Source organism: Sitophilus oryzae, unplaced genomic scaffold (genome assembly GCF_002938485.1).
Source record: "Sitophilus oryzae breed Bouriz unplaced genomic scaffold, Soryzae_2.0 scaffold_172_pilon_pilon, whole genome shotgun sequence".
NCBI lineage: Eukaryota > Metazoa > Arthropoda > Insecta > Coleoptera > Curculionidae > Sitophilus > Sitophilus oryzae.
Window position 1 is genome coordinate 7,353,529 of NW_022146424.1, and position 72,089 is coordinate 7,425,617.

A 72,089-nucleotide genomic window follows, 5' to 3' on the forward strand; every position below is an offset into this window, starting at 1 on the left:
CGTGTATATTGATCACTAATTAATTGCATAATAAATCACGTGTATCGATAATAATAGTCATTATTTGTATCGGATACATATCTAACCTAAATAAGGCAATCTCTAATTTTACATATGTTCGGCAGCAAAAACCATTCATTTATAAAATTCATTCATTTATCAAATTCATTTATTCGTCAGGATCGATTTTAATAAAATATAAACTGGATTTTAGTTGTCGTCCGGCGACGTAGGTTTCTTTCCTAGAAACCCGACAGCGGTCGGCGGCAATGCTATGACAGAAGCCGGCATCTTTTATTTTTTGCGGAGTCAAATAAAGATAAGGACACATTATTTTTTTTATTGAGGTGCTAATACAGTATGATCGAAAAAAAACGGTGTCCAGTTGGCTGGGAAATGACAATCGCTGACATTTCCCATATAATTTTACATATAAAATGACAGCGATCTTCATTTCATAGCCATCGCTGACGCCGTTTTTATTCGATCATACGGTATTTACACAGAAAATACATTATGAAGGGCGCTGTTGCCATATATTCGTATTAGTTGGTATTAGCAAAGAATATTATTCTTTAGCATTAGTTAGTTAGGGATAGTATGTCTATATGTTTTGCATTTTTTTATTGATATTCTGTTGTTACACTGCAATAATACTTTTTATTTTGGATGTAGGAAAATGATTTTTAATGTTTTTAAGCAAAGACTGGTTTAATAAATAATAATAACAGTAATAATTTGTTATACCTATTAACAACAAAATTTAAATCATTTAATAATACAAACATTTTTTTAAGTAGTAGCAAAATATAAACAAGAAATAGAAGTCAAAAGTATTTATATTAGGTCCTATAATATAGTCTCTAAATGGTAACGTTGGTTTATTAAATAATAATAATTACAGAACTAATTTGTTATATTAACAACAAGTTTTAAAATCATGAAATATAAACATTTATTAATTTTCTAAGCATGCAGTGTAATGGAAGGAAAATATAAATAAAAAATTAGAAATCAAAATTTTTTATATTACTTTTTATTACTTTATATTACTATTTAAAAATAATATTTACTTTTACTGGCATTTAATTTATATATTATTTCTTCGCAAAAAAACTACATGTAAGAGAATTAGCATAAACAAAATACAAACATTGTTAACTTTTTTTTTAAATTGGCACCTGTAAAACTTTCAATTTAATTTTCTCACCCCAAAATTTGAGTTTGATAACCATTTACTTAACCACATTACTTAAATATGATTATTAAGTTGAACTAATTCATATTATTAAAACACCTAAAATACAAATATATATTTTTAAAATTAATTGTAAGTTCATCTCATCTCTGTTAAAAATTGCTACTTCTCAAAATTTCCCATTAAAAAAATGCAATCTAACCTAACCATAATATACCATATAAAATTAAATAATTGAAAGATCGGGCTACGGAAAATCACCCAAATTTTCGGAAAAATTTTGACCACTTCGCACACAATCGTCAATTAAAAAAAAACTACTATTTTAGTATTTTAAATATTTTAATAAACGCAAAAATAGCACAGTATTTACAAGGCGAAGTTATAAAAATTTGGAAGAACTAATAATGCACTGACGCACACAAAAATCAAACGAATACTAAATTTCATTTATCAAAAGCATTCGATAGTCGTGGCGCAACGATAACCATTTAGTCGCACGGCGAGGTTGTCACATATGCTTTAATATACAAATGACTGAATGATTTTATTCGAATAAAACCATTCGATAGTTGAAATCATTCATTCAGTAACAATTCGATAGTCTAATTCATTCGATAGTTCCCATCGCTAAATTTTAGCTTCAAAAATTTCTCATAGAATCTTGTACATACTTCTTTCGGAGACGCCGTGTATATTGATCACTAATTAATTGCATAATAAATCACGTGTATCGATAATAATAGTCATTATTTGTATCGGATACATATCTAACCTAAATAAGGCAATCTCTAATTTTACATATGTTCGGCAGTTAGTAAGGTGCCGCCATATTGGTTTACCAATACGAATAATGTTCCCGCCAATTAGTGTAGCAGCCCTCGGGGGCTCCGACGACCCGGGGGTCAAATTAGGTCCATTGTGCTGCCAAGAAGATTATGACGTCATTCACCCTTTCCTCCTTCGCTTACTTCCGGTTTGGAGATATTAGAATTGCTCTTTCTCTCATAATTATGTTATTTCTAATGAACAAGATTAGCAGATGTCTTTATTTTATTTTTGAATTCGATTATACAGGGTTTTTTATTCAGCATGTTTATTAAAAATTTATTAGGATCTAGTTTAGGTAAAAATTGGAATGTTTAATGTTAAAATTACTTCGAGAATTAATTCTTACTGTTCTTTTCTTCTAAAATATGTTAAAATAAATTATATCGAAATTAGATCTTATAAAACTTTTAAGGAATCAGTTAAACCGTAAAATATATGTTGTTTTATTAGGAGTAAAAATTAAATTTTTCGCGGTGAGGTTGTACGTTTGTCGCCAAAAGTCATTTTTACTCCGAACAGAACATGCTATTTTTTTCAAACGCCACAAATATTTTTTAAGCAACTTAAACGTTCCCTATAATACAAAATTATTTGGAATTAATACTTTGTATGTAATTAACTATGAGAAACTATGGTTACGCTCGTTGAATTTGACACTTTATGTCAGTTTAATAATATATTTTCGTACTTTTGTGCTTAGACGCGGGGCGAGAAAGTGAAATAGCAAAAGCGGTTCCACCGTTTTCCTCTGAAATTTCAAATAAAATAGTTCCGGCCCTAGTCGCTAGGATGTAGTGCAATTAATTTTTGTTAAGAAGTTGCTACTAGTTATTGCCAGATGGCGTTAAATCAGAATTTTCTTGTAGTTTCCATATTTTCCAACAGCCATTGTCATACTATTGTCAAATTCTCAATAAATATTGTCGTTGTCATAACGCCAATCATATTATCAAATGATTAATAACATATACCGTATGATCGAATAAAAACGGCGTCAGCGATGGCTATGAAATGAAAATCGCTGTCATTTTATATGTAAAATTATATGGGAAATGTCATCGATCGTCAGCCATAGCCATCGCTGACGCCGTTTTTATTCGTTCATACGGTATTATCAAAACGATTTTCAAAGTACAGAACAGTACAAAACTTTGGGAGTATTACAAACAAATAAACAAATAACGCTTTATTGTGCAAAAAGCCAAAAAATTACGTTGGTCTTGTTTTATTATAATAAATGATGTTTATACAGGGTGAGTTTCCTACGATGTTCTCTATGGGTATCTCGGAAACTACTAGATAGAGAGTCGGTTAAACGGGAAAAGAATTGCAGTTTTGTAGGGTCATAAATATGCGCCTTTCAGATTTTTGAAAAAGTTCATGGCTTACTAGATATTTAGAAAAAAACAAATTTCGGCTATTTTAAAAATTGTCCCTAATTCCATTATAAGCTATTTTAGACAAAAAGTTGTAGATAATCACATCCTTAATGAGATTGTATCCTCCGTTTTTTTCTAAAGCCTGTCATTTTTGACATTTGTGTTTGACATTATAAAAAGTGCCATTTTTTAAGCTTTTCAGCGATATAAGCTATAATATGTTTTCTTCGAAAAATTATCGAGTTATAGCCAATTCTTATCATTTTTAAATAATTTCACTTAGTTAGCCATGGAAACAATCGCCTTTGCTCTTATAAATGTGAAGCTGCCACATCCAAACTTTGTAAATTAAAGTAAACAAAAATTGTAAATATGAATTCTTCAAATGAAGAAAAGCGTGTAAGATTATTGGTTCAACTTTTCTTGACCATACATTTTCGAGGATACGTTGACCGGTGGATGTTATGTTTTTTAGAGAACGATTTTCAAGACTTGTTAGAAAAGTTAAATTTAGTTATAGCCAATTCTTATCTTTCTTGACTAATTTCACTTAGATTGCATGGCATTCTTATTCTTTTGTGATTTATAACTTATAAAAAGTCAGAATATATTACTAAACGGTTCTTTAAAATTTACATTACACAAACTAAAACTTAAAAAAATAATATCGCTGCAGTCACTGCAAACACTTTAAATTATTTTAGAAAATGCTCAAAAAATCCGCCATTGTTTTGAGTTACATCTTTTTAAAACTGAATTATTACCTATTCTCACAAAAGGACCGGTTGACTTAATTAAACTTCTCTCGTACCGCCACTTCGAGTGCCTCTCTTAATTCATAAACTCTTTTGTAAACCTTATTTTTAACCATACCGCAGAAAAAAATCTAAAATGGATAGGTCAGGTGATCGAGGAGGTCCATGCAATTAGTCCACCTCTTCCTATCCCTGAGTTTATATTATTATGATATCAATAATTTTTAACATTTCTTTCATTATGCGGGGGGGAATAATGAAAGTCATTTTGGAAACACTCTATTGATGCGCGAGTATCTGCACGCTTTTCTTCATTTGAGAAATTCATATTTACAATTTTGTTTATTTTAATTTACAAAGTTTGAATGTGACAGCTTCACATTTCTGAGAGTAACGGCGATTGAACTTGTTTCCATGGCTAACTAAGTGAAATTGTTTAAAAATGATAAGAATTGGCTATAACTCAGTAATTTTTCGAAGAAAACATATTATAACTTATATCGCTAAAAAGCTTAAAAAATGCCGCTTTTTATGAAGTCATGGCCAACTATGGTTTCCGTTTAAAAAAACATATGTTTGTGTGATATGTCAAAAATGACAGGCTTTAGAAAAAAACAAAGGACACGATCTCATTAAGGATGTGATTATCTACAACTTTTATCTGAAAACTTTTTGTCTAAAATAGCTTATAATAGAATTAGGGGCAATTTTTGAAATAGCCGAAATTTGTTTTTTTCAAAATATCTAGTAAGCCATGAATTTTTTCATAAATCTGAAAGGCGCATATTTATGACCCCACAAAACTGCAATTCTTTCCCCATTTAACCGACTCTCTATCTCCAGTAGTTTCCAAGATACCTATAGAGAACATCGTAGGAAACTCATCCTGTATATTTGACTTCTATTTTTTGTATGTATAAATTTTACTATTAAATTTTATTTTTTACACAACACATTAGTAAAGCTTTGCATTAGATTTGTTAATATTGTGTAAAAAATCATTTTTAAGATGTTAAGAAATTATATAAATGTTAAGAAATTATATGTTAAGAAATTATATAAATGATCACAATACACACTCTCAATAGATGGCGCCACTAACATGGAACCATTTTTTTAGTATGGCACTTTCCTTTCTTTTTCTAGGTATATTCTTTGCTTAGGCGTAAAAGTGCTTTACTTTTATGCCTCGGCGTTAAAATGACCTTTTTATATTGTCAATCACGTCGCAAAATTTAATACTTTTGTGATGTTTGAACAAAAATGTATTATTTTGCACTTTTCTTGTCAATCGACTAGTAACTAGAATCAAGTATTAAAATGTGGGAATAATACAGCAAAGACAAGCAAACAAATATGTAAAAAGTGTCAAACGCAGTTATCCGACAATTTAAAGTAAAGTACTCGACGTCTTAAAGAAAACTTGTCGGAAATTTTAAAACTCTTATTTACAATCTTCCTCCGCTTTTCTATAAGCGCTGGCTGTGCTGGCCCATTTTTAGTCTAAAAGCCGACCGCAAAAGCCCATCCGACTAACAATACACCGGAACCGAAAGTTGAACTGGACCGGAAACGGTAATCTCCGGAGTTATTAAACAAAATAACTCCGGAGCTATTACCTCAAATTTTCCGGTGTGGTAGAAATGCCTTTTTCGAACTTTGGTGTACTAGTTTTTCAGAATTTGTCAAAAATATACAGGTTGTTTCAAAACAAATGCGAAAAACTTCAGGGGGTGATTCCTTGTTCAAAATAAAGGGTAGTTTGCTTCATAAACGTTGGGTCAAAAGTCAACCATTAGGGAGATATTGCGGTACAAAGATGGCGGAAAAATAATGTTTTTATTTTTTATCTTGAAAACGAAAAGAGATAGACTAATAAAATTTTATGGAAGCATTACTGTTGTGAAAGCACACTTTCTGGTAATTTTTTCACTTTTTTAAAATGAGTGGAAGGTGTTGAAATAAACTACCCCTTTCATTCTTGTTAACGAAATTTAAAGAAAAATCTTATCAAACACATGCAAAAAAATTAATTTGGATAGTTTAGTTTGTTTAGAAACTTTTTTATCTCTTGTATTTTTTTGATAAAACTCACCGATTTGAAATTAAAAAATAAAATGTAGAGCATTACATGTCAGGACAAAAAACATTTTCTGATAAAGAATCTAGTGGGCTGCTGTAATTTTTTTAGGAATAAATCTAGTCGGCCGCTGTTACTTTTTAGGATGTTCCTAATATTATTTTATTTGACATTACTCTACTGCAATACGTTATTATCTAGATGATTATTATTATCGTTATTATCACTAGATTCTTAATCAGTAGCGTAACGTCAAATGTGAGGCCCACCCGCAAGATTTTTTAGGGGCCCTTATATTAAAATAAAAAAAAGACTAAAAAACATAATATAGCTTTATGTAGGTATATCAAGTCATTTAATATATAAAAACAAAAATTTAACTTAAGACATAAGAAAAAATAATAATAAAGGAACATAAAAAATAAAACATTACAAAATAAATCAACATAAAACAAAACTTAGGTACTAAAAGAAAACTAAATAATAAAAATAAATAAACATAAATAGAATTTTTCTAATAAAAATATGATTCAAATTAAAATAAACTAATAGGAACAAATAAAATGTAAAAAATGAACAAATAATGTGGGGCCCTCAAAATCACGAGGCACCCCCTCGAGGCGGGTGCAGCGCTACGCTACTGTTCTTAATCTAAAAATGTTTTTTGTCCTGACATGTAATGCTTTACATTTTATTTTTTAATTTCCAATCGGTGAGTTTTATCACAAAAACACAAGAGGTAAAAAAGTTTCTAAACAAACTAGACTATCCAAATTAAAGCATTTGCATGTGTTTGATAAGATTTTTCTTTAAATTTCGTTAACAAGAATGATAGGGGTAGTTTATTTCAACCCCTTCCACTCATTTTAAAAAGTAAAAAATTACCTGAAAGTGTGTTTTCATAACAGTAATGCTTCCATAAAATTTAATTAGTCTATCTCTTTTCGTTTTCAAGATAAAAAATAAAAACATTATTTTTCCGTCATCTTTGTACCGCGATATCTCCCTAATGGTTGACTTTTGACCCAACGTTTATAAAGCAAACTACCCTTTATTTTGAACAAGGAATCATCCCCTAAAGTTTTTCGCATTTGTTTTGAAACACCCTGTATATATTTTATGCAAAAATATTAATCGTGTGGTTTTGTTTATATTACCATAATACCATACGATCGAAAAAAAGGCGTCAAAGACGGCTGGGGAATGACAATCGGTAATAATTTTGGCGAGGTAAAGCCCAATGTATTTTTAATGGCGATTACTGCCAGTTGACCTTAAGAAGGTTCTAATTTATTTCTATATAAAGTAAAACTGATTTTTAAATTAACACACTAGTCTACTATATTCAGTTAGGGTTTTTTTCTCACATATGTCCATTGTTTAGTCGTTCTAACTACTTCATGGAATTTTAGAATTATCTCCACTTCATAATAATTTGAACATAACATTTAAAAACATTTTAAAAATTAGGTTGCGATATTTCTTACTAATGGGGGAACAAAGGTAATAAAAACTAATCCGCTAAAGAAAACAAATAATATGCCTGCAGGAATATTCAGACAATGTAGAAAAATTTGTTTGTACAATTTGTTTGCTTTTAATTTAAAGGATACCTACTGGATTTAAATTCCGTTCTATAAAACGCATTTATGGTTAAATTTGCCTTATTTTCCCTAGAATATCTTTTATTTCCTCTAATATTTCTTGAGGTTTATGCAAAAATAAAATCAGGTGTGCTTTAGCGAGGTAAACGTTTTCTAAAATTACCCTACTCAATATTCTGCTTGAATTTTATTTTAGTTTCTTTAACATTATTTTACGCAAAATTACCTCACTATCGAATCAAAAATTCACATTTACGTTTAATTTTACTATTTTCTAGGTTAAACTGGGATTTATGAAAAATTCATAGTAAAATCTTTATTAAATATTTTTTAAAAATATAAAAACGACATCAGCTTTTGACGTTTCTTACATCAAAACTAACTGTCACAGTGACACGTGTCGTACACGGTTAAGTTGGCCTTGGTCCAATTTATCGACATATTAAATTTCATTTAAATCGGACGATTTTTTCTAAGCTTTACCACTTTTCCTCTCGCCTGTTGTGTCGCGTGTCGTGTCACAGCCTTGAATCAATTAATTAATCAATAATTAAACTTTGAATGTTTTTAAATCTGACCACATTTTTTACTGATATTCTTGTGATATACACAACCAAATTCTCTATCTTTAGATGACCTCATAACGAGTTAATTAGTCCTATTTTGCTGGAACTGTGGAATAGTAAGGATAAAACAGCTAATTTTAGATCAAAGCTTGTAATTTAAGAAATTGCGGTGCTTATATAGGTATATACTAAATTTAGTAATGTACAGGGTGTCCCACTAAGAATAGCTCTCGGCTGTATCTCGGAAAGTATTAGCCGGTAAAAATATTTATAACTAAAGGGGCTATGAGAAATTGCTGGAAATTATTTTCAAGTTTGTAAAACGGCCGCTAGAGAGCGCAATTGCTATGGAAAATAAGAAAATATAATTTTTACAGAATTTTGCCTAGATAATGGGTGCTATAGATAATAGCTTCATAATCTTCAGTAAATTTTGGATTTTTCTTATTAGAACCATTTTCCCCTATCTGCTAAAATAAAGTGGTGGGGGAAGGTTAGATCTATCTTTATTTAAATGTTAATAACTCCAGACTGGATGATCAGAATCCAACAAACAAAAGCTCGTTTAAAAAAGCGTTTCTTACTCTATATTATACCATAAAAAAAATAATAATAAAGTTTTGAACGTAGACGCTAGGGAGTGCTTTCTAACAATTTAACAAACAGCGAGTTTTTTCCAAAAAAAAATACAACAGTATATGTAATTTTAGCTTATAGTAAAGAGTAGTAAAAGCTTAAAAAGTCAGCAAAAACCGCACTTTGATATCTTCTTTCAAACCGAAGATATTAGCAAAATTATAACAGATACCAAAAATTAAACCCTTAATTACCTCATTTTTACAACATGGTATCAGTAACCTTCTTGATTATGCCCATTCCAACAAAAAAAAATAAGATAGAAACAGTTAGTTCATTTTAAAATCGACGAAATACCAGAATATCATAATACCAGATGTATTATCTAATAATTGAGATATTAGTAACAGTGAACAAAAAAAAAATTACCGAATATTATGAAGCTATTATTTATAGTACCCATTATCTAGGCAAAATTCTGTAAAAAATCTATTTTCTTATTTTCTTATTTTCCATAGCAGTTGCGCCCTCTAGCGGCCGTTTTGCAAACTTGAAAATAATTTCCAGCAATTTCTCATAGCCCCTTTAGCTGTAAATATTTTTTCCGTAGGCCCTACGGCTAATTCTTTCCGAGATACAGCCGAGAGGTATTGTGGGACACCCTGTATATGTCGCAGGCGTATCGAATAATTCGGCATTTTGCAAAAAGAGCCTATCTGTTTCAGTCAAAAATATTTAGTTTTAATATTTTTGGTTTCAGTCGCTTTGATGTCTAATCGGAATTAGGAAATGTAAACAATGATGACATTTGCTGTACATTTCTGCAAAAAGACCGCTCGTTTTCAGTCTATCTTCAAAATGCCTAATGAAGACTAGTTAGATTGCACAAAATATTTTATGGGGGACATTTCTTGAACTTCCTTTTCAAAATTAGGAAATAATGGCACAAAATAGAGGTGATTCTGTTAATGAGAGTGTGGTCAAGAACGTGTTGTGTAACAACCCAAATTCGTCAACAAAGTTGAAGAGGTTGGCCAACTGTATAACAAATAACCTATAACAAATAACCTAAAAGAAAGAAACCTACGTTTTGTTAAATATTTTTTATTGTGATTACCTCGGATGCGCCTCGACAGAAGCAATATTTTGGGAAATTTGAGGAGAATATAGGCCAGTCAATCTGGAGGTTGAGGTGGAAAAAATTAGTAACCAACCGATCTCAACGGGAATGTGTAGATAATGATCTCCTATTTAACCCTTTAAAAGTCCCATTCGGTCCCAGTGGGGGAAGTTTGAAAAAAACCGCCGCCATCTTGGATTTTTTCGTTTTTTTCAAATATCTCCGTTTGCATAACTTTTTTCCAAAAAAATAAAGATATGTTTTTTGTAGAGAATTAAATTTAGAATATTTTACCTTCAATCATTTTTTTTCTAAAATACATATTAATAGAGATAAAGCAATTTTTTACTATACGTTTTATAAATTTGCCAGTGTTTTTAAACCAATCAGCTTTAATTTTTGCGTTAACAGTATAATAATAGCTTTAATATAGATAACCAAGTATAAATTTAACCATTAAAACAATTAAAAATAACGTTTAAATATTATTTATTAAATAAACTTATTGTTAAAAAAATTATTATTAAATTAAAGTTATTAAATTATATCTGCTATGACGTCATCCTGAGCGTCATTTTCGTCTTCAACTAAAATACAAAAGTTTGTGCAACTGATTCCGTAACACTAACCACACGTTGAAGAACATTTAATAGCCAGTTTTCCACAAGAGCAATTATTAAAGCACTGACTCTCTTCGCAATTGCAAAAAAAAATAGTAGATCAGGAAGCGCCACATCTTCTATTGATTACATAGGTGTCAGATTGCCTTTCTGAATTTTCTTCCATCCATATCGTAAAGAATCTAACTTGTTCCCAATCTATTCTTGAATCTAAAAAATACTACTTATAACATTTTCTATAAAGCTTGTTTCATATAGACGCGAATCGCGAATTGCGAAAAGCGATTCGCCAAAAAATATTCGCAAAATTTGGACCTATTTCATACAGTCGCGAATTTTTAGGGACATTTCATTTTTGTTCCACGGAAAGTTACCAAAAAAATCCTAACCTGAGATAACTTAATTTGTTTTATACATATTTATTCGTGATTACGATCTTTATTTTATATTTTATAGCATACAATATGAGTTTCCATTTTTTTAATAATTATGAATATCGATTACGATTGTGGGATTGGAATAGAATAAGGTGCAAAATTGCCATTTACTTATTGTTAAAACGTAGAAGAGAACGGGTTTATAGTTTATAGCACAGGTCTATAGGTCATTTATGGGTCATTTGGGACATGTGAAATATTCAAATTTTGTAAGCAACAAGGTGCTTGTCACAATTTAATTCAAGAAATAAAAAAAAAATGAGAAAAAATTTAGGAAGATTTTCACAGATTGTCTCTATAGGAGTTTGATAACTTGGTTGAAGTTGAAAAATTGTCACCATATATATCAAAAACATATGCACGAGAACCAAATAGGGGAAATGTGCCCTTGATGGACCCCTTAAGGAAATTCCATTATAACTTTTTAGTTTTTGTAGTTATTAGATTTATTTTTTTGAAAATCGATTATTTACTTCCAAATTTAATATATTATGAGGTGAATTTGCTACTAAATAATTTCGTATTAAATAAAATAATCATAATAATAAAACATAGTCGAGGGTCTATCATTGGCACCTATGTACCTATGTCGGTCCCCTATAAAAACAACAGATAACGCCTTTCAAAAGTTTTATTTTAAACAAAATATTTTTCTATAATAAAAATGGAATAAACTAACCTAAAGCAGACAAAAAAAATAGTTTAAAAGTTAAGAAAAAAATAAAATTTACATTAGTTTAACAAACACAAGACAAATAATTAAGATTAGGAGCATAATTCGCAAATAAACGTTTTACATCGGTAGCTTACACTAGCACATAAATTGTGGCACCAGGACTGACAAAGCTGGCATTTAATCCACTTCTCTCTCGCACGTGATTGAGAGAATAACTCATTGCAATATAGACAACTAGCATCGGATTCATCCTTTTCGCGTCCTAAAAATTCTTCTAAGATGGTTTCATCTTCATCAGAGCTGTCGTCATTATTTGCAATGACAAGTTTTCGTTTTACTGCCCTGCCCTGTTGTTTTCTTAACTTTATTTCCTTCTCAATTACTTTATCTTTAAGTTCAGAAATTTCTGGGGTTGAATTTAAATGGCCAGTTTTTCCACGCTTTCTCTTGCTTCCTTTATCAGCACCAATGGCTATTGCTTGTGGTGGGGGCAAAATTTCTTTTACCGATATGTCGAACACTGATGATGAAGACAAGTTATGACCAGATGTACTTGGTTGGTCTTGAATGTCTAATTCCATTTGGTTTTCGTTGATATCGCCTCGAGTTTCGGAAATCTGCTTATCTGTTGCTAGAGCTGGTGCAAACTGCCAGTCCTCAAAAACATGGGGGTTAAAAGGATGGATGCCCGTCTTCTTGAACAAATTTATCGCATTTGATGGGACTGCACTTTTTAGATAGGCTTGGTTTAGCAGACCTGCTATTTTGAATTGGGTTACTGCTTTTCCCGGGTTTTGACGCAGCCATAACTGGATTTCTTGATCAAAGTAGGTATGAAGTGGACGAAAAAATCCAACATCCAAAGGTTGAACGTGATGAGAACAGTGTGCAGGAAAACAAAACACAATAACACCATTTTCTTTTGCAATTTGTAGAGATTCAAGACTTTTATGACTACTGTGACCATCAAGAAGTAAAAGAGTTTTATTCTCATTAGACGCTTTCGTATATCTTACGAAATGCTTTAGCCATTTACAAAAAATTTCACTGGTCATCCAACCATTCAACCTTCATCACCGTTCATTAGTTCCTCATTCATCCTTTGACGAGGATAAATAAGAGCAGGAGGGACGTAAGTGCCTATGGCATTTATTGCGCATACTACAGTTACATGCTGTCCACGCTCGGCACTACTAAGAGCACCCACTTGCTTCCGACCTTTTGCAGCGTAAATTTTTTGGCATTTTTTTTGCACTGTAGTCAAACCTGATTCATACATATTGTATATATTTTCGGGCAAAAAGTTGTACTGCTCCAGAATATTGGATAGTGCGTTAAAATAGGCTTCTATATTAGGTTTTTTAAATGCCTGGGCTCTAGCTAATGACGTACTTTCTGGGCTTCTCAAAGATATTTGTGGATTGCGTTTTAGGAATCCCCTAACCCACTTCCAACCTGCCAGTTTAACTTCCCGATTGAAACAATGTTTTATTTTATTTTTTTCGGCTACTTCAAATACCATCCGCCGTAAATCTTTGGAAGTTAGTCCAAAAAATCTTGTCTCCATTTCGATTATATGACCTGCAATCTCGTCTTCTATGGCTTTGGAGAAAGTGGCCTTTCGCCCTCCTAAATAACCCTTGGAGCTGTCTTGTTTCTCTAAGCGTCTTCGCAATGTTGTCTTGGGAACATTAAAGGTCTTTGCAGCTAATTTATAGCCCATATTTTGGCTTTGTACGTTAATAATAGCCCGTCGCATGTCCTCCTCATTCCACTGTTGCCGTTTGTTAGATGCCATGTCTATAAAGAAAAAGAAATAACTTAAAAATATAAAAAATGCATTGCCTATGATGGCCCTATGATTTTCCTATGATGGACCCCTGGTTCATCATAGGAAACAGCTAAGGGATCCATCATAGGCCATTTTGAATACGCCATTTAAAAATCCCAAGTTTTTAAAATATTGGACATAACCCTAATTTGTGCTCGGCACTTATTACACAACACTTCTTTTAACCTACCGCAACAACAGCAGATTCTAGCTGTGCGTAAAAAAAAGTTACTTGACATCATATCATGCTACTTTGTTACATCAATACTTACCAGTAATAAGTTTATTTTTTAATTTCACAAAAACAGCTTGTATTTGCGTAAGCACATGTAAACAACTAATTTTAAACTTTAACCAGTCTACCCTAGGTGGCCACAGTTCGTTATCCGCGGTAAATTTGAAATTATAGCTAGTGGTTCATCATAGGCGGGGGTCCATCACGGGCACATTTCCCCTACGTTTAAATTATTTTAGACGTATTTGACTATGTATTTGACGAGAACCCATTTCAACTGGAGAACACAGAACACACTAAAGCTGGAGAAATGCTTTCAAGTTACTTTGCGACAGCGTCGTCAAACGGTCAAAATAATCGATAACCGGATCACAACACCATTCTGCGCAAACGCGAACCTTAAAATCGCGCGAATATTCGCAAAAAGTTGAAAACACTTTAACTTTCCCGCCCCCCAAATTTTAAATCTTGCGAATCGCCAAAATCTTAAAATTTCTGACAGCGCCGCCATGATCAGTAAAATTGGACCAATGAGAGCAGTTTCGCAAAATCGCAATTCGCGATTCGCGTCTATATGAAACAAGCTTAATAGATATATCTTTACAGTTACCTGAAAGTATGTCCTGAGTAAATGGAGTTTTCAGAGTTCTTAGTTGGAGGCGAATGGGCTAAATTGAAGGTAGTCTTAAGGGTTTGTCTTGATGTAATACTATATGTAATAGTATAGAGTGTATCTCAGATGGTTAATATGTTTAATATAGCTTGGGCAGTGATATAGCTTTAAAAGATAATTTAATCCTGACTGAAACAAGTCAAAAATGAAAAAAGATGACGATCTTTGTCAATACAAATGCTACCAAAAAAATGCTACCAAAGATGACTTGTTTCAGTCAGGATAAAATTATATTTTAAAGCTATATCACTACCCAAGCTATATTAAACATATTAACCATTTGAGATACACTCTATACAATAGGATTACATCAAGACAAACCCTGAACTGAGAATTCTGGAAAACTCCATTTCCTCAGGTAACTGTAAAGATGTATCTATTATAGGAAATGTTATAAGTCATATTTTTTAGATTCAAGAGTGGATTAGTAACAAGATCCTTTACAATATGGATGGAAGAAAGATCAAAAAGGCAATCTGACACCTATTCAATCAACACAAGATGTGGCGCCTCCCGACATACTAAAATTATTTTATTTTTTTGCAATTGGAAAGACAGTGTTCTAAAAATTGCTCTTGTAGAAAACTGGGTCTTAAATGTTCTTCAAAGTGTGGTTAGTGCTACGGAATCAGTTGTACAAACTTTTGTATTTTAGTTGAGGACGAAAATGACGCTCTGGATGACGTCATAACAGATTTCATCTAATAACTTTAATTTAATAATAATTTTTTAACAATAATTTTATTTAATAAATAATATTTAAACGTTATTTTTAATTGTTTTAATGCTTAAAGTTATACTTGGTTTATCTATATTAACACTATACCGTCAACGCAAAAATTATAGCTGATTGGCTTAAAAAACTGGAAAATTTATAAAACGTATAAAAAAATTGCTCTATCTTTATTACTATTTATTTTAGAGAAAAAAGAATTAAAGGTAGAATATTGTAAATTTAATTCTCTACAAAAAACATGTGCTAGTCCTTGTGTATAATTGAGGCTCTTTTCTAAGACAACCAATGCTATTTAGGGTTTTTATGTTCACCTTTTGAAGTCCTACACCTGCTTGTACATTTTCTGAAGGGCTCCAGTGACAGTACCCCGAGCTGCTGTACACCGCCGTAGCAACCCTGTAGCTATACGCCGTAGCTCAGCCGGAGGAAGTTTTCAATATCACATCGAGTAGAGTAAGACTGTACAATTTTAGTTTAGATTTAGTTTGATATTTGTAATCGACCCAGGATATTGTACTTAGTTTAAGTAAGGGGGATTATGACGTCATACTTTAGTTAGTTAGTTTTCTTCATTTAAATTTTATGCTACTTTTCAACGTTTATTCATTTCCATTTCTTTAAATATTAACTTTTAATATTTTAATAAATTGCTTAAACATTTTTAGTAGTATTATTTGCAGTCTAGTCTCATAGTTAAGTTAGAGTCACTTAAGTTTAACGAGTTATAGCATATTTGAAGTTTATGGTAGTTGCACTCAACAGTTCGAGGCTAGTGTTGAAGTCTACTTAATAGTAACATTTTTATGCCGAGTTCATAGAGTATAATCTCGTGGCGCCCTTTTATTAACATCTTTGAACCCCGATCACCCGGCTGTTAAAATTAAAAAGCTAGTGGCCTCTATGCAACTCATCCTAATTAAGTAAACTTGTGTTTTATTGAACTTCAAATTAGAAAGGGCGTGGCACAAATGATGAAAATGTATTATGGACACAATAATTTTATTTCAAATTAAACATTGCCTGCAGCACTCAAACAAGTTCCAGAAACATTTCAATTAAAATGAAACAATTCCTGTGACTTCCTCTATCCCTCGTTGCATTAAAGCTATATAATTCAACAGGCTTATTAAGTTGCAAATATGTCGTTTATATTTCAGTGATTCAATTCATTTGCACCACCTCAATATTAAGCCATCAAGTCAGAAAGCCGCGAACGTTCTGCCAGACCCGATTGCAACTATTTCCAGAAGCGAGACGATGGATGCTCTAGTTACAACAGTGAGAGAGCGAATCGTTAGCAACTATCTCAGTGTAATTCTCTACTCAGTTTGCTTGCAGTTTCCGCCAACCTAGCTTTGTGTTGGCCGATAAATATTTGAGCAGAGATCGACCCACGGATATATTCGCGTGATAGAAGAGGATGTAATCGTATAAAGGATCGATGTATGTCCTAAATTTCCTTCAGTCTATTGTTATTAACATCTACGACTAAAAATTTTACAAATAATTTTTTTGCAAATTTGAATTTTTAGGGTTCCGTACCCAAAGGGTAAAAACAGGAACCCTATTACTCTCGTTTATATATTCTTAAAGTTATTCAACCGACTAGATAAAATGTGCTGCCAGCTGGAGGACAAATCGTGAACCTTTCGGGGCGGAGTCAAAAATATCGATTATTTTCGTTACTTTCTTCAGAGTAATGCGAGGGGTGTCTCACTCGGGTAAAAAATGTACACGTACTGCCAAAATATCCTTCCACTGCTAAGCGACTGCCAATGACTATGAAGAGGACTGCCTATGACTGCCATGTAATTATTATAGGGGACTGCCATAAGACTGCCAGCGACTGTCATAAGATTGCCAGCGACTGCCAAGAAAATGTACATGTAATTCCAATAGTGAGACACCCCTCGGAGTAACGTAATAATATAGCCCGGGTTTCTGCATCTTTAATAGTGATCAGCTGATTAAGAAATTTAAACGAATCTTTTATTTTATTGTAGATTGTGGATTATTTTTGCCTGTTATTTTAAAAATTCTAAACCGTATTAAGAAAGAAATTATTATTTCGAGATGTTGGTACATTTTTGTAATTTATGATAATGCTAATTACTGTTAATTAATATTTAGAAAAAGTTACATACCTACTTTAATTTGATTTAATGCAGGTTTATAAAAGAATCATTTCATTCTTAGATTATTTTATTCTAAACTGAGTGTTTTACGAATTTTACGATTTTTTTTTGAAAACATAAAACTTTTTACATTCTTCATTAAATGTTTAAAAAATTGCAACTTGCTTAAACAAAAATTGTAAATATGAATTTTTTAATGAAGAAAAGCGTGTAGGATTATTGGTTCAACTTTTCTTGGCCATATATTTTCCAGGATACGACCGGTGAACGTTATTTACGTTTTTTAGAGAACGGTTTTCAAGACATGTTAGAAAAGTTAAATTTAGATAGCCGGGCATGCATCAATAGGGTGGTTCCAACATGACTTTCATTATGACACCTCCCCCCCCATAATGAAATAAATGTTAAAAATTATTTATATCACAATTATGCAAACTCAGAGATCGGAAGAGGTGGACCAGTTGCATGCCCCCCCCCAAGTTTTAAAATAGCCAAAATTTAATTTTAAAGCGATAAACTTTTTCAAAAATCCGAAAAAAGCATATTTATGACCCCACAAAACTGCAATTCTTTCCCCATTAACCGACTCTCCATCTCCAGTAGTTTTCGAGATACCCATAGAGAACATCGTAAGAAACTCACCCTGGATAGTATTTTGAAACTAACTATTATCATTATTTGACTAGATTAATTTAATTTCAAATAAATTTGATCAGATTTTTTTTCGTATATTCTGCTACCAGAAAACCAAGATTACGCACTTTTCAACGAAGTTGAAGGAAGATATAGTGTATCTATCACAATACTTAATAGAACTACTACAATTATTACAAGAAAAACAAAAAGAAGAAATACCCAAATACCCCTTCACCTACTACTCAACTACAAAATAAACGAATATAATCTCTTAAAAACACTACACAACTACTTATTCTTGTATTCTACACTGAACAAATTCTCAAACTTACTAATTTATCAAACAAAAAGAAAAAATAACAAAATTATCCCTTCACCTACTACTTAACTACAACATAAACTATAAAAACACTACCTAAACTATTTTTGGTAGACTAACATGCTACACTAACAGTATAATTAAACTTAATAAATTAATCTAATTTTACACTACAACTACAAAGAAAAAAGAAATAAGAACATTTTCCAAAACTAGAAGAAACAGAACTTCCATACGTGCGACCAGTATAATAGGTCAAGGGGACAAAGAATACAAAATACTTTAAAATGTGCATTCAGAAAGAAAAAATACCTCGAAAATTTTCTAAACAAACATTTTTATTTCTTATCAGTGAGAAGCATCGGCCTTGAAGAATTTGTCGGGTATTTACAATGGTCGAATTGTATAATTGCCAGCTTTTATAGCATATCTAATAGCAAAATAAAAACACTAAATCACCACAATACACCAAAACACTTTTATTTTACATTGGACGCGCGTTTCGCTAACCATGTTAGCATCATCAGCAGATGATTATAAACTCAAAATTTATATCATATATAATTATATCTAATAGACAAAAAGTATCTGGTCGATTAGTAACCAATTGGCACAGTCCGAAAATCATCGATTTTTATTTTCTCTGTTTTTATTGGTAGCTTCAAAATTCAGAGTAACAAAAAATATTTTTCTGTAGGGAAACCGGTCCTGCCATCTAGTAGTCTTAGTCCATAAACGTCTTACTTTAAAAATATTTCGATCTACGATACGATCTACTTTAAAAATATATATACAAGGCTATTACTGAGACTTCGCTGTCCGTCCGTCCGTCTGTCACAAAGCTCTATCTTATGAACCGTTATAGCTAGACAGTTGAATTTTTTACAGATAATGTATCTATGTTGCCGCTATAAGAACAAATACTAAAAACAGAATTAAATAAATGTTTATAAATAAAAAAGTACTTTCACTAAACATTATCTTTAAAGTAAGAATTTTACATAAAATCTTTCAAGTCCTCGGTGGCCGCGTGGTTAAAGCGTTAGGACTTTACGCTGCTATGACATTGGAGCCGTAGTAAGGCAGGTTCGAATCCTAGCAATAACTCCTGAAAGATAGTTTTTAGGAGTAAGATTTTTTAGGAGTTATTGATCCTAGTCAAGGCTACTTTTTTTAATCGTTTTTTTTTTAATATTTACACATTTTTACAAATTTATTTTTACTTTTTACATATTTATTATTGATTAATACAATTTTTAGTAATGTGTTTCTTAACTTTTTTTAAATTACTTATACGCGCATTCAAAATTTCAGCTAAATCGGGAAGTTTATAATAATATGGTGTCTAATGTTGTATAGATAATGAATGGTACGGAACCTTTCGTGCGCGAGTCCGACTCGCACTTGACCAATTTTTATATATGCTCCATGTATCCAAATTATTTTCAGCATTACAGTGTTGCCGCATCATTTAAAAAGTAAAGCTTTTTTGTTATATTAAACGGTAATAACGCCCGATATATTCCAACATTTTTGGTATAATATTTTTACTATTATATCCACAAACAATATATTTATTCGACACATTTTGCACCGATTATATATTAGCGATATGGTATGATATTTATTTAATTCAATTCAAAGTATCCATTAACTATTACTACGCTTTATCTATTAATGCATATTATTACATGTTAAAACAAACATAATACCTCTAATTGAAACATATTACATATTATTAATATTGCATTAGCATATATACATACTAAATGTGTATTAGTTATAAATAGTCCTAATATGATCTATTTAAATGAATTTGGAAATGAATAAATGGATTATACAGAAAAAAAAATAGTGTGTGCACTATGTACGCATATTTGAAATGAAACTTCTTACTAACAGCTGTTAAATTGAAAAAGTAAAGTAAAGATTTCAGTTAACGTCTCCTTTTTGCTGCCAGGGCTAATCTGGACGGGGCCTACTTTGTTTACGCGGAATCCGAACCGCGGTCTTTGGCCATATCATGGTCAATGGCCTACCGACTTGGCCAGTGTCTAAATCAACTCTTACTCATGAGATATCCGATCTCATCCGGCCTCGAACCGGCGTGATTGAGCAGTGTGTATCAATAGATTTTACACTTTTGCCTTTATTGGACAACAGCACGATACAGAGTTTCGAACCGGTCACCCGTCCATCCAGTAGTTTCGCCTTACGTCGCTTAACTTCAGTGTTCTAATGGGAACCGGTGTTTCGACGTATAGCTGGGCCGTTGCTTCTTTTTCTTTAATATATAGTGTCCTACCTTGGTATCCCTTTCTTTCATTCCTCAGTCCCAAATATAAATTTTTAATTTGCCATGTTTTATAATGCTCTTCTATTTTCATTAAGTTTTCCTCATAAAACTTCCTCTTTTTATCTTGGAATATGTTTTTAGTTCTTCTTCTTTTTTTCGCGTATTCTATTCTAGTTTGTTGTGTTTCTTTTTCCAACATCTGTAATCTTGGTTTGTAAGTAAGTTCTTTAGTAAACTTCTAGCTCCATTTTATATTCTTCATCAAACCATTGTTTTGACTCACTATTAAATTGAAGGATTTGATGTATATATATTTTTTATGAATACTTTTTATAAACTTCAAAAAAATTAGAGTTAATATAAAACCGTCTACTATTCTAGCTTTATAATTTTATGTTTTTTTAATTTTTATTAAACATTTGAAAAAGAAATCAATTTAGTGTTCTTACCTGTTATCGTTCAAATCCATGTTAATATATAATAAAAATATTTTGGATTTTTATCTTTTATTTTTAAATATATTTTTGGAACTGCTAGTTTTAGTAATTATTAGATTAAACGAACTAAAAAACAATTTAAATGAAAGAAAGGAACCTACGTTGTGTTAAATGTTTTTTTATTATGATTACCTCGGATACGCCTCGACAAAGCAATATTTTGGGAAATTTGAGAAGAATATGTTATGTAAATAAAACGCTAAATTTGTAAATAGCCCTACTTATTTTATTAAATGAAATGAAAGGAGTGCCGTACTCTGCTGCAATTCACATGTAAAAGAGCACGGCAGAGAAAACCATGAGCACTATTCCAGAGAATCTAACTATGCTGTCGTGAACTTTAATAAAAGAGAAATAATGATATAGAAACTGTCCTCATACCTAGGTTTATAGTTTAATACATTCAAAACATGCCACATTTATATCGTTCAAAACTGAAGAGTTTTTTGTTAGTTTAACGGGCCCCCACCCGTAGGTACGAAGTCCCTTGTTGCGGAATCGACGCTAAAGTTGAATGTTTGGTGCCAATATCTTATAATTTAATAAATTGTAAGTTATTCTATGAATTATTTTATTTATTGTTTTTGTTTGCCTTTTTGCGAGCTAAGATATTCGCCCATGCATGGTCGAAAATTGTTAGTACACTCAACAAGGCTCTTATTCTCACAAACCACAAACATCGGCACAAAGGAACAGTAAACGATTTTATTTAGATTACTTTTAAGCTGAAATTATTTACAGCATAAATAGATTCCATTAAATGCATACACATGTTATATATTGTCTTTGTCAGATCAAATGAAGAAGGAAAAGCTTTAGAACAGAATTACAACAAGAAAACAAAATAATATGATTTAGTTAACATTAGTTAAATAATGAGAAAACTTTTACTTTACCTTTAATAACATTCTTTGTCACAAAACTCAAGAACCAAAATAATATCAATGCGTCTCGAATGGTAGGCTAGAAGCTGTTATCTAACAACTATCACCTCTGTTCGTCGCCTGATTTCCCTCTCCCTAGTTTGTGAATAATATTTTAAAAATCAATAATTTTGTTTATGTATACAGAGTGTTACTGTTAAAATAAATGTCTTGAATTTAAATAAATATGTCTATTTTTAAATAGGCGGTTCATCTCATTTGGATTGTCATAGTTTCTTTAACAGGACTCTGTCTCCTCAATAAACACCTCAGTAGACTGAAGTTAAGAAACAACGGCGAATGGAGATTCTATGGGGAAAATGGAGAAACACTTAATTACTGAGTGCGACGAGACGACAACCGTTAGTGCCATAAATTATGGTGCGACTGATATCGGTGATAGAGAATTAACCTCTGGAAAACAGTCTCAGATACTGGCTTTTGTCCAAGCCCTGAGACTGTATGATGAGTTATAACTCAGGAAAGGCATAATAGAAATCCCTATAGTTCTTACTAAAGGTACATTCAGGCTGAGAGCGTCGAGCGTCGCGTCGCGTTTGTGTCGCGTCCGCGTGTCGAAATGGAATCAATTCATTTAACTTAAATTAGACCGTTAAGGTAGACAGCGCGCGTTGCGTTTGGCGTTGCGCTAGCGTTCGCTGAGCGTCGGGGTTCGAGTTCAATGGGGCGGACGCGACGCAAACGCGACGCGACGCTCGACGCTCTCAGCCTGAATGTACCTTAAAAGTTATTTAGCCACAAATGACTTACAAGATCAACAATCTTCTCAGTATCACTATTTTGATTACGTAGTTATTTAGTTAATTTAGTATTTTTTAAATTTGATCTATTTAACCAATGAAATAATAATTTACAAAATGGAACAAATTAAACACCATCGACGCTGTGCGCGACAAAACCTTAGTTTAACAACCCGATCCATCTACAGGGCGAGCCAGAGAAACTAAATGCCGATTACGCACATTTTACCATTCGTATGGTGTGAGTTGATTAAGTGCCCGCTTAATCAGCGATTTAATGGGAATTTGTCGCTTGCGCGTGTTTGTTAATTAGATAAAACGATTTGTTGGCGAAGCACAACAGGACGATGTCATTTCATCAAAATTTATAACGCTAATCACGTCATATTATCCCCCTTTCAATTCCTATTTGCTATCGGATTATTTTTTATTTTACTACACATTGAAATACAAAAATTCCTGGGTATTTTGCTCTACTCTGGAAAATCTAAAGAAAAAAATAAAGAAAAAAAATTCTGTGTACACTATGTGCCCATATTTGAAGTGAAACTTACTTTTACTTTCGTCTGTCTGTCTGTCCATCTGTCTCTCTGAGAACTCTATTCGGGGATCCACGTGCTGACTTTCGTTCCAATCGGCCCATAATTAAGAAAAATCCTGACGATTTCGTCCATTTAGAGCTAACGGTTCGAAACGTCGAGTGCGTCATCCCGTCCCCAATTATGCCTAAATTGACCCACATTTTTCTTCAATATCAAATCGTTAAGCGGTCCATATCAAACAAATTGCGCAACAAAGCGATGCACAACGTTGTGTTGCACAACCGCATCACTTACGCACTTGGTAAAATTTTGATCAAACTTTTTATTAAATGTTGTGCATTGTTCGAGAAACAATCGTGTCCTCAATTGCCATTGCATCAATTGTTATCGTACATATCCTAGATGATGTCGATGATACCAAAAAACGAAAGAAAAAACAAAGAATTTGGATGAAAGAACTAAAATATTGCACAACGAAGCGCAACACACACATAAAGTACGTCTACTGGATCTGTGTCATGATAAAAGAACGGTTTGGTTTGATCTGTGTCTATGAAAGGAATGCGAACAAAAAAACATTTAAATAAACAGCAATGTATTTTATACATCGACTTGACGAGTACGTCACCGCAAATCGCTCCGCCAACTCATTTTATGGGCTACTTGCAAATTTGTCGAATTTTTATTGATGAGACGTGTCGTCTAATTTTTTACGAAAAACATCGAGAGAATATCGTTTCCCCTCTCACGGATACCCCGTAGCTACAGAACGGACAGACGTACTGTACCCTACACAACGCGTTGCGCAAACAGTTAATTTTTGAAACTTATCAAACAATTGCGCAACGCATCAAACAGTACCATACATTGGCAACTCGTTGCGCAACAGCCTGTGTTGCGCAATTTGTTTGATAATGTATGGGCCGCTTTAGTCTCACCATGATGAAGATGTAAACGAAACGTATCAAACTTTGCAAAGTGGGACCGTATGCACCGTCGCTCACATAGCCTACCCACCAAATTTGGTCGCGGTCGGACGATATCAACTTTTGACATTTCTTACGTCAAAACTGTGATAGTTAGTTTTAGCTTACGTCAAAACTGTGACTTACGTATAGCGTCAATACAATAAAAATAAGGAACAGATATGAAATGGATATGAAATGGAAACGGAAGGTATAGTGAGAATCAACCTTAAATCGGAGGATTTTTCCGCCATTGACGATGAAGTTTCATAGTTCTTTTTCATTACTTTCTATCCGATCCCTTGATAGGCTGACTCCAAAGTAGGAGAACCTTATTTTCTTTGCCTTGAGGTGACTAAGTGTGCTTGACTATCGGATAAGATGGCGCGATTTCTTGTTTCCGATAGTCTCTATAGTTAGTTTTAGACCCAAATACTGAGATCCCTCTTCCTGCTTTGGTTTTGGAAGTATCAGTATACTACGTTAATGTATGATCTTTTTACTGCTGAGCAACCGTTTCTCTCTTGCAGTTCCTTTTATGGCTCGCTCAATACTACATTGAGATGTTCTGCATTCTTGGTATGTCATCTACCGGGAGTTTGGAGAAGTGAAATTTTCCATTTGAAGTACTGTTTCCGTCAATGACCATTTTAATCACTGTCGTATAGATAATATACAAATCTATGTGCCTTTGTTTAACACAATAAGCTTTGTCTATTTATGTTATATTTCTTATATTACGTGGAGGATATTTTTTTTTGGAACGAATTTTTATTTGTTTCCAAGAAGAGAACAATTATTGAACTCTTTTAAGTGTTTGTTTCGAATCAAATACTTTTAAAATCTAATTCAAAACATTTTCACAATTCTCACCAATTTGAATTGCGAAATTTAGTTCAAAAACCCAAGATTTTCCAGATTAGAGCGTAATAAAATATTTGACGATTTAAAGCTCGGCAGTCAATTATAAATCGGAACACATAACGATGCGGTCCCCCTGACTAACGATTATTTTATTTTATATTTTGATATATATGTTGATGCGAGCCTAAATTATTTTCACGTCCTTTCTGTAAACCGCAGCGAACACGATCGATAACCCTGTAACCACCGGCGTACCCAAAAGGGAGTTTGGGGGCGTCAATCCCTCCCCTAGTGTGATATTCTAAAGAGAAATACGAAATTAAATTCCTCTATGCTCTCACATATTAAAAATATTCATAATATATTTAATATATGTAGAGGATCGTAATGAGAAAATTAAAAAAAAATCAAGAATATTAAAATAAAAAATAAAAAAAAATTATGTTATATGTTTAAATATAACTACTCAGCGAACAATATACTTTTGTATCAGACACGTATATTAGAAATCGTTCTGATGAAATGATAAAAAATAATAAATATACTCAAGCTTTATTTTAAATGTACCTATGACAAAGGTGTCGACAATATTATTTCTTAAATTATTCCTTATTTATACATTGAAATATGTATAATCCATGTTAATATAATAAGTGAGAGTACATGCAAACTATGTGTTGTCTAGTTGTGGTAGGTAGTGTTCGAATAATTACTGATTAGTTTTATGAATGTTCAAAATAATTATTAAACTTAACTAAAAAAAATCTGGGCACGCCAATGGCTGTAACAATATCCAACGAACTGATGCATCCATTTTACTGTCATTGATAAATCATTAGGCTTTTAGAGAAATAAGGAACAATGAGTTGTCGTGATCCTGGATTGGACCACCGTCGTCACCAATCTTGTAGTCGCTGCCACCAAATGTTGTAGTTCTCTATTTGACTCGTATCACCACTTGTTGGGAATGTTATTCTTTATTTTTTTTATAATTAAATTCTTACTAAGTTGTTATTACTTTTTATTTTTAAACTTTTAATACAAAATATAAATTTAGCAGTATTACGTCTATGAAAAATTTTTATGAATGTCCCCGGTCCCTTCTGTGACCGTGCTTTTATGAGAATGCCCTCTCCGAAAATCCACGGGCGTACCTACTATTTCTTAATAATATTTTCAGGTAGGTTTGCAAAGGGACAAACATAACCATTTCTTAAGTAAATAGAAACCAGACATCGCGTCTGAAAGTAAACGAATTACAAAGGAAAACTAAAAATGATGCAACTATTTATGACTATTTCTTCCAAATTTCATCTTAAGGTAATGGTTCTGTTTATTTGCATCACCCATCTTTCTGAGAAGAATAATAATGTTGATGGTATTTTTCGTACCTTAAATTCTTTAGGCATAGCCGTAGAATAAGGGTAAAAATAATATTTTATACAATTTGTCGAATATACATATACATATAACCATATTAAATGTATGTTCACAACACCTCCCCCCTTAATGAGAGATTTCATGAGGTGAAAGTGATATGAAATCTCAAAACAAATGTTTATATAATTAATTAGTATAACTCAGATGGAAATGAATAAAAGTACATATATAAAAGTATTATACAAGTCTTAACTACTAATTATAACTAACTTACATTCTAACTTAACTAACATTTTTTTTTATAACTATTGCAGATTTAAAAATGTATCAAATGCGGAAATTATTTTTCTTTTAATGGTCGCCTTGATGGTACATACCCAATGGGTCTGCGCGAGGGCGCCTGTAAATTAACATTCTCTTCTTCGGAGTTTTCATAGTTACCTACATTTTCAGAGTTTTGGCTAATATTACGATTATAATGAGCAACATATCTATCACTATTTCTAGAAGATGGTTCCACAGACTGATTAACTCTAATGCATAAGTTTGGAATAATTCCGCAACAGGCTGTCTTGTTAGTACATTTTGTATACAATTTATAAATAATAAAAATAATAGCAAGAAGAGCTAAGATATAGGCAATTACAGATGCTGGAAATGTATAATTGTTTACAAGTTTCCTTTTTAGAATTTCATCACCTAACTTTTCAATATCTTCTAGCTTATGGCTCGCTACATTAAGTTCGGGGATGTGCTTTGTTAATTTCCTATAATGTTCGTTGAGAAATATTTCACTAATGTTTATTTTTTCTTCCTTTATCCTTTCGCAACAATTATCACTAATGTCGAATGGTGGAATAAAATCACTTGAAATATTGGACTGGACTGTATTTCCATGAGGGATTAGCATTGATGATGCGCTATAAGCTTTACATTGTTTACCTATAGTGACACTACCGCAATTTTTTAGTATTACATCTACGTGATTTTTTTTATTATTACATGATATCGTAAGAGTTTCTGGATGAGGAACTGCAAATAACCAAGTGTTACTGGTTTGTAGTTGAATAAAAATTGCTCTATCTGACTGAATTATACGTTTGTCACAGATATCAGGTATGATATTTGTGAATTGCAATAATTTAACTTCGCAATTATCTGCCAAATGAGCAAGAGAAACTGGTTTTTGTTGCTTGCAAATAAATTTATTTTCTATAATTTTTAAACAAGTATTAAATTCTATTTCCGACAGTGTAATAAACTGCTGTTTGCTTTCGTCAATTGCTATATATTTAGATGAGGGTTGAATTAATATAAACTGGTTATTTGACATTAATTTTGGAAAGGGTGATATTTTATAAATATAGAATAAATTTGTTTCAATTAAAGGGATGTTTATAATATATATTAATCGTTTGTTTTCGAAATAAACTTGCAACTCGATAACATTTAGAATGAGATTTGCATTGAGCGGATCTAATGGTACAGGAAATTCTAATCCATGAGGTAGAGATTCGGACACATCTTTTAATTCGTTAATTAACCTTAATGGCGTTAATATTGAGGGGTGTAAAACTCCCTTTCTTGCTACTAAAATAGCATTCGTAATCGTCATGATTTCTAATTGTAATTGATTTAGCATCATATTTAAAATAGTGACGTGTTCTTCTATGCCGGTTTTTATATATAGAAAATGAAAATTTTCTTTGACTTTGCTTAATTCATCGCTAATCTTTTTTATATTATTTTTTAATAAATTTTCGTTAAAATCTAAAGTTCCAATAGTATTATTGAAATTAATTATTGTTGATTGAACAATTTTTGTTTGTTCTTTTAAAAGTTGAAGGACTGAAGTTTCGTCTTTATTCATTTGTGAAATTTTATCATTATAGTATTTAGCATCTTCTTCATCTAAAACGCCGAATAAAACTTTAGTTGCTTTTCCTACAATATTGAACCAACCTCGTTTTTGTCTACTTTCTGATAAATGACTATGACCGATCAATTCGTGTAAGACTTCTAGTTCTTTTTCAATTTTTTCGAAAGTGTATTTAGAACTTTTCAAAAATAACTGACAAATATAATAGTGATATTGAGCATTCTCATTATTGCATAAATCTGTAGTATACTTACGGTAATTCTTTAATGATAATAACTTATTACTAATATTTTCTAATTCTACAAAAGTTACTAGTTTCCATTTGTTATTAAAAAACCTTAGTTCGCCCAGGTGCTCAAAGTGTATTCCAGGGTTCAAGTCATAAGTGGTTATATTGTATTCTGAGTGGACTACTGCTAGGATACTGGTAATTATTATAAATAAATTAACCCTAAAACAAAATATATATACTAATAATAAGCTAATTAAAATTTATTAATTCTAGTTTTTATAATCTATATATACTGATTATGTTTAGTTTTAATAATAAAAATATTTTAATCTATTTGCATGAATAGTTTGTTTATTTTTTCCTTTTTGAATTGTATAATTTACATCTGATATTTTTTTTATAATGGTATATGGACCAATCCATAAGGCGGAAAGTTTTTTACTTCTGCCACGTCGAACTGATTCGTCGTAAAGTAACACTTTGTCACCAATTTCGAATATTCTGGTATAACTGTTTTTATCGTAATTATTTTTTGATATGTTTTTACATTTTAATAAGTTTTCTTTAGCTAATTGATTAGAATGTTGCATTTTTTGTTTAAGATTGTTTATGAAATCATCATAAGTATAATTGACTTTAGGTGGTTGTTTAACTGATGTTGGTAATGTAGGAATATGTCCGAATAAAAGTTCAAATGGAGAAAATTGTGTAGCAGTGTGAGGTGTAGTATTATATGTAAATGTTGCATAGGGAATCCAATTATCCCAGTCTGTTTGAGATGTCTTAATGAAGTGTCTTAAATATTCTTCTAGAACTTTATGAGAGCGTTCTAGTGCTCCGTTTGACTCTGGGTGATAACTTGTTGTTTGGATCTTTTTTATCTTTAAAAACTTGCAAGTACTTTTAAAAATATCACTTAAAAAATTTGACCCCTGATCTGTGACTAGCATGTCAGGTATTCCGTAAATGCATATAATATTCGTTACAAAATGATGCGCTACAGTTACAGCTTCTTGATTTCTCATAGGTATATTAATTATATATTTTGTTAAATCATCCTGAAAGGTTAATATGTATTTGTGACCATTTTCGGTTTCTGGTAGTGGTCCAACTATATCTAAAAAACATTTTTCGAACGGTTTTGATGCCGTGGTCGTAATTACCATAGGCATTTTTGTTTTTCGAGACTGTTTATTTTTTTGACAAAGTTCACATTTTTTTATAAACTCTTTTATGTCTTTTTTCATACCTTTCCATGTATATAATTGAGATAATTTTTTATATGTGCGGGATGACCCTTGATGACCTCCTAATGGACAATTGTGATTTTCATTTAATAATACAACTTTTTCAGCATCTGAGGGGTTGATAAGACTGTTGTTAAATATTGTAATTTCTGAATAGAGGTCTTTAAAAATATATCTTATCATAGGAAGAACGATTTCCCATTTGACTAATGAGTTGTAATGATATTTTATAAATGATAGTTCGGTTTTTTCGTTGGATATAATATTTCGTAAAGTTAGTAAGCAAGACCAAATATTTTCATAATTAATATCACTGAATGTATTTTCGTTGTCTGTTAATAGAAATATATTACAATTATTTTGTTGATACTGAAAAACTGACGGCATGTCTAAAGGATTTGTGTTATCGTAATGTTCTAAAAATGTATTAATTTGTTTATTTTTTTCTAGAATTTTAAAGTCGTTTTTGTTGAATAATTTTGGCAAAAATAAAACTATAGGTATAAGTTGTGGTGTTTCAAACAGATTTGTGTTTTTTTCTTTGACTTTGGAATTAATAATTATATGGCTTTCGAGATGTGTTTTAAAATTATCATAATTGGTAATAATAGAATTGACATTTGTTGTGCTAACTATTCTACTCAATGCATCAGCATTTGTATTAATCTTTCCAGCTTTATAAATTATTTCATAGTCATATTCTTCAAGTTTTATTCTAAAACGCGTCAAACGAGAACCAGGGTCTTTGATATTAAATATATAGAGTAGGGGTTTGTGATCTGTAACAATTTTAAATCTTGTGCCAAAAATATATGGACGGAAATGTTTTACTGCCCAGACGATTGCAGTTAGCTCTTTTTCTGAAGTTGAATAATTTTGTTCTGCTTTATTTAGAGTTCTACTAGCAAACGCTATTGGACGATCATGATTAACCTTACCCTGCGATAAAATTGCTCCTACTGCGAAATTACTCGCATCTGTTGTTATAATAAATTCTTTGGTAAAATCTGGGTATTGGAGAACAGGTGGAAAAGTTATACTATCTTTAAGAATTTGGAAAGAATTTTCGCATTTTATACCCCAATTAAAAACAGAATCTTTTTTTAATAATTCGGTTAAAGGTTTAGCAATTTTAGCGAAATTTTTGATAAATTTCCTATAATATCCTACAAGCCCTAAAAAAGATTTTATATCTTTAGGATTTTTAGGTTGCGGAAAGTTTGTTACACATTGAATTTTTGATGGATCTGGTTTAATGCCGTTTTCTGTAATAATGTGACCTAAGTATAAACATTCTTTTCGTAAAAACTGACACTTCGAAGGTTGAAGTTTTAAATTATGTTGTCTAAATCTTTGAAAAACTTCAATTAATCTATCGTTATGTTCATTTAAGTTGTTTGCATAAATTACTATATCATCTAAATAAATAAAGCATTTCATACCATTAAGACCGCTTAAAACTGTGTTCATGAGTCTTTGAAATGTGGCGGGAGCTCCTTTTAAACCGAAAGGCATTCTGTTATAAACGTAATGTCCTGTATTAGTGCTAAAAGCGGTTTTATTTTTATCTTTTTCGTCCATTTCTACCTGATGAAATCCACTAGTAAGATCTAAGGTAGTAAAATAATGAGATTTTCCTAACTGGTCTAAAATTTCTGCTATATTAGGTAGAGGATATGCGTTTCCAATGGTAATTTCATTTAACTTTCGAAAATCAACGCATACTCTAAATTTAGGTGATAATGGGTCGCTTTTCTTAGGAACAACTAGTAAAGGACTATTCCAAGGACTGTCCGAAGCGGAAATTACCCCGTCTTTTAACATTTGCTCAGTTTGTTCATTAATTATTTCTTTATGTTTGAAAGGCAATCTATAAGGTTTTACGTTAATAGGACCTTTATTACTTTCTGTCGGTATAGTGTGTTTTATTGTGTTGGTGCTTGTTAGTTTATCGCCTTCTAAGTAAAAAATATCGTTAAAATCTCTACAAATATCTAATACTGAATTAGTTTCTTCTTCATTTAATTGGTCTAGATTAATTTCTTTTCTTATTTTAGCAAAACGATCGATAATGTCATAATTATATGTTTCTATAAATTCGTACTCATTAAAAGAAATAGGTTCGACATTCACTCTAGGTGTATGGATAGTTTGAGCTTCATTAGAAATATTTAATATGCTAACTAAACATTTATAGTTCTGGACTTTTGTTAGGCTTGACCCTAGATATAAATGTTCGGATAATTGTTTTGAAACTACTATGCCTTCGGACGAAGATAAATTAGCTAGAGCAGGTACAATAATTTGACATCTCGCGGGAATTATTGTAGTTGCTTCTGACGGCAAAATTTTAAAAAAATTGTCTTCAAAATTAATGACTCCGTCTTCGTAATTTATTTTGGCTTTATACTTTTGCAAAAAATCGCGTCCTAATAGTCCATCACTTTTAATCGGTATACTATCTGGCACAATGTGAAAAGGATGAGTTATTGCTTTGTTATTGTTTAATTTAATTGGGATGTTACAAACACCTTTAGTAAATACAGGTTCTTTACTTATACCTTTTAATTCTATAATGCAAGTTTTATTTAATTTTAGATTATTTTGTAATAAGATACATTCTTTCAATAAAGATATATCTGCCCCTGTATCTAATAAAAGATGTAATTCTTTATCTTTTATATCTAAAGAAGGGATTTTAATTATCTCTAATTGTTGGTAACTATCGGAAAATAATACTGATTTATGCGGTATGTCAATTAAGTTTTGCTCAATTTTAATTTTATTTTTATGCTCAGGTAGTGTGTAATTCATAGAACAGCTATTATCTAATTTTAAGAAGCGCTTAATCGGCTGCTCGCGACCAAGGCTTCGCTCTCGTTTCCCGAAAAATTTTGAGATGTGCTCGGTTCTGAAAAATAATTATCTGCTGAATTGATTAACGACTGAGAATTTATAGTTTGAATTTGTTGTGGTGATCTATTATTTGAACTATTAAAATTGGTAGTACTGGATTCATTATTGTAATTAGAAAAATTTTGAGATTGTTGAGGTATCGAAACATTTTGCTGCCGTTGAGGAACTTGTGAGTTATTAAAATTTCTTGGATTCTGAGAATATCTATTATTGTAATTTGAACGAGGATTATTACTGTTATAATTGTTACCATAATTACGATTATAATTACGCACGTCGTTGTTCTGATTAAAATTTTGATTGTTGTAGTTTCGATTAGTGAAACGTCCTTGATTATATTGTACTGTATTTACGTCTTGTCTATTTGAAAAATTATTATTGCTATTAAAATTTTGCGGTGGGCGTGTCTGATTATTGCTAGGTACATTTCTATTATATGAGTTACTATTTTGTTCGTATTGCCTAAGCTGTCTACACTGTGATGTTAAATGATTATTTTTAAAACAAAATAAACAGGAATTATTAGAAGAATGATTATTTAATTGTCTATTTCCACGCTCTACAAAACCTATATTTTTAAAATGCGAGTTTTTAAACCTGTCATTATTCTCAAGTTCCATTTCAATTGCTAATGATAAAGCTTTATCTAAATATGTAGTATTTTCGGCAATAATACGCATTTGAATTTTTTCATCGTTGAGTCCTTTTCTAAAAGTATTGACTAAAATGGAGTTTAAATTTTCTATTAAAACAGTAGCTTCGTTATTTGCATAATTTAAGTGACACGTTTCTTTATATTTATTAAAGAGAATTTGTAATCTATCGCCATATTCTTTTACAGTTTCCCTAAATGTTGCTTTATATTCATTATTTGTGTTAGAAAATGCGATGGTGGTGTTTTATCAGTAAAGTGCTCTAATAAGAAATCTTTTAGTTCTTCCCAATTTTGAAACTGTTTATATTGTGTTACCTCTTGTGCCTTCCCTTTTAATTTAGTACCAAAAATTAAATCTACTAGTAATTCTTTTGATCCACTTTGACAATTTTTAATATTGAATCACAATTTTTTAAGAAAAATTGGAGTGAATTTGCGTCACCCTGACCATCAAATGAATTTATTAAATTCAGAACATCAGTTGCGTCTTTACCTCCTGCCATTATTATATTTTATTAATGATTTATTACTTTAGTTTAAGAATTATTATTTATTTTTATAGATGTATTTTTAGTTTGAAGAGAGAAAAAAAATATTTACGAATTTTAAGCAATATTTTTTTTTTTTTTTTTTTTTGTTATTTGCAGCCCAGAATTATTATTGTCTTAACTTAAATCTAACTAACTAAAATCAGAAGAAAAACAGTAGCGTCACAATACAGTAAACAAATGAAAGACTTACCCCGTCATCATCTGGTGAAAACAAAAGCTTCCCTGGAGACTTGCTGCTGCGTCTGGCGCTCCTTCAGTGTCCCCAATGTCTACGTCTCGTGTCGGGCTTCTTGCTGCTTCTTGGTGCACCTTCAAGAACTGCCCGTTGCCTCTATCTTCTTCAAAAACTGGTAGGTTTTCTGCTGCGTCTGGCGCACCTTCCAGAAACCTTGGTAGTTTTTACCGCTGCCACCAATGTCGTGATCCTGGATTGGACCACCGTCGTCACCAATCTTGTAGTCGCTGCCACCAAATGTTGTAGTTCTCTATTTGACTCGTATCACCACTTGTTGGGAATGTTATTCTTTATTTTTTTTATAATTAAATTCTTACTAAGTTGTTATTACTTTTTATTTTTAAACTTTTAATACAAAATATAAATTTAGCAGTATTACGTCTATGAAAAATTTTATGAATGTCCCCGGTCCCTTCTGTGACCGTGCTTTTATGAGAATGCCCTCTCCGAAAATCCACGGGCGTACCTACTATTTCTTAATAATATTTTCAGGTAGGTTTGCAAAGGACAAACATAACCATTTCTTAAGTAAATAGAAACCAGACATCGCGTCTGAAAGTAAACGAATTACAAAGGAAAACTAAAAATGATGCAACTATTTATGACTATTTCTTCCAAATTTCATCTTAAGGTAATGGTTCTGTTTATTTGCATCACCCATCTTTCTGAGAAGAATAATAATGTTGATGGTATTTTTCGTACCTTAAATTCTTTAGGCATAGCCGTAGAATAAGGGTAAAAATAATATTTTATACAATTTGTCGAATATACATATACATATAACCATATTAAATGTATGTTCACAACAGAGTGACGTAACGAACGTGACACACTAAATATAGACTAATTACTATAAGCTCTAATATGGAGAACATATACTTTTTTGTATAGCAACAATTGTTTTTGTATTAACAGTTTGAAATTATTGTTTTTTAATCATGAGTGCTAATATCTGAAAACTGAAGATATACAAACACAGTCTATTCATAATCAGCCTGACAGAATTACGAACACTTGCGGAGAAATTTTCCAACATGTAGAATAAATCACCAAGACCTTAAATATCTATTGTGTCCCTCTTTCTTGAGTTATAACCCATCATATAGTCTATAACTCATCATATATGAGGATTTTTCTGTTGAAGGGGGGGGGTCAGGGAATTTTCCTTCCCCCTCTGTTAATAGGCTGAGGTACCCGTGAGGTTGAGGCTCTGTCTCTATTTTCTCCACCTCTTTAACTTGGTCTCTCCTTGGACCTGATACCGGTGTTGTCCCGAACCCATAATAGAGAATATATCTCCCTTTCTTTATTGCCACCTTGGATTTGAGATCAAGGAATCAATGGAGAGAACTACTCTCAGCAGGGCGTTTTGCCCGTCTGGTTGACCCAGGCCAGGTAGAGAAAACAGTAGCTTGTGTAGCCTGCTGTGTCTAGAGGTAGGCTCCCGAGACTTACTATAGGGGGTGGTAGATTGTGTGCCACTTGTCTAGGATGGTCTCACGCAAGTGTCAATAACTGCCTCTCCTGTAGTTCCCTTTGGAGTTGGTACCTTAGACCTTGCACTGTTACTGTTTTCAGCATTGTTCGAGGGTTTCCCTCCAACCTCACCGCGAGAGTTGGTCAGTCCACTTCTACAGAGCCCCGTATGTAGAAGTAAGGGAGACGAGAATACAATAGGGTGCCCTTGGTGTCTCAAGGTTGAGACCAGTCTTTTATCTAACGACAGATAGCTCCGTATGTAGAAAGAAGTAAGGGAGACGAGAATACAGTAGGGTGCCCTTGGTGTCTCATTGTTGAGGCTAGTCTTTTATCTAACCACAGATCTCTTTGACTTGTTGTCAGAGGTTAGCTCCTCTTGGTCCATACGGTTAAGCCAAGAATAAGATCTTTTATTATAACATTACAGTTGGGGATTGGGACTTTTGGTGTTTTACAGAAACACTTTATCTTTATCTATGTTAGCAAACGATTATAACTTAAATTGTTACTAATGATGCTAACACGGTTAGCTAAACGCGTATCCAGTGTTAAAAGGTCCAAGTGCATCTAAAAGAAAAGTTCTGGCTATGACAATGCAGTCCGTAGTGATGTACGGGGTGCCTGTATGGGCCGAAGACATGAAAATCAAAAAATTCCGGAGGAATAATCCAACTCCAACGAATAACGAGAATCAGAACGTGCTCAGGGTACCGTACCATTTCTGCAGATGCGGCCATTCTTCTGGGAGGCCTGGTCCCACTGCTCCTGGCAGCTGAAAGCAATTTTCTTTTTGAGAAAAAACTCGCTGGAAACCCGCCTGATGATGAGATGAGACGCAAACAAGCTAGAAGGGACACATTACATAAATGGCGAATGGAATGGTTAGGAATGGCAAATGGAATGCTCCAGGAATGGAAACTAAATGGAACAGGAGGCTAATCCCGAAATGTGATAAATGGTTTGACAGGGCATGGGGAGAAACAAACTATTCTCTGACTCAGGCCTTGACGGGACATGGGTGCTTCTCTGCGTACCTACATCGGATAGGGAAAAAGACATCTGCGTAATGTGTTTTTTGCAAATATCTCGTTGATGATGCAGAACACACAATCTTTTTTTGCAATAAATGGAAGGAGGAAAGAAAAGCACTTTGGGATGAAATAGGTGATTGCATTACTGTGGGAAATACGGTAAGCCTTATACTTAAAACCAAAGAGAACTGGAATCACATTAATGACTAAATTAAAGGTATAATGTCGGAGAAAGAAAAGAATGAGAAAAGAAAAGAGAAGTAAAAGTAACGAGGAAAAAAATGAAATGAAGAAAGTAATACCGGTGCTTACTCGCGTAGATGTCCACGGACGGGACCAGTAAGTGTGGCAGGAACAGAGGAAAAAAAGTGTTAAAAGGTAGGTGGTTTTTTATATATTGTAGTGGCATTTTTTATATCCGTATATTTTTATTAACAAATTTTAGAGTGCTTCTGAAATTTAAATTGGTTATATCGATAAAATCAATAGTGCTTTTCCAACAAGTAGAGCAAAATTAAATTTAGTGTTAAAGTTTAAATTAACTTCATGGAAATATAAACCAAAGCAACTAGAATTACGAGTAACTAGAGTGGAAGCACTACCTGATCGTGCGTGGACACGAAATTCTCAGCAGGGCACTGATAGCTAATGCAAACTGTAGCAAAGCAAACTCTCAAATTTACTTAGACACCACGGTATATTCGACCTATCGAGCATAGTCAATATAGATAGATTCAGGATACTAATTGAAGAGTGGAAGTACGAAAGGGGGTAAGTGGCCAAAATTATTCTTTCGAGATAAATGACAGTAGAACAATTTAGCACTGAAAATAATTTTTTAAAATATCTTTTAAAATATTTATAAAATATATAAAACTAGACGCCTTAGCTTTGCACTTGTCACATTTGTTATACTCTGTTTTTTTTTCTCAGGTAAGATTTCGACAGACGATGACAGAAGAAAAGCAGATGACGTCCCATACCAATCTATTTATTTTACTAAAAAAAGTTTCTAATAATTTTTAAGTTAACTATGGATGGGTTTAAATATAAATTCGTCATGCGTCGTCACTTGTTGTTTTTAACCAGTTTTATTGGTTTATTTCAATGACAGATCGTATTTCAATTTTATTGGTTTGACGGAACGATGAACGACAAACGGACGCCGATGCGTATGAACTCGCCTTTAGATTTTTGACGTTTGTCAAAGTCTTCCCAAATTATAGGTTATAATTTTGTGACAACTTTTGTCAAATACCCTGCGTTTTGGAAAATGATGCATTTTGATTCGTGTTATTACGTGTGTTTTGTGTCTTTTGAAGTCAAGTGGAAGAAAAATCGAGTGAAAATTAACTGTAGAACCCAGAGCACAGGTTATGGTTAATACTCGCTGCCCAGGCAGAAAGTCTTATACAGATACACCAATAAAGTTACTATCAATAAAGTTCGTATACCATCTCGTCGTAGATAAGTGCATCTCTAATATTGTAGAAGGACCATACTAAACACATACTAAAAACTGAAGTAGCTGTAAAATATCGACATCACACACTAGGTAAATAATGGATTTTAGTACTGCAGAAAAATAATGTCAAAAGGTACTGGTTTAAAAAAATTAAGATTAAAGTTAATTAATCAACCTTTGAGGTATAAAATTTGGTAAGTGTTATTATTAATAAAATAGTTTGTTTTATTTATGTTGTTTTATTTATTCCTGCGGAATATTACAAATTTGTATTTGTACATAAGTTATATTGATAAATATAATCATAAATGCGGGAAGTTTCATAAAGCTTGAAAGTAAGAAATAGTTCTATTTTATATTTTTTGGTATATGGTGTCTTGTTTTTGTTTGTTTTGTATTAACATATACCGTTTTTTATTAAATAAAATAACTCGATTACATTTTTTCAGTTTTGTACAGTTTTTTTCACAATATTTTAAAGTTACTTGTCAGTCAAATTTTAAATACATATATTAATTTCCTGCTATGCGTTCCAGTTGTACCAACTTATTTCTTATGTAAAATAAAATAAACCACTTTGAAATTAAAATGACAGACCCATCTATCACTGTCAAGGATCTTCTCGTTGGATAGACTATAGGACATGCTGCATGATATTTATCACGTTTTTATTACGTTAACTAAATATTGAACAATATTTGACACTTACCCCCTTTGGTATTTCCACTCTTCAATTAAGCAAACAGTATTTCATTATTGCTGGAATTTATATAAAAAATACCTAATAATACATTATTTAATTATACAACTTTTATAAAACTTATTACAAATTAAAGTTAATAAATTGAACACCACATTATGTGCCTTCTACAATCGACTTTAAGAGAATATAGATAAATTTTTTAAATAATTTAAATTTTTAAATAAAAAGTAATGTAATTGTATTGAAATTAATTAAACTCCTTGATTAATTAAATGTTTCATTATAATTTAAATTGGGTCCATATTTGTCCAGCGTGTTTCATTATAATTTTAGTATTATTCCAATTTATTTGGCGTGCCATATTCCATTAGGTACAGGTTTTATTATGGTTAGGTTAATGGCTATACTTTTTCTGAAGAGATTTTAGTTAGCGAAACGCGCGTTCAGTGTTAACAGTGATGTCTTTTAGTGTCTTGTGGTGAGTTAGTGTTTTTTTTAATATAATATTTTAATACCAAAGGATTCCAACTAGAGGTAGGCAAAGATTGAAAGAAACGTTCATTGGAACGAGTATTAAAAATGAATCGTGAGATTCGATTCACCGGTTAGAATACGACTCGTTCAATTGAGTCGGATCACAATAAGACTCGTTCTTTTCTACGATTAATTTATTCAAAGAATCGTGAGAATTGAATCATGGCTTACAATAAGCAATAAGTATTGTTTAAAAATAAAATATTAGAATTATATACTATGAGCTTGTGTACGCAAACGTTTGTAATTTATGTAATAGTTCTTCTTCTTCTTCTTTCTCAGCCTGGTTCCATCCAGTGTTGGATATAGGCCTCTTCTAGGTTTTTCCATGCTTTGCGATGCTTCTAGACTTATCCATTGTCTTCCCGCCACTGCCCTAACCTCATCGACCCATCTCTTTTTTGGTCGGCCCACACTTCTTGTTGTTACCCTAGGTCTCCATAGGAGGACTTTTTGGGGCCATCGGTCTGGATCCTGTCTTGCCACATGTCCTATCCATTGCCACTTCAGACTTGCCACTCTTTTAACAACATCTATTAATTTTGTTTTTTGACGTATGTAGATGTTCTGTATTTTTTCCCTAATGGTGACTCTCAACATGATTCTTTCCATGGCACTTTGTGCTACTCGTAGTTGTTCTGGTGTTTTTCGGGTAATTGCCATAGTCTTTAAGCCATACGTAAGCACAGGCAGAAGCTGTCGTAAGCTTTTTTTTTTAGGTTGATGGGCACCTTTTTATCCTTGAAAATATCGCTCATATTTCCAAATGCTACACATGCCAAATGGATCATGCGTTTGATCTCCGTATTTTGGTTCTCCTTACCCAGCTTGATTTTATGACCTAAATATAAATATGGTCTACGTTTTCAATAATAACGTTGTCTACGGCAATGTTATGGATATTGTTGCTCATTATCTTGGTCTTCTTCAAGGTCATTTTAAGGCCAATTTTCTGGGATTGGTCATTTAGCTCCTTTAGCATGGTGTTCGTCTGCGAACCTAAGATGGCTAAGGTGTACCCCATTGATGTTTAGACCTCTATTTTCCTATTCTAAATTTCTTGAAGACATTTCCAGTATCAGTGTAAATAACTTGGGAGAGATGGTATCTCCTTGTCACACACCCTTGCCGAGTGGTATTTTTTCTGTTTTGAGGTCATCATCTAATTTAACTTGGAACTATCATAGATATTTTTAATAATGGAATAATATCTGGAATCAATTCTCGCGTCCTCCATTGCAGCTAGAAAGGACCAGGTTTCGATGCTGTCAAAGGCTTTTTGATAGTCTACAAAGGTCAAATGTAGCGGTATATTGTATTCTGTTGTTTTATCAATGACTGTTTTAATTGTTTGTAGATGATCGATGGTACTAAAACCTTTTTACTAAAGCCTGCCTGTTCTATTGGCTGATAGGAATCTAGTTTCGTAGACAGTCGGTTGTTGATAATCCTAGTGAAGAGCTTGTATAGGTGCGAGAGAAGGCTTATTGGTCTATAGGTCTATATACCGGGTGTTGCATCGTCGTTGGGAAATTCCATGCAAAATTTGAACTGTCCAGATATTAGCTCCCCTATGGATTTTTTAGCGAAGTCGTAAATAGACTTTTTAAAGGTCTACATTTGGTAAACACACATGCCAAATTTGAACAATTTTGGACAAGCCGATTTTAGGTAATTTGAGAAAAACTTATTTGATTTTTAAATTAAAACTGAATAGGTAACAATCAAACACCAGTCAAAGCCGACATTCCTTAAGTTGTCAGCGTCATTTTCAAACGTAACTTAATTTTAATAAAATTTTAATATTCAGTACTAGTAATAATTTATTGTTATACACATAAAGAAAAAGTGAACATGATAAAATACGCGGGAAATAGATTAGACCGTGCATCTGACATGTTTCGGTTAATTTTCCCTAAATATTAAAATTTTATTAAAATTACTTTTGACAATGATAGTTTATAAACCTAAGGTATGTCAGTTTTTGACTGGTGTTTGATTGTTACCTGTTCGGTTTTAATATAAAAATCGATTAAGTTTTTATCAAATTACCTAAAATCGGCTTGTCCAGAATTGTTCAAATTTGGCATGTGTGTTTACAAAATGTAGACCTTTAAAAAATCTATTTACGACTTCGCTATAAAATCCATAGGGGAGCCAATATCTGGACAGTTCAAATTTTGCATGGGATTTCCTATGTTCCCAACGACGATGCAACACCCGGTACGGACGCGATATAGGCGGCACCACGTTCGTCTTGGTACATGATACAAGAACGGTTAGATAAGATATTACGCATGTAGTGGGCGGAGCTTAACAGAAAATTACTAGCCGAGTGACTGAACCGAGGGGTGTCTCACTATTGGAATTACCTGTACATTTTCTTGGCAGTCGCTGGCAGTCATTGGCAGTCTTATGGCAGTCGCCTATAATAATTACATGGCAGTCATAGGCAGTCTTTTTCATAGTCATTGGCAGTCGCTTAGCAGTGGAAGGATATTTTGGCAGTACGTGTACATTTTTTACCCGAGTGAGACACCCCTCGGACTGAACCGATTTGCCACCGATTACTGAACCGATTTGCCACCGATTACTGAACCGATTTGCCACCGCCGATTGCCACCGTCTTGGTAGAGCAAAGCCAGGACAGGCTATGTCCTAGTAATTCCCATCGCTAGTTCCAACGCCGTTTGTATTTTTCATAAAAAGATTACTAATTAGGTAAAAACTTCTTAATAATTATGAGACAGCGTAACCTAATATGGATTTATTTGTTTACATAAATTATTTAATAACTTTAGTATACTTTTAAATTACTTTTCAAATTACATTCGGGCCACGTATTTTTGACTTAACAATTTTTCTCCCCAAACCAAAACCCACTTTAAATAAAGCCACGCGCTTTAAGAGATTAGGTCCAAAATCGAATATCCTACAAAGAAGCGATCCCTTCTTAATTTCCCCCCCAAAAAAATATAAAACCATCCGATTTAATAGGTCTTACTTCGCGCATAGCTGGAGTTTTTGCAAACGCAAAATACTCTTCAAAGTTTTAATAGGATTTTTTTCCTTAAAAAAAATCAGAGATACTAGTTCGATACAAATGATATAAAAAGCTAGAACTTTTTTACATAAAACAGTGCAAAAAGTTACGTGCTCTTTGTTTAGTTCGAAAAAGTAAACGGTTTTCAAGATATTTGCGTTTAAAGATTACGATGCATCCATTTTAGTATTAGTGAAATGATAAAATGTATCGAAATTTTAAATAAATTAATCTCCTGAGATTTTAAAGCTAAACAATGCACCTTTAAACGCAAATATCTTAAAAACCGTTCACTGTTTTGAAGTAATTGCACCTTTTTACATAAAAAAGTCCTACCTTTAATTTTCATTTATTGCAATAACTGTATCTAGAAGGATAAAAGAAGTCACGCCAATAGTAGTCTCTACTCAAATGGAATCTTTTTTTAAATGGAACTCCCTTTTAGAGCTGATAGAGAATTTTACACTATTACCATTCGCTTTGGCCTTAAAATGTGTGTAAGAGTACCAAATTTCAACAAAAAGGGTTTACCAATGTTCTTAAAAATAAACAAAATATATTATTTTTATTTAACATTTAGAGGGCTGTAATTTCGTCGGGAAACATTTTAGGGCATATATTCATAGGAACTTTTTGTTTTATTATTATCTGTAGAATTGCCCACTGAAATTAGATACGCAATTTTTTTGACACCCTGTATATAAAAATATGGAGAAAAATATAGTCAGTCTATATTATTCGGCAGTGGCGTAACTTGACAACTGGGGACCTTGGTGCAAGATATTTTTGGGGGCCCCTGAGCAGGGTTGTTAAGTAGTTTATAAAGCAAAAAACTACACCAAAAACCACGCGTAGTTTTTTGTATTAACTACGTTTTAAAATTTTAAAAACTACCTTCAAAAACTACATAAAAACTACTTACAAAAATATAGTAAAACATAAACAATTTAGATTTTAAACAAAAATCAAGCCAAATTCTTATCATGGAAGTATGAAGTTATACCGTATGATCGAATAAAAACGGCGTCAACGATGGCTATGAAATGAAGATCGCTGTCATTTTATATGTAAAATTATATGGGAAATGTCATCGATCGTCATTTCCAAGCCAACTGGACGCCGTTTTTTTTTCGATCATACGGTATTATATTTGTATAAGTTAAACAACATCAGAAAAAAAATACAATTTTTTTTTCAATAAAAGTGTATTTTCTATGATATACAAAGTAACTATTAAACACAAAATAAACTATAAATTCTAATTTTTAACTACTAAATATCAAAAATATTACATAATAAGAAACAAATTCACAAAATATAGATTTTTATTTCTTAAATTGATCAACAAACAAAGTTTTTAGGTTATGTTTTCACTGTTATTTTAAAAAACTAAATTAGTTACATAAACTACACATTTACTACTCGATATTTAAAAACTACTTGTGACATGTAGTAAATGTAGTTTATTAGTTACTACGTGTAGTTTAACAACTCTGCCCCTGAGTAAAGAACAAAACCAAAATAATGTATATTTTTATTAAATACTTTTTTAAAGGGCTCTGCGGGGTCCCATGATTCTGTGGAGCCACGGTGCTTTGCATCGTACTGCCTATGGTAGCTACGCCACTGTTATTCGGTCAAGTTATCCATACCATAAAATTAAAAAAACACACACTTCACTGTTAGGTCGTATGACGAGTCGTCGTCAGCCGAGTCAGCTAGCTATTAATAAAAATTAAAATAAAAATCCGTAAATATCAATCTGATACCGTATTATTTGCGAAACCATTTATAAAGGCCTTGACAAATGCCCCAACAAAATGGTATAACATCATACAAGAGAAAAATGTGCCACGAGAATAAAAAAATAAAAATAGCACACACAAAACAGCAATTAATACGAGTTTTTCCCTTTAGTCCTCGAAAAATTAATTTGTCGCCGAGGTGACGGTAATTTGACGCCATTTATACAGGGTCGATGGTAATTACAAAGCCTACAAAAAGAAGCGTTAGGTTATTTTTATGGAATGACTTGCTTATTTTTTGTGTGGTCTTTGAAAGCGATAGATGTAAAAAAAAATATTTTGAAAGGCGAAAACTGGTTTCTGATTTTCCCCACATAGTATTCCAATAGTATTCTTCAATCCTATCCATTTCAAAAATCAAAAAAATATTGCGCAAAAACAAAGCAGAATCGGACCTATGTTAATATGAAAAATAAATCTTATTTTTACATGAAAAATCTCCCCACGAGAGTGTTTTTTGAACCACCCTGTATACGACATTATAGGTTATAGAATTTTACGCAGAACCTAAAAAAATAAAACATTGGATTTTGCATTAAAAATTCATATGTGATATCCGCTACACTTTTTTGAAGCATTTTGTATGCTCTGTAGTAATTTTAAAATGTGTATCTTAATCTTCGCTATAACTTCGAAACAAACGAAATAATGGACTTTACTCTATCGTTGACTCACCCTGTACATGACTTCAACATAAAAGTGTAAAACTAACTAAACTTAAAGTAATAAAATTGAAATTATTCATTAAGAAACTTCATTAATTAGTGATGTTATTATAGAGAAAAGAACGTTTAGGCGAAAGAGCGGAAACGTAGATGAACATAAAACAAACTTTTTGGGTAATTCACTTTCGAAACTTTTATATATTTACTTAGCATAATTATTAAGAGAGAAGAAGCTAAAGTAAGAACTGTACTATTCTCCCGCTTTTTAACAAATTGACTTTATGGCAGTGTTTTAGCGTTGAAAGAGCTGAACTTTTTGCAACTCATTAAACTACTAATCTCTTTACCGCATTTGAGCTAAACTTTTTAATATTTTTTTAAGTGTAAATTATTTTTTTTCAATTTATTTAAATTGTTGCAGGGCACTGTATCCTCCATAAACATCTCAGTAGATTGAAGCTAAGAAACACCAGAACAACTCATCACTGAGTGCGCCGAGATGACAACAATTCGTGCCATAAACCTTGATACGACTGATATCGGAGACTGTACCCCCCTGAGCTCTGAACCCTGAGACTGTATCATGAGTTATAACTCAAGAAAAGGGATCTACAATCTAGAAATTTGTGAGTTCTGTACAGGGCCGTTCCTGGCGAGCGTGCAGCGCGTGCACGCACGTAGGCGCAACATTTGGGGGGTGTCAATCGAAAGTCAATCAGAAAAAACCGATACGCTTTCTTGTTAATAAACAAATACTTAAACATACATCATAGGATAAAGTTTGCTTAGCGTCTTTTTTGCGTTGGCCGCACCGAATAAACAAGTCTAGGGCAATCTGTCGGCAACACATTGATCCCATCTATTTATTTTTCATTTTATTCATTTTATGGAAAGCACTGTTCATTAAAATATTGTATCCTATGTTATAGGGCTTGTTTCTCTACATTTCCTGTCTCACACTATACCGTTAGTGTCGGGGAAGGGATCACAGTTTCATAGTTGTCGATTTTCGACAGAAATCAGTACATGTATATTATTTCGTATATTTTTCATTTTATTGATTTTATGGAAAGCACTGCTCATTAAAATGTTTTATCCTATGTTATAGGGCTTGTTTCGCTCTACAATTTCCTGTCTCACAATGTACCGTTTATGTCAGGGACGGGATCATAGTTTCATAGTTGTCGATTTTCGAAAGAAATCGGTACATGTATATTATTTAGTATATTTTTCATTTTATTGATTTTATGGAAAGCACTGTTCATTAAATTGTTGTATCCTATGTTATAGGGCTTGTTTCTGTCTACAATTCTCTGTCTCACAATATACCGTTTGTGTCGGGGAAGGGATCATAGTTTCATAGTTGTCGATTTTCGACAGAAATCAGTACATGTATATTATTTCGTATATTTTTCATTTTATTGATTTTATGGAAAGCACTGTTCATTAAAATGTTGTATCCTATGTTATAGGGCTTGTTTCTCTCTACAATTTTCTGTCTCACAATGTACCGTTTGTGTCGGGGAAGGGATCATAGTTCCATAGTTGTCGATTTTCGAAGGAAATCAGTACATGTATATTATTTCGTATATTTTTCATTTTATTGATTTTATGGAAAGCACTGTTCATTAAAATGTTGTATCCTATGTTATAGGGCTTGTTTCTCTCTAAAATTTCCTGTCTCACAGTATACCGTTTGTGTCGGGGAAGGCATCATAGTTTCATACTTGTCGATTTTCGACAGAAATCAGTGCATGTATATTATTTCGTATATTTTTCATTTTATTGATTTTATGGAAAGCACTGTTCATTAAAATGTTGTACCCTATGTTATAGGGCTTGTTTCTCTCCACAAATTCCTGTCTCACAATATACCGTTTGTGTCGGGGAAGGGATCATAGTTTCATAGTTGTCGATTTTCGAAAGAAATCAGTACATGTATATTATTTCGTATATTTTTCATTTTATTGATTTTATAGAAAGCACTGTTCATTAAAATGTTATAACTTGTTATAACTCAAGAAAGGGGAACACGCAATAGATCTATAAGGTCGCGGTGATTAACTCCCCTCCCAAACATTCTACATGTGTGTTGTTGGATTATCAATATTGGATTATTTCCTTCAGTAAGAATGAAAATGGATAAAATTATAAAAGGAAAACAATAAAGATAAAGCCAAAAACTGAAACACTGCGCCGAAATTTACTTTCAAGTAATAAATTTTGATAAAGATCTTACCAGGTCGAAACGTCAAAGTAATTTGTAAAAAAACGTTTTTTTCTTTTTTTACCTGACCTAAAGACAAGAAAAAATTTAATAAAAAATATATATCGAAAAGAATCAAAAAACAAAATTTATATTTATATGTATTGATTTAGTTTGTATTTGTTAACCTAAATATTTATGTCTCTATTAAATTTTTTTTTTGGTACTAAATAAAAGTAGCGCCTCGAGAGCTTTCTGGAAATTAAAAGACAGAGTTTTCTACAATAATGACTTAAGCATAAAAACGAATCTTGCAGTTTACCGAGCAATAATAATCCCCACCTTGTTATATGGAAACGAAACCTGGGTGCCGTACCGCTCAACTTGTAGATTGTACTTTAGTTTATAATCATCTGCTGATGATGCTAACATGGTTAGCGAAACGCGCGTCCAGTGTAAAAGTAAAAGTGTTTTGGTGTATTGTGGTGATTTAGTGTTTTTATTTTGCTATGTAGTATGTACTAAATACTAATTTAAAAAATAATAATTTTTAACATTCCTTCAGGATGGACTAACCTGGTATACAGACGGGTCAAAGACCGCTGAAGGAACAGGAGCTGGAGTATTTGGGGAAAGACCAAGGGTAAGTCTATCCTTTTCCTTGGGTAAACACTCAACCGTATTCCAGGCAGAAATCTTCGCCATTCTACAATGTGCGAGAGAAAACAATAGAAGAGCTTATTCAGATAAGCTCATCAATATATGCTCAGACAGTCAGGCGGCACTTGGGGCGCTTATGAGCCCAAAGGTATCGTCGAGACTCGTCTGGGAATGCCTAGGTGAACTGGAAGCTCTGGCTCGACGGAACAGAATTAAATTATTCTGGGTGCCGGGCCACAGCGGCATCCAAGGCAACGAAAAAGCCGATGAGCTAGCTAGACAGGATCATCGGCATCTTATCTTGGTCCAGAGCCAGTACTGGGAATACCCAAATGTATGGCCCGTAGTGCATTAAAACTCTGGATCAGGGAAAAGCAGAATGTCCACTGGAGAAACAGACAGGGGCACAGGCACAGCAAGGCTTTTATCCAAAGACCTAGCTCCAAAACCTCAAAAGAACTGCTAATGCTTAGCAGGAATAAATTGCGGATTACAACAGGCCTCTTGACAGGACATATGGCTGTCAAGTGTTACTTGAACAAGCTCAATCTGTATCAAGGAAGTCTTTGCTGCAGACTCTGCGATAAAGATCCTGAAACAGCGGAGCACATAATATGTCACTGCGAGGCTCTGGATCGCAAGCGACACTTTTTATTTGGGAAAGCTAGGCTAGAACCGGAGGAACTATGCTCCCATCCTATCAAGGACCTGCATAAGTTAGTGCAGGGCACAGGGATAGGAGAATGGGTGCAGATATAGAAAGGGGACAAACACAATAGACCTCACAGGTCGCAGGGGACGGCCCCTTATTGTGGAAAACACCGGCAGAGGACGGCCCCTTATTGTGGAAAAAAAAATGTACTAAATAAAAACCACACTCCATGAATGTAGTTCTCGTCTGACTCTGAATAACAGATTTTAATTTTCGAAACTTTAATAAATCGTTACAATATTATTTTCTTTGCTATTTATATCTGTCAAAAATGCAGGCGTACCTCGAAACTCTTCTAACTTACTTTAATTCGGCAAAATCTAGGCGCTACACTCTCTCGACACTTGCACAGTTCCTCTCCGACGACACTAAATTATTCAGAACATTCGCATGGCGCATTTATTTTCGATTCTGTAGGAGCGAGGCCCCGGTGAAAACAGATATCTGACAGAATCCCATTATCCAATTTGGAAACCGACGTCTGGAGACGCGTCGCGATGCACTTTCAGACAACGTTTCGCACTCTGCACCTTTATCCTCTTCAGTGCTTGTTTCTCTATTTTTTTCCGGATTCTTCTTTCGTGGATTAGTTGAGAGAAAGTCTGCTTAAGAGGAAAATGGCTTAGCGTCAATACATTGTTTTACGAGCGAATTTACTTTATACCAAACTTTATACAACGAACATCAAAATGTACTCAGAGGTACATTGTAGACTAGGATTGTACAGACTACGATTGTATAGACTAGGACTGTACATTGATGACGTAACTAGGAGTTTATTTGGTATCGATTATACAGGGTGGTCCCAACTGTATTCTGGAAACTTCGGCAGCATATTCTGCAGATAAAAATAGGTAAAAAAGTTTGTATAAATGTATGTCCTAAAATGCTTAGTTTCAGAGATACAGGGTGTAGAAATTTCATTTTTATTTCGATTTTTTCTAAATAATTTCTGAAGTAACGTCAATATTTTGATGAAAATTGGTGTCTCGGGGTTTTTTGACATGAGAAATTTGATTTTAGTATCAATATGCCTCCTACTAGTAGAGGGCGCCATCTACATATGTTTTAACTGTTTTGAAGCGTAATAACTTTTTGTCCGTACCTGTATAAAACCTACCGAGCGAAAAAATACACATCTCTGTAACTTTTTACGTAAAAGATATCTCTTTGTAAAAATCGCTACGAGCAACCGTTCTTAAGATATTTAGAATGGAAATAGTCAATACATGTCATTATTGACGAAAAATAAACACGTTGAGTAGATACCCAAGTAGCATTTTCACGACTTGCGACCACATGTTTACTAAACACAACGTTGGATTAGTTACAAAAAATAGTTAGCTCTCTACCTTGGGTATTAAAATAAATTTAAACGTTTTTATAACGTTGGGCCGACGTTGGACTAGTACTACAGCAAAGTAGAAGCTTCTGCGACGTCGAATAAACGTTGTCTTGTAACCTTTTTTGCTTAAGTGATCTTTAGGTGATTTGGACAACGTAGTTACAACGTTGGATAATATAGAGTTTTCCGACGTCAGTTTCAGGACCTATTCCAACGTTATGCAAACGTCGTCTGTTTTACTAATTCCAACGTTGTTTAGATTTCCTTATTCTTACGTTGGTAGGACGTAGAGTCACTACCTTTTTGCAACTGTATTGAACCATAACCTTAAATCTTAAATTTTCAATTCATTGTTCTGTTCAGTCAGACAGTTCAGTGCTGTTTTTGTTTTTATAAAAAAAAAACTTAATTAAAATGGGACATAAGAAAGGTACATATAAAACTAAATTTAAATATACATCGACATATATTACCGACACTTCCTCGTTTATTTAGATTATAGAGGGCGGCACAAGCTAGACTCTAGAATGACTAAATTAGGCAATCTTGCGACTAGTATACTACCTGTTAAGGCCGAACTGCGACTTTATTAGTCCAGTATGCGACTACTCGAACTACTCCATCTTAATCTCCAAAACAACAAAGTTAAAGCCGCCATGTTGTTAAATAAGAAAATGTTTCGTTCTTAAAATAGCAATTCCTGCTTTTTGAATACATTAACTTGAAATATTTGACCCTAAAAAATACGCGGAAACAATTTTTTCGAATGCGAATAAATTATTCTCATTTTACTAAAAAAAAAATTCAAGAAAATTTTTAAAACTTCTTTAATTTCAAGGCCCATTAGTATTTTTTAAAGTAGAAACAATACATTTATCAATAAAGTTGTTTGCGTTTAACTTTTTACCTTGGGTAACGAGTTACAGAGTCGGTTAAAGTGTTTCAATAATTATGATCTTCAAACATCCTCCACACTTAAATACTTTTGTTTTGTTTTCCTTCACTGCCATCTGACATATGTCTCTAACTAAATTATAAATATAATATTTTTACTATAATTATCCCAATTTAGGATAAAACGCGACTTAGACGCCATATTAGTTTTGTATTTCTGTGATTAGGATTTTAAACAACGTTGCAGTTTGTACTAAATTAGGCTTCTAGCCAACGTCGGTATCCAACGTCGTTTCGACCCAAAAATTATTCTCCAAACTAGTGCAGACTAGGGTTGGCACGAGGTTGTGCCGACGTTGCGCCCCGACGTTTGGTCGCGTGACACAACGTTGTCCCGACGTCCAAATGCTGCTTGGGTAGTTTTATATGGTATTTCACTGAAATAATAAATTCGGGAAATTTTTATTTTTTAATTATAAAACAGTTTCTGTTGAACTTTTGGCACAAAAAAAATTCAAATTTATGATTTCAGTCTAATAACTATTTAGTCAACATGCTTAATTTATGTCAATGATGACAGGTATTAATAATTTCGATTCCAAATATCTCGAAAACCATTACTCGTAGCGATTTTTATCAAGAGACCTTTTTCATGTAAAATACGTCGTAAATGTATAATTTTTTACTCAGTAGTTTTATACAGGTACTGACGAAAATTTATTAGTCTTCAAACCAGTTAAAAATATGTAGGTGGCGCCCTCTACTAGTAGGAGTCATATTGACATCAAAATCAAATTTCTTATGTCAAAAAACTTCCAGACATCGAAATATAAATGAAACTTCTACACCCTGTATCTCCGAAAGTAGGCATTTTAGGACATACATTCACACAAACTTTTTTACTTATTTTTATCTATAGAATATGCTGCTGAAGTTTCCGGAATACAGTTCGGACCACCCTGTATGTTGAATTAGTCTATTTTGAGAGTATTTTGAGCTTAAACAGCTAGTAAAATGATTTAATTTACGACTTAAAATATAATAAAATATGACATAAACTAAATTTTGTAACACAAAATGAAAAAAATCTACTACGAGCGTTATAAAACCAAGGCACACATTCTTATAAGCGAACAAATATCCAGAAGATTGGAAATTCCACAGTTTCCCAGACATTTAGAGTGCTCGACATTGAAATATCGCTCGTAAAGTGATATAAAGATTTATGAGATGGATTGTCTTTTTTTCAGTCAGTATTGATCTACTTAAACGTCAACTTAAGGTTTAACAAAAACAATAAGGGTTTGTATATAAAACGGAAATGATGGATAACTTGTCTTACATTTGCTGTTTTATTTGATAGTATATAAATATTATTTTAATAGTTGATAGTAAACGATATACAGGGTGTCCCCAGGGGTGGACATAGAACTACTACGTATTTTTGGAGTCAAAATATGTTTATTGGACACAATTTACGTTTATACAAAAGTGCTTCGTTTGTCCGCTGGGGAGCATCAAACTTTTGATGCCCTCTAGCAGCTAAACGAAGCACTTTTGTACAGAGGTAAATTGTGTGCAATGAACTTATTTTCATTTAAAAAATACGTAATAGTTTTATGTCTACGGAATATTGAAACACCCTGTATATACTCACTGGCACGAAAAACCGGCACCTTAAAACTGGATGTATTTTAAATTTTAAAGTTTTATATAGTGTGTTCCAGCTGATCGATTTTGATGATTTTTTTAAGTAATTTGTAGCTAAATTATTTGATTTTTTAAGTTTCCATCTGTCAATTATAGGAGGGAATACAAAACGTTGTTATTTTGGTAAAAGTTGGAATACGTTAAAAAAGCAAGGATTTTGAAAATTATTTAACATCTAGGTGCATCTTTTTTTGGTAGGTTAAGACACTAACAATTGTGCCTTTGCTTTCGGACTTTTGGACCCAGAGAGATACAGACAACAGACCTATCAAATAGTGTTTATGATTTATGTAATTTCACTGTTATTAAAATGATCCAAATTAATTAGGTGGGTAGGTAGTACAGTGCAGTAGCTTCCTCGAGACAAGTTGATATGCGAAACGTCTAGGAACCTTCTTATGTGAACTTCGAATCGAGACGATGGACTTGATCAGTTGTGACGACTTTTTCTGTCATCACTCAAACAGAAAGAAAAAGGTATCCGTTGCTCAGGGTTAGAGGAGAGCTGGGCTCGTAGGCTTGTGACCTGTGGTGACTTAATAATGTTGCTAAACAATAAAACAAAAGCAATAATGTATAGGCTGCAAAGATTCCAAAATTGATGCAAAGTATTCAAATAGTAATGGTCAAAGACAGTAAAAAGGGCGCCACTTACTTTGGGTATGAAAAGGTAAAGTAAGAAACCAGTAAGAAAATTTGATCATGAAATAGCTAAAATAAAATAATCAACAGCAATAAGGGTCTATTATGTTCATCAAGAATAAAAGTCAGATATAACTATCCTACGTTGAACATTTATTTAAAAACGAACACAATTATCAATCAGTTTAAACCCAGTTTCAATTATCCCAATGACATCGTTAGTTACTTTAAGTAAACTCAAATTTAGTTAAAGTTCTCTCAGTATACTATACTACGTAATATATAAACAGGTGAAATTTATGTAAGTACCAATACGATGATGTTTCGAAACAAGTCGTGTACAATAACCTTCAAAAATGAATCCGTGTTAGCGATTCTCATAAAAAGATCATACTGAAGTAAAACGTACCGTTAAGGACAAAGCATGACTTATAATGTTAACTAAAAGGTAAATTTTGACTATAATATATGGAATAAATGACAACAATTTACAGAGATATTCAAAATATTATCTCAAAGTAAAAAAAAATTTAGGGAATACCTTGTGTGTTGAACTTAGAACTTATCTGTATTTTTTTTTTATTTTGTGACGTAGTGAACAGGTAGGCAGGCAGTCTCCAGACTAACGGAAGTGGATGTAGACTCTTCGATAGTAGCAGGAGTCTTCGATATCAGTAGAATAAATGTAGTCACAAATACTGTCTCAAAAGTGGTTACTCATATGCCAATTACTTATACGTCAATTTCTTATACGCCAGTTACTCTATAAAAAAAACTCTCAGAACAGTCACCGAATACCAAAAAAATAACTTACGGTCTGAAAATCAGCTGTACACATTCCAAAATATAGCCAAACTATATGCTGATCCAAACCAGTAATGCACAATCAAACATTATCAAAATAAATAAAAAACGGGAATAACTGAAATAAAATTTAGTTAGACATGGCGATACAAAATGGTAGATACACTTACTGTGATCTTATTCCAGGAAAAGGCCAAAAAAACACGAACTAGGCTCTGAACAGTATATTCTACAGGATTTCAAATCTCCACTTTTGGATACCCGTGCCTTTACTGTTAGGAAAAGTGTTTCAGAAAGCCCTTTTTCTCTGAGATTCGTCGGACGCTGAACCACGCGTCTTTTTCTGATCTCCTTCTCTCGGAAAAAGCCTCCTTCCTCCTTTTCGCAAAACGGAAGTCTTCGAATTGACAGGTCATATGACCAAAGGCAATTAAGTGAACTCTATCGTCTATACTGAATGAAATTTGTTTTTATGGAAAGGAACCGCTACCTGTACTGAATGAAGTTTAACATCTAGCGAATAGATGGCGCCAGCAATATTAAAATTTGGAATTTTATAAAAAGAAAAATAAAACGCTACACAGTTTTTTAGCGAATGTCTTTGATTGTTACATTACAAGTCAGCACAGGTTCGGCGAACATCCGAATTCCAATCATATTTCTAGTACATAAAAAACAAATAGCTAAAAATTTGAGTAAACGTCGCACTCCCAATTTTTAGATCCGACTTTGAAAAACTACTGAAGCATAGCGAATCGAGTATTCGAAACGATTTTCGCGTTTCGACTCCTGACAAAGCGTCCTTCGCGAGCAGCAAACAAGCGTTATATTACTGCGCTCGGTTCAAGTCAATCTCCGCCTTTAGTATTCTAAAAACGGCACGTGGACGACTGGAATCTGTGCCGCGCCTCGTCGAAAACCAAACTACCGCGTTCCGACCGTTTTTGTCCAGGAAATCGTATTGTTTTCACGCCCGAGGAAAACTTCTACCGACCCACATTCGAGTACGAACACCAGCCGAAATTAATTCCCGTCTTTTGCCGCCTCTCCTTTAAAACAAATTATCGCCAGGAGGTTTTTGTGCAGAGTTAGGGCGACGCCCCCTATAAAGCGGTACGCCGTAGGAGTAACGTAGTTTTCGTCAAAGTTGGTCTTTTATATTGGTCACCGGCTTTGAATAAAGAAATTAAGGAAGGAGTAGAATGCTATCAATGCTTTCATGCATTAGAGACCGGATCGACACCATGAATCCTAGTTTTTGACAGTTTTGTTTGACGTTTCAGTTAACACATTTATCCCTGTTAAGTATGACAAGTTAAGCTTCATTCAGAACCATAAAATAATTAACTAGAAAGAAGTGTCAACTCTGTGTTAAATCGTGGAAACACGATACGCCACCAAAAGCCTTCGTTGTCGTCTGGAGAACTAATTTTCCAATTGACAGGTTGACATGATAAGAACATGATGGCTTAATTTTCATTTCCATTTCCGGTTATTCAATGGCGGGCCCTCTTTCAGTTCAAATGTATTTTGTATTTTTTCTTTTCATAAATAAAACCAAAAAATAATTTATTCACATATATTTATTTGAAATATGGAACAACGTGACTAAATAAATATAAAAATATAGAGGATTGTATTGTTTCAATACCAATTAGTTAATTATATGCACTTTTAACGTAAATTAGTTAAGGTGTAAGCATGACTTACAGTAATTTGTAAATAAACACACGTATTCGCAGACTTCAAGGACAGAAAACGGACACAGGAACATGAAAACGGGAGCCTTATACAAAAACCTGAAAACAGAAAAACAAATTTTTTTATACTAAAATCAACAATGTAAAAATATCAATAGGTATGAAATATAAATATACTGTTTAAAAAAAGCGTCCATTATTCCCAAAGAAACCTGGCTTATAAATCAAAAAGAAGCAAAAAGAGACTTTTAGTCGGATATCATAATCACATTATCAGTCCGATTTATTGCATTATTGACAATAAATCGCACATACTGGAGATAACTAATGTTGGCTATAGTTAAAAATGATCTTACCTTGCTGTAAATTGTTTCCATTTTCAAAAAAATCGCCGATCAAAGAGATTATAACACCATTTTCTTGCATCTAAAAAATGTAAAAACAGTGTTTATTTACTACCTATTTTTCATATACATGGGACTATGGGACATACCTACTACTGCAGAAACGTAATTTTCTCCAGGATTCTTCATGTAATATATATTTTATATACTTTATTACCTTTATATTTATAAATTTCAGCTGAAATATTAAATTGAACTTCCAAAACGAAACTAAACGGAATAACGGAATGAATTAAAATGGCGTCGAATATTTTCAAATTTGTTCTAGAACAAATTTGAAGTTGTCTCTGAAACTGAAATCTGTCAATTCTAAACCGTGAAGTTAGACAATAGTTAGACAAAAACAATGCTGTCCTTGTCTAGGCGGCCATACTGGTCGTGAGGAGAATGACAGGAATGACACTAATGACTGTTTCCAATTTTCCTATTTCACTATCACCCCCCTGTTCAGAACCTCGCAGCCAGGGGGGTGACAGTGAAATAGGAAAATTGGAAACAGTCATTAGTGTCATTCCTGTCATTCTCCTCACGACAAGTATGGCCGCCTAGACAAGGACAGCATTGTTTTTGTCTAACTATTGTCTAACTTCACAGTTTATAATTGACAGATTTCAGTTTCAGAGACAACTTCAGATTTATTCTAGAACAAATTCGAAAATATTCGACGCCATTAATTCATTCCGTTTAATTCGTTTTTGGAAGTTCAATTTAATATTTCGGCTGAAATTTATAAATATAATGGTAATAAAGTATATATATATATATTACATGAAGAATCCTGGAAAAAATGTTTCTGCAGTAGTAGGTATGTCCCATGTATATGAAAAATAGGTAGTAAATAAACACTGTTTTATTTTTTAGATGCAAGAAAATGGCATTATAAAATCTTTGATCGGCGATTTGATCATTTTTAACTATAGCCAACATTAGTTATCTCCAGTATGTTGCGGATTTATCGTCAATAATGCAATAAATCGGACTGATAATCTGATTATTATGTTATCCGACTAAAAGTCTCTTTACTTTCTTTAATAAGCCAGGCCTCTTTGGGAATAATGGACGCTTTTTAAACAGTATATTTATATTTTATACCTATTGATATTTTTACATTGTTAATTTTAGTATATAAAAAATTGTTTTTCTGTTTTCAGGTTTTTAATAAGGCTCCCGTTTTCATGTTCCTGTGTCCGTTTTCTGCCCTTGAAGTCTGCGAATACGTGTGTTTATTTACAAATTACTGTAAGTCATTCTTATACCTTAACTAATTTACGTTAAAAGTACATATAATTAACTAATTGGTATTGAAACAATACAATCCTCTATATTTTTGTAGGGTTTTTATCAGTTGTCTAGGGGTATTGTTTAAAAAAAAGAAGAAACACAGGTTCGTTATATAGATTTAGCAAGCGAAGTTTATTCTTAGGCACACTTAGATGAGATACAACGGCACTTATATTGTTGTTACTAGGTCTACTATCGTTAGTTACACAGTTTGGCATGTACGTCTTTACGTCTTTACTTCTTAAAATGATAAACGTCTTACTACGTCTTAATTTCACAAATACGTCTTTTTGGCGCCTAAACCTTAAAAGCCGGCTGCCCGTCTTCTTTTAATTATTATGCCAACTCCCGTAACGGTATCGGATCAGTATCTTATATCGCCGCCGCGTCAATCCCCTCCTAAGACATTCGACCGGACATCTCAAGTACGTTGCGCTCTGCCCGCGAAGATTGAAATTAAAATGCAATAGTATTAGAATTAAGAAATTAAGATAGTCTGTTATTAGAAAAATTAGGAAATAAGGTTGATGAAAAATTAAACCCACACTCGGCCATACTGACTAGGAATCCGACTCGGATTCGCTACCAGTTCTACCCAAGGTTTCATGTACTCAGCACAAGTCGTGGTGAGACTTGGTCCTTCTGAATGTCCAACTTTTACAACTTCATATCTTTCATTTAGATTACACTTTGACACCTCGTATGGACCCAAATATTGACGATGAAATTTCAATCCTAGCCCAAACTGCGTCCTTTTAATAGCCACCATATCTCCAACATGATATTTTTTTTGGCTGTCTTCTTCTTAAATTGTAATGCTTTTTTATTTTCTTCCTGAACTTTTTAGAATTTGTTTCTTACCCTCTTCTCTTATTTCTTGCCTTTTCTCTTGAAAAATGTCTACTGCTTCCTTTTCTAACATTTCTCTTATTAAAACATCTTCCTTGCATTTCATCTTAACTCCCATCATAACTTCGAAAGGTGACGCATCAATACTTCTCTGAATAGTAGAATTAAGCGCTCTTTGCACTTGATCTACGTGTTTGTACCATTTACTGGGGTCGTCTAGACTCAATTTTGTAAATACTGGGATAATGGTACGGTTGATTCGTTCGATTTGACCATTTCCTCTGGGTACTCCGGTGGTAATCGTCACATGCTGTATGTTTTCTTCATCACAATACTCCCTGAATTCATTACTAGTAAAGGCAGTGCCTCGATCACTAATTATTCTGAAAGGATTGCCGAAAGTTTTCTGTTGTATCTTTAACTTATCAATGGTCTCACGAGACGTAGTTGACTTAACTGGATATAACCAGACAAATTTTGTGAAATCATCTATTACTGCGAAAATATGTCTGTATTGTTTATTCGTCGAAGGTAAGGGTCCTAAATGATCAACATGGTACGTCATTAGTGGTTCGTCAGGCTTCGCAATTGAATGTAATAGTGCCTCTTTCTTTCCTTCCTTCTTATTTCCCAAGATGCATTTTATGCAATTCCTTATGCAATTCTGAACTTTGTCTTTCAGCTTGTTGATAAAAAATTCTCTCTTTACTATTTCTTCTGTTTTTACTACTCCGAAATGTCCAACTTCATGCGCTCTTCTTATTATTTCATATTGCATTCGTTTCGGTACCACTATTAAATCTAATCCACTATCATATTTGTATAATATGTTATTTTTAACGACAAAATCTTGGTAGTCTTCCTTTTGGCAAATTTTCCTAATCGCTTGTATATAATCGTCTTCTTTCTGCGCTAATTTCAATCTTTGTAAAAGTCCATCTTCTTGCTTACTTATCTGATATACCCGAACTTCTGGACACCTGCTTAAAGCATCGACATGGGCCATACGGCTGCCACTTCTATGTTCAATTTTATATTCATATTCCTCGAGTAGTAACGCCCATCGAGCTACTCGAGTAGTCAGGTCTCTCTTACTCATTGTCTTTTCAAATGCTGCGCAATCGGTAATGATTTTGAAGGGTATTCCTAAAAGATAAATTCTGAACTTTTTTACCGCTTGGATTATGGCTAGAACTTCTAACTCATAGCTGTGGTAGTGTTCTTCAGCTGGCGTAGTTTTCCGACTCATGAAATACACGGGGTGAAACTTGTCATCTTCAGGAAATTTCTGCATTAAACATGCGCCGTAACCATGCTTACTTGCATCCGTGTGTAACTGTGTTTCACAGTCTTGCCTGTATAAGTATAGTACTGGCTTACTAGATAATAGGGTTTTTAATTTCTCAAACGCTGCCTTCTGAATATCTCCAAATGTAAATACTTGATCTTTCTTTAACAAATCGCTTAACGGCTTTGCAATCGATGCATAAGAAGCAATGAATTTTCGGAAATATCCCGTCAATCCTAAGAATGACTGAAGCTGCTTAAATGTTCTGGGCTCTGGAAATCTTTTGATCGCTAAACTTTTTTCATCTGATGGTTGTACATGTCCGTCCTCTATTATGTAACCAAGAAAAATTACCTTCTCTCTTAAAAATTGACATTTATTTTTCTTGATTTGTAATCCATAGCTACTAGCTAAATCCAAAACTAACTTTAGTCTCTCTAATCCTTCCTCGACAGTTGAACTCATAATGATAATGTCGTCCATGTAGTACACAGCTATATTTTTTACCGTTAATGGTAAAAATATATGACTTACGTATCTTTGGAATACTGCCGGACTATTGCAGAGACCAAATGGACACTTTAAAAATTCATATTGACCGTTAGGTGTCACAAACGACGTATACTTTGTACTCTCTTCTTCAACGGACACATGAAAGAACCCATTTCTTAGGTCAATAGTGCTATAATATTTGGCATTTTGAAGTGTATCCAGTACATCCTCTATAAGGGGCAAAGGAAATCTATCCCTTATTATTTTCTTGTTTATTTTCCTATAGTCGCAACAAATTCTGGTGGCACCGCATTTTTTCTTCACCAAAACTATCGGACTTGCAAATTCCGAACAACTTGGTTTAATGATTCCCTCTTCCAACCAAGCCTTTATCTGCTCTTCTACTATAGTTTTTTCCTCAACAGCTAATCTTCTTGGACGTTCATAAACTGGTTCTTCATCTTTTAATATAATCTTCATTTTTATGTCTACTTCTTTCGTTTTCGCAGGCTTGTAATTATTTACTATTTCTCGTAATTCATTTCGATATCTATCTTCACTTATGTGTTCTAGGTCTAAGTTGTTGGCATCTGTCTCTTTATCCATTCGTATTTCCATTAAAAAGTTAGTCTGCTCTTTTTTGTATATTTCTACTACATTATTTCTGATACTGATATCTACAATACTCAAACATTCGTTTCCTACTATAGCTGCAAAACTGGAAGTTTCTCTAGGAATAATATGAAATGTTAACTCCATTTCCTCTTCATTTATTGCAACCCTTTTCTTGAATAATCCCAACGTTTTTATTTTATTACATCCTATTCCTGTCACAACAATATTGTCTTTAATTAGTGGAATATGTCTTAAGTGCTTTTCGTAAATATCATCTCTTATTGCACAAATGTCGCTTCCGGTATCTAATAATGCAATCAGTTGTATATCATCTATAGTTATTTTCACTGAATGTTTTGGAACAGCTTGTATAGTGTGTACTGAGGTACTTGTCTGACCTGAAGAACTTTGGTTTGTGGAACCATTTTTCGTACACTTAGTTGAGATATGCCCATAGGTGTTACACTTAAAGCACTTTACACCCTTATCCTTATTAGGGCATTCTTGAGATTTATGTCCTCGCTCTCCACAGTTAAAACAATTCTTTGGTTTTGTTCCGTCATTTTCTTTTTTCACTTCTTTACCAAATTCTTTCTTTACTTCGTTCTTTCCAAGTCCTGATTTCATACTTGAGTATTGTGTAAAATTTGGTTTTCCTGTATGGGAACTGAAACTATTTGGGTTTTTCTTCGTTTTTATTTGTTCATAAAGTTTAACTTTTTCCTTTAATTCCGAAAAATTCTTAGCTCCATAAAGGACAATTTTGCTGGATGAATCGTCGTTAATTCCATCTATTATGTACTGTATGATGACTTCTGGTTCTATCAGAGCTCTACTTCCTATCTCCCTCATTACTAGAACATATTCCTGAACCGTTTCTTTGTGTTCCTTCTTCCTCGCCATTAATAACTTGTGCACTTGCGCACTGCTTACTTTTACTTCAAATTCTTCTAACAATTTTCTCTTCAGTACCTTCCACGATTTAATTCCTTTTTCAGATTGAACAAATAATTTTGCTAATCCTCTCAAAGACTTTTTTGCAAATATCAATTTTTGTAGTTCGTTCCAGCCGGTTATGTCTGCAATCTCTTCAAAATCCAAAATCCATTTGTTTATTGGATAACTATCCTTTCCATCGAATGGTCGGATGCTATCTTCGACATCTCTAAAAGTAAGAGCAAACGCTTCGTTTCTTATTGCTTTTGCTTGGCTACGAATATTTCTTCCAGCTTGATTATTTACTTCCCCTTCGACTTCCTCCTCTGTTTCGTCTTCATCTTCTTCCTCTTCCTCTACTTCACTTTCACTCTCATCATCTTTCACATTTACTGTTAAATCATTCAAAAATAAACAAACGCGATCTAAAATTTGATCAATATCTCCGTCATAGTCCAAATTTAAAATATGACATACTGCCGTTAAATCATTTAAAGGAACTTGTTTCTTAATATCGTCTATCTTTCGCGCATACTCGTCCGAATCTACATCTAATCGAAAACCGTTAAATTTTCGCAAATTTTTTCTAATGAGCCGCGGCTGACCCTCATTACCATATGCGATAAAATGTAAGGCTTTGACAGCTTTTAGTTTACTATTGGTGATATTATGCTCGATTCTTTCTAAATCCCCTAATGTCGCCATTTTGTTTTACTTGATCAACCAAAATTTAAAGAATAGGAGCCAACAGCCATAAGACGTATGTCATCCTCACAGACTCTACTCTTAAATACTTTTAAAGAGGTACATACTAAAGTGCGAAAAAAAACTTATGAATACCTACTTTACATTTACCTAAAAATAATAATAATACCTAAATAAACTCAATACCTAAAAATACTCTGCTTATTATCTACATAATATATGAGAGAACAAAAAAAATATATTTTAAAACAACAAAAAAATTAGGTAGGTTGTACCCATATATATTATACCATATAGACTGTATATTGGAGCATTTGGTTCAAAACTCTAAAATTAAAATGAACAAATTAGATAAAATGTGCACCTCACATAACTTATCTAAACATCTTACAGATTAATGTTTACACGCTAAAAATATTACATATTTTAATTTATGGCTTAGAAAAAAAGAAAATAACATTGAGAAAACCATTCTATAGGTTTAGAAATTAAATAAACACAATTTTGATTAGCAATGTAGCAATCAAATTTCTAAAATTTTAGCAGTCAGTAGATACTAAATTTTAAAATAACTTATACTAAAACATAAAATAACTAAATGAAAATCAAACATTACGGATCTGTCACTATATCTACAACAAAATATAAACAGCAAAGAAAACAACCTGTCTGTTATCGTTTTTCAATATTTCACTACTTAAAATGAGTATTTAAACTTTGTAGAAAATGTCAATTGAGAATAATAACAAAACAACCTGTCTATTATCGTCTTTCAATATTTCACTGCTTAAAATGAGTATTTATACTTTGTAGAAAATGTCAATGGAGAATAATAACAAATATGCATCATACCTGTCCATCAGTCTTTAACTTCAACTTTTTAAATTACTGCGTTATCGTGTTACCACTGGAAAATATCCTCATCCAACATAAACCATTATTTTACCTACTGCCCTGGTAAAAGCTGGTACATTTCCACTTCAGTTCTTGCGCCGTTAATTTTACACCAATTTTCTTCTCTACTTGCACTATAACACTTCAGCTTGCTGCACTATCTCGGACGAGGCCCCAAAAATGTAGGGTTTTTATCAGTTGTCTAGGGGTATTGTTTAAAAAAAAAGAAGAAACACAGGTTCGTTATATAGATTTAGCAAGCGAAGTTTATTCTTAGGCACACTTAGATGAGATACAACGGCACTTATATTGTTGTTACTAGGTCTACTATCGTTAGTTACACAGTTTGGCATGTACGTCTTTACTTCTTAAAATGATAAAACACGTCTTACTACGTCTTAATTTCACAAATACGTCTTTTTGGCGCCTAAACCTTAAAAGCCGGCTGCCCGTCTTCTTTTAATTATTATGCCAACTCCCGTAACGGTATCGGATCAGTATCTTATATCGCCGCCGCGTCAATCCCCTCCTAAGACATTCGACCGGACATCTCAAGTACGTTGCGCTCTGCCCGCGAAGATTGAAATTAAAATGCAATAGTATTAGAATTAAGAAATTAAGATAGTCTGTTATTAGAAAAATTAGGAAATAAGGTTGATGAAAAATTAAACCCACATTTTTATATTTATTTAGTCACGTTGTTCCATATTTCAAATAAATATATGTGAATAAATAATTTTTTGGTTTTATTTATGAAAAGAAAAAATACAAAATATATTTGAACTGAAAGAGGACCCGCCATTGAATAACCGGAAACGGAAATGAGAATTAAGCCATCATGTCCTTATCATGTCAACCTGTCAATTGGAAAATTAGTTCTCCAGACGACAACGAAGGCTTTCGGTGGCGTATCGTGTTTCCACGATTTAACACAGAGTTGACACTTCTTTCTAGTTAATTATTTTATGCTCGCAGCTAGTGGAATAAATTAGTAGTTTCAATTAGGTTAGACGTTTGTTCCTTTAATTTCAATGTAAGCATTCAGAACGTCATAATTAGTGGTAGACATTTTCAATTAGTAAAAAAAGTTATAAAACTTTTAACTTCTCCACTAATTATATGTCAAAATTTGCGAGAAATGTCATTTTGGCCTTTGATTATCTTCCGCCAAGAGAAATTGTGGTTAGAAATCAAAAGTTAATCGTTTTATAAGGTAAATATTAGGCTTTTTTTATGGACACAACTGACTAACGAAAGCTGTTGGTAAGCTATTCTATTAATTTTAATTGTGTTTTTTTTAATATTATGAATGATCGTAAATTAAAAAGTATAAGGTGAAATTGAAACCACTAATTGCGAAGTTCAGAATGAAGCTTTAACGCTATCGAAAGAAAAACAGGAAATAACTATCTTATCCAATAGTCAAACAACATTAAAAGCGATCAATTCACCAAACCATCAATTCGAAGTTGGTTAAAGATTGCCTAGAGAAGCTAAACAAATTAAGCAAAGAAAATAGGTTTTCCTACTCTGGGTGCCCGCTCATCAAGGGATAGAAGGCAATGAAAAAGCAAACGATCTAGCTAGAAAAGGAGCGAACACTCCACTGACTCTACCAGAACCGTTTTGATTTCCAAACGGAAACTGAAGAACCTGGAGGACTCCATTTTTAACCTGGAATGGGAAAGTTCCAACGGTCTAAGTCACTCGAAAAAGTTCCTCAAAACTTACGACTGAGAAAAATCAAAGATTTTACAAGTACAAGGACATTTTCTACGAAAACTTAAAGGGGATTAACATGCAGAATGAGTGGGAAGAAGCAGCTCACAATAGAACTCAATGGAGAGGAATTGTAAACTCAGTTAACAGCGACAATCAAAAAGTAAAGAGGCAACAAAGCAATGAGATTTTTGAATGTCCGGAGTGCGGTAGGCAGATAACATCACGTATCGGGCTTTTAAGTCACAGAAAAGCTGATGAAAGAAATCGCCTTCCGTGACTATCTTCTGATGCGTGTCGAATACTCGTCAGCGAGTAATGGCAGTATGTACCTATGTAAGTATGTAACAGAACACTGTCTCCTCAACGAACACCTCAGTAGATTGAAGCTGAGAAACAACGGCGAATTCAGATTCTGCGGGAAAATGGAGAAACGCCAGAAAACCTTGCCGCAACTGTTCGTGCCATTAACTAATTTGGTACGGCTGATGTGGAAGATGGAGAGCTGGCTTCTGTGGAGCCGTCTTAGATACTAGGTTTTGTCAAAGCCCTTAGACTGTATTATGAGTTATAACCTGTTATAACTCAAGAAAGGGGAACATACAATAGATCTGTGAGGTCGCTGTGATTAACCACTCTCCTAAACATTCTACACTCTACAAGACAAGTTGTTTTTCACTTGGAAAGCAGAACGGTTGAGGTGCAGTTAGAGCAGTGTTCGCTCCTTTTCTAGCTATCATTTCCTTTTTCATTTTCTTCTATCCTTTGGTGGACTGGCACCTAAAGTAAGAGGACTTTACTTTTTTTTTGCTTATCTTCTCTATAGTAGGCATTCTTTGACTGTCGTTACTGAGTTGATCGCTCTTAAGGCTGCTTGACTATATGATGATATGACTATTTCTTGTTTCCGATAGTTCATATCTAAGGTAAGTTTTACGCATCTTTCGATAGTGTAGATGATGATGGTGATGATAAAACAGCTGTATAAAATTCATTTTATAAAAAAATAGACATGATTAACATAAAAATATGAAAATCAAAAACAACTATAGAGAATTAAAAAAATCTCCTAAATGTGTTATCTCAATAATTTCTTTTATTTGATTAGTTTTAATATTTGAACTAATTCTTTTATTATTTAAGCTTGAACGACTCTATCAACGTTCAGCATCCATCCGAGGGGGTTCATTCTATTCGCCTATTTCTTCGTCTCCTGCAGCGTCGATATTAAAATATACAAACTGGGGCGCCTCGCAAAAAGGCTTCTCTAAATATTTATACTCAATTACCGGGCACAAAAGCGCTGCTAGCGCTCTCTGACATCGATTAAATTCGGTGGCAGTTCCAAAGCACGTTATATTCTAGCAGTGACACTTTTAAAACGGTTTTCATTGGCTATAAAATGTTTATTACAGTGGCTATATTGTTTTCAGTATTTAATGTAAAATATTTAAAAAAGATAATTTAAACTGTCCAACGAGCCAGGGAAGGTTTAGTCAGTAGGCATTCAACATTTTTGCATGACATGATTACTAAAATTATCTTTTTGACCAGTGGTAGATAACAAAAAGACTAAACAACTACTAGAGCACCAAAAGGACCTAGTATGCATCATTGTAGGTGTCGTCAATTAGGGGGTGAATCTCGTGAGATGGAAAGTTTCCGACGATGACTACTGCAGAGAATGCGGAGAGGAAGAAGAAACCATAGAGCACCCGGTGTGCCATTGTCCGGCACTGGAATACCGAGGCTTTAAAATTTTAGGGTAAGGTGTTTTGGAGGGACTAGAGGAAGCAGCAGAAGCCAACATCAGCGACATCGGGAACTTTGCAAAGAGCTGGAAGTGCTTTAACGCAAAGAAAGAATGAGAGGAAGGTTTGGTACAACAATACAGGGGTATCGCAATGGGCCCAAGGCTTCCGAGTGAAGGATCAAACATGATCCCAAATCTCAGCAACCTAACCTAACCTAGCCTACTAGAATTGACTAAACCAACTACCTACCAATTATTTAATTATTACACATAAAATACTAAAACCAGCTTAGAAGAATCAAAAAAGCGTTTATATATAAGTCGACATAAGAGAAAAAAAATACAAAAAATTAGAGCATAATATAATATGTCAGCCAAACTAATATCGCACAACCTAGAATTTCGGAACAATAATAGGACAAAGACAAAATTAATGGTGGTCACCATGGCATAGGAATACACACATTCTCCCTATCTCTATACCTGGTGTGTCTCAAAAGTGACTCACCCCTATAACTTTTTATTTTTTTCAGATAAAAAAACGAGTTTTAGTTTGGTTTGGTATATTATTATTATATTAGTATATGACATAAATTAGGACTGATTCGCCGGAAATGACTACAACTTTTCTTTCTTTACTCGATTGAAAATGACACAAAATGATCGAAAAGTGTTTAAAGCGCCCATTCTCAAAGTAATTATTGCTATCTTGTGAGTTTAATTTAAATTTTACTTACTCAAACACGTGATAATTGTGAAAAAGTGGCATTATAAACTAAAAAACTGTGTTCTGAACTGTGAACTGCAAAAACCATTGTGGATCGTGGCATAACGTCGGTTTCCAATGTCTCATAGGTATTTCATACATGTCCTTATATAAAATAAAGTTTCTTGTATGCAACACACTGTATTTTATTTATAAAATTAAAAGAAAATTATAATAAATTCGAATAAATAATATTTGGAGGCATAATTCCGGAAAAAGCCGAACCGATCCGAAATTATCAAAAGCTTTGGGTCGCGACCGTTGCAAGAATAGCACCAAAGAGTGTTTACATTGTCCTTATGGGCACAATCTAAACTTGTTTCATTTATCTATGCATATGATAAGTCATTCTATTCAGAGTGTTAATTTCTATCGAATAAAGTAAAAAAACACCGAGGGTGCAATTTAAAAATCAAAATTTGTAGTCACTTCCGGTGAAACAGGAAAAACCGAAAACAATTGAATACGTCAATCAATTCTAATTTATATAGTTGAGATCGTAGGTAGAGATACCGGGTGCGTCTCAAGTGACTGATCCTTATACCTTTTTTATCTGAAAAAATAAAAAAGTTATAGGGGTGAGTCACTTTTGAGACACATCCGGTATCTCTACCTAGAATCTCTACTTGTGACTTGAAATGCCATACACAACTGTATTCTACTCTCGTTGGGCAGACTTTATACCTCTGTGACGCAATATTTATTAAAATCATACGCGAGCGCAACCCTGTCGGTGCGTAATATTAAATTTGCATCTATGATTCATATTAGCAGCCTTACATTGGTGCTACCGCAGCCCGCATATTATCGTTTCACAGTGTATTGCGTGTTACAAAATTCCAGGATAATCCTATCACCGAAACGTATCACGTTTTCAATTTGAACGTGAGAAGGATTAGGAGTGTTGAAAGTGAGAGTCCTGATTACAGACCCTGCGGTAACGTGAAACTAAAATGTTTGGCTTGGTGATGACTTATAAAATGTATCAGTTATCATATTAATATTATTCTTCAGGTATAGTGTATAGTAGGGTGCACCAAATAAATATTTTTTTTTATTTTAGTTACCGTGGAAATAGCGTTTACGAAGATGAGTGTAAAAAAAATTCAAAATTCTGGTAAAGTTTGAGCTCTTAATATTAATATTAATATTAAGAGTTGTCTTATCGTGATTTTCTATTTCTCATTTAAATAACATGGTGATTTTTGTTATTGCCTTCTAGCACACCAGCGTCTTGTAAAAATCAATATACCAGGTGCGTCTCAAGAGGGGCTCACCCCAATAACTTTTTTATTTTTTCAGATAAAACAACGAGATTTGATATGTTAGTATATGACAGAAATTAGGATTGATTGTCATATATTCAATTGTTTTCGGTCACTTCCGGTTTCACCGGAAATTATTACAACTCTTCATTTTTAAATGGTCCCCTCGCCTCGGTATTTTTTTACTTTGCTCGATAGAAAATGACACTCTGAATAGAATGACATATCACATAATATATGTCAGCTTTTGACATTTATTCACATGGTTTATTTGAAATTGTAACATGCGGTTGCAAATTGTCGTTATGAATTTGACTCGAAATACCAAGTGTGTGGTATCAAATTAATCGCAAAAAATGTTTTTTCCAAATATGCTAATGAGCCACCCTCGTTCCATTTGGAAAAAATGAGATTTTATTAAAAATATGATTTGGGCACATTTTAACCGGCCAAGACACTAAAAACATTAGACGATCAAATCTATTTTTCAAAGGCTCCTTGATTAAAAATTAGTGTTTTTAACAGAGCCATGGCACTTTAGATTGTAATTTAAAATACAATTTGTTTTTGAGCGAATATGTCAAAAGTTGACATATGATATGTAATTCGATTAATTAATAATTAATCTATCGAATAAAGTAAAAAAATACCGAGGGTGCCATTTAAAAATCAAAAGTTGTAGTCATTTCTGGTGAAACAGTAAGTGACCGAAAATACTTGAATACCTCAATCAATCCTAATTTATGTCTTATACTAACATACCAAATCTCGTTTTTTTATCTGAAAATGTAAAAAAAGTTATAGGGGTGAGTCACTTTTGAGACGCACCCGGTATATTTTCTTGTAAACATTTTTCACTTAATCGACTCGTTTGAAAGTTATTGAAGGTTAAGTTCAACTTCAAATCGTATATGATAATTTATGTCATTTTTTATGACGAAATAATGGCTCAAAAATATATATTCTATTTTTCGTAAAGTTTCTCAAGTGTTCTTTGGTAAAACATTGAAATTACGATAATTATTAATTATATCGCTAATTACAATAATTAGGAATCATTCTGATTCAATATAGTAATTTATTTTTACGTACGATTATTGTGTTTTTTTGTATCTTGCCTGGCGCAAATACTTTTAACTTTAGTGTAATTTGGTTTCTTCCAGTGAAATACAAACGAACCCATGAAAACTCTATTGACGAAAAGCTGCCGTACGCAAGGGATAATATAGCTTTTTAGATAATAATTTATTCATTAAATCTTCTACACCTTTAACAGCGCCTTCAGATGGACCGTTCGCGACTTCAAGCAAGTACCATGAGTTTATATGAACAATTTCATATGATAAGTATGCTAAGTCCGGATGATTTCGTCCGGTGGCTATCTTGAAAAAACACGACGGACGGTCCGCGCGGACGGTCCGCGCGGACGCTCCGCTCCATCGACAGCGCTTTCAGATGTAGCGGCCCGTCCGTCGCGTTTTTTCAAGATAGCCGTCGGACAAACTTCGAACGAATGTGAAATTGTTCATACCGTGCTGGCAACTGTTACTTTTGCGTCGGTATTTACATGTGTGGAAGTAAATCGCGTAGGAACTTATTAAGTCGGAGTGAGAGAAATTCGATGGTGTGCTGTTGCGGCGTTGCCGGTACGCCTTTCTCTATCAAGTAGAGTAAAATCACGATCGAAAATTTTTAAAAGACTGTTTCTTCGAAAAGATATCTAGATAAAATCATTAGACATGTTTCTGAGCATCGGAAATAGAATTATAAAGATATCGTTAGGGTGTCATTTTCTTTTATAACGAGAAAACGTAAGTTCAGTCACGATAATTTAAAAACTCAACTTTTTAACACATAACACGCCATAACTTAAGAACCACTTTAGGTATTGAAACTTTTTTTATTTTGAAGATCGGATCTTTTACAATATTTGTTTTTTTGGTCAATTAAAAAAAAATGAGAAATACAAAATCACGACACCTTTTAATATTAATATTAAGAGCACAAACTTTACTACAATTTTTTTTCACAATCGTGAACGATATTCTCACGGCAACTGAAATAAAAAAATATTATTTTATTTGGTGTACTCTAGTGTATAGAGCATAAAAAATAGCCTAACAAAAAATCAGTTGATAATACTACAGATTAAAATAAAACAAAAAGAACATAGGCCCTAAGATGCTACGTACACATCTGAGCAAACGAACCGAATGAGCATTTTGAGCCGAATGAGCATTCATTCCGGCGAATTGTGTTTTTTCCGCACAGAACCGCATGAGCCTGTATTTGGAGGCGCTCCAGTGTTTGTGTTCGAATTTAGTGAGAAACATGGAACATTTAGGAGTAGCTAGTGCTGCGTTCATAGTTATTTATGAGTTGCTAAAGAAAAAGAGACGACGAAGTCGTACTAGATGGTCTTCACAATTATATTTTCAAAGAAGTCGAGATTGGATCCTTAACAATTCTTTTTTATTGCACGACATCGGAAGCGACGGCGATGGCAGGCGATTTAAAAATTTCACAAGAGAATGTCAGAAAGTGATTTTTCATTTCTTCTAAATGGCATTAAGGACAAAATATCCAGAAGAGATACGTACTTCCGAAAGGCGATTCCGACAGAAGAACATTTGGCGTTAACATTACGGTTCCTCGCAAGTGGTGATTCTTTTACTAGTTTGCAGTATATGTGGAAAATATCCAAACAGCTGATATCCGAAATAGTTCCTGAAGTCTGCCAGGCTCTTTGCTTTTTCTCGCCGATAAAAACCCTTTAGACTATCAATTTTTTTTTGAATCTCGCCGACGCGACGTCCCTGTTCAGTTTTTCAGCAATTTCCCTCCAAGCATCTTCTTTTTTAATTTTGTTGAAATACAGCTCCTGTTTAACTTTCAATAAAATAGGCCTTTTCTCAAATTTTTTGATTAATTGTAAAAACCTGTTTTGCGAAAAATCCATATCGTACGGGGCCGTTCGGTGTGTGTTTATACGCTACTAAAAACCCGTCCGGACTGAGCACAAATTTCCTTTGACGGACCGACAACTCTCGGATCGGCTGGCGCACCGCATGAGCGTGTTCGGCGCAGTGCGTGGGTCCGTCTACATTTGAATGCTCATTCGGCTCAAAGTGCTCATTTGGTTCGTTTGCTCAGATGTGTACGCGGCTTTAGGTCGCAAGCCGTTTCCTTTGGAAGTATTCAATGGGTGTTCTTCCGAAGCAACGACGCAGATCTTTCAGCCAGAAGTTTTACCTTCTTACCATTGATCTCCTGCCCTCAATTTTACCTTCAATGACCACTACCTCGTATCGTTCACCCATCATGATGTCCTTTCCATAACTATTGATACAAAATCTTTAAACCGATCCTCCTGA

At 33.2% G+C, this 72,089-nt stretch overlaps 3 protein-coding genes across 3 annotated transcripts; all 3 read right to left on the minus strand.

Annotated features, from left to right (window-relative positions):
• Positions 1-11,931: 11,931 nt before the first annotated feature.
• On the minus strand, positions 11,932-12,897 carry LOC115881565. Its single transcript, XM_030899107.1, has one exon. It carries the CDS (start codon positions 12,895-12,897, stop codon positions 11,932-11,934), a length of 966 nt encoding a protein of 321 aa, XP_030754967.1.
• An 8-nt stretch (positions 12,898-12,905) lies between these two features.
• Positions 12,906-13,640, minus strand: LOC115881566. The gene has a single exon (XM_030899108.1). The coding sequence runs from the start codon at positions 13,638-13,640 to the stop codon at positions 12,906-12,908; it is 735 nt and encodes a 244-aa protein (XP_030754968.1).
• Positions 13,641-26,752: 13,112 nt separating this feature from the next.
• On the minus strand, positions 26,753-34,604 carry LOC115881485. The gene is made up of 2 exons (XM_030898981.1): positions 34,306-34,604; positions 26,753-28,965 (listed from the first exon to the last, which is right to left on the minus strand). The coding sequence occupies exons 1-2, from the start codon at positions 34,314-34,316 to the stop codon at positions 26,976-26,978; spliced, it is 2,001 nt and encodes a 666-aa protein (XP_030754841.1). The 5' UTR covers positions 34,317-34,604; the 3' UTR covers positions 26,753-26,975.
• Positions 34,605-72,089: the final 37,485 nt, after the last annotated feature.

Bases quoted from the DNA above. Each gene is read 5' to 3' on its own strand.
- LOC115881566 (XM_030899108.1), bottom strand. From the start codon at position 13,640: ATGGCATCTAACAAACGGCAACAGTGGAATGAGGAGGACATGCGACGG.
- LOC115881565 (XM_030899107.1), bottom strand. From the start codon at position 12,897: ATGACCAGTGAAATTTTTTGTAAATGGCTAAAGCATTTCGTAAGATAT.